This window comes from Rousettus aegyptiacus, unplaced genomic scaffold (assembly GCF_014176215.1).
Source record: "Rousettus aegyptiacus isolate mRouAeg1 unplaced genomic scaffold, mRouAeg1.p scaffold_m13_p_10, whole genome shotgun sequence".
Lineage (NCBI taxonomy): Eukaryota > Metazoa > Chordata > Mammalia > Chiroptera > Pteropodidae > Rousettus > Rousettus aegyptiacus.
In genome coordinates, this window is record NW_023416285.1 from 23742290 (window position 1) to 23814378 (window position 72089).

Below are 72089 nucleotides of genomic sequence, written 5' to 3' on the forward strand. Positions count from 1 at the left end.
ATAATCAAAACCAAAGACCCAATTTTATAAAGAATAAAATCAAGTATCTTGATTTTATATCCAGTTTATATGTTAGTAATTTAACTGCCTGTTAGAACAAAATTCTTCAGAGAATGAGGATATAATCAATAATCTCTACAGTGTATCATAACAAAAAATGTTCTGTACATTATTTTTTAAATTGTTAGATATGAAATGAAACAGAAATATGTCAACCATAGTCAAGAAAAAAAATTACTTAATGTAAACAGACTCACAAACAAATGTTGAAATTGGAAAATAAAGGTTTTAAAATATTTTTAATAAATATTTTATAAAGTCTAGAGGAAAGTATTAATAAAATGCCAAAAAAAAAAAAAAAGGAGGACTGCTAGAGTACGTTAGGAAAGTATAAAAAGGAACAAAGCAAAAATTAGTGAAGTGAAAAATATAATATATGAAACAAAAAGTTGTATGGAATTAAATCAGATTAAGGACATATCAATAAACTTTAAGACATATAAACAAAAGTCGTATAAACCAAACTGCAGATTGATTACAGATTATTAAACCACGGTCCCAATCAATGACTTAAAATTTTACCTAACATTAATGTAATTGGCGTCCCAGAAGATGAGAAGAGAAAGATAATGCAGAAAATACATCTTAATAAATATTGGGCAAACTTTTCGCTTTTGATAAAAACACTATCCCAAATAACCAAGGAGCTAGACAAGTAACAGTAGGACAAATACAGGGAAAACTATAGGTCCACATACTATAATCAAATTGCTAAATATAAAAGATGAATAAATGTTAAGAGCAGCCTGAAGAAAAGGACAAAGTAAATCAAAGGAAACAAAGAATAAAATTATTGCTGACCTCTCATTAGAAATAATAAAGAACATAAGAAAATGGAATAATATATTTAAAAGGGAAAAAAAAACCAAAACCTATCAGAATAAATATTATTTACCCTGAAAAAACAAAATTCTTCAAAAAAATTAATGTGAAATAAAGAAATTTTCAGATTAATTAAAGTCGAAACAAATTGTCAACATCATCTACACATTACAAAAAATATTAAATAATACCTTTTAGATAGAAGAAAATAACACATTTTATTTACTATTGTACTAGAGATACTAACCAGTGCCATATGCAAGAAAAAGAAGTAAAAAATTTATAAAAAGTAGAAAAGGAAGAAGAAATGTTGTCTTTATTGTCCCACAACATGATCTATTATACAGAAAATCCTGAGAAATTTATCAATTTTGCAATAAAGAAGTTCAAAATGTATATGAATTTTTATATCCTAGCAGATAATAATGTATAAGAATTTCTATACATAGCAACAAACAACTAGAAAATAGAATTTGAAAAATCATATAACAGCAATAAAAAATGTAAAATATAAAGATATGATGAAGACATCGGTTCAACTTAACCATAATGCATTCCCATTTCTATATACTATTAGATAGAAAAAGAAACAACTGGGCAAGACCTCTGCACTGAAACTACAAAAATCTTGGAGATAAAGGAAAAACATCAAGATAAATGGAGATTTATAACATGCTAATTAATTGAAATACCTAGTATTGCTAAGATGCCAATCTTTCCCAAAATGAACTAAATCGAATACATTTTAATCAAAATACCAGCAGTCTTTTTTTTTTTTCTGGTAAAAATGGCAATGTGATTCTAAGATTTACATAGAAATGCAAAAACATATAAATAGCTCAAATAATTTTGAAAGAGAACAAAATTGGAAGAATTATACTCTTTAAAAGATTTTGAAGCCACAATAACCCAGTATGGTATTGGCGTAAATAATGAGAAACAAATTAGTGGAACGTAATAAAGAGTCTAAACATAGATCCACATACATATGGTCAATTGAACTTCACCCAAAATAATCCAATCTAGGAAAGATACTCTTTTCAACAAATGGTGTTAAAACACCTAAATATATTTATAGAAAAGAGGAGCCACAATTTTTGCTTCACACCTCACTAAAAATTAATTTTAGGTAGATAAGAGACCTTAAAATAAAAGCTAAACTGTAAATCTAGAAAAAAAAAATAAGGAAGATATATTTTAACAAACTTGGATAGCAAATATTTCTTGATGCAAGAGTAGTAATTATTTTTAAAAAGGTAAATTACAAGTTATTGAACTAAGAAACTATGCTTTCTAAAATGTCGACTGGAGAAATTAAATGGTTATCCATATTTTTGAGGAAAATAGTCTTAATACTTATATTTAACAAATTAATTACATCTAGATTATATAAAGAACTCTTACAATTCCATAAAATTTAAAAATTTAATTCATATTAGTGAAAGACATTAACAGACTTTTCCCAAGAGGTATACAAAAGGTTATTACGCATATGAAAAGATGCTCCACATAAGTGACCATCAAGAAAACGTAAACTGAAATCACAATGGGAATGACTAAAAAACCAACAATACAAATAGTTCTTCAGGAAAGGTAGAAAATGGAATACTAAAATATTGGGAGAATGTAAAATGGTGTAACCTCTTTAGAAAAAGATTTGATAAATCCTTATAAAACTATGTGTATATTTAACACCTGTTCCACAACTGGATGATTATTCAAAAGAAATGAAAACTTTGGTCATTAAAAATCTTTGTGGAAGAATGTGTACCATAGTGTTATCTATAATGCCAAAATTCAAATACCCATAACCAATCGTCCTATACTCATGTGATGCAAATACTCAGTAATAAAGAATAGACAGATCGATACATGCAAAATATAGCAAATCTCACATGTTGTGTTAATCAGAAGAAACAAAACTAAAAAATTGCATACTGTATAATTCTGTCATTTAAAGTCCTAGAAAAAAAGCAGAATGGAGTTATGATGATAGAAATTAGAAGAGTGATATCAAATAGTGGTGTGTGAGAATTAACTAGAGAGCTCCAGAGAGCACAAACTGAAGTGATGAAAATTTTCTGTATCATAATAAGCATTGAGATCTTATGAGCATGAACATTTATCAAAACTCCAAGAAGTAAACACTTACTATCTATTTATTTTGTTGGGCTTAAATCATACCCAATTAATATATATAAAATTCAAAAGAAAATAACATTGGCCCGAGCACCACTCTTTACTTCTTTGTGGACCCACCCTGATTCCTACTTTTCCAGTGCCTCTCAAACGAAACACAATAAGAGTTTAAAGTCCCTAGAAGCCCAACATTCTGAAAGGGATAAATGTACATAAATAAAAAATTATTCTATAACATCTATCCTTTTCAAACTATTCCAAAATTGCAAAAAGAAGAAAGGCTCCCAAGCTCATTTTATGTGGCCAGCATTACTCTGATTCCAAAACCAAACAAAGACATTACCAAAAAAGAAAATCATAGATTGATATCACTGATGGACATAGATGCAAAAATCATTGACAAATATTAGCAAACCGAATTCAGAAATATATTTAAAAAATCATACACCATGATCACATGGCATTTCTTCCTGAGTTGCAAGTTGGGATTAATATCCTCAAATCCATTAATATACTATACCACATAAACAAAATAAAGGATAAAATCATATGATCATATCAATAGATACAGAAATAGCACTTGACAAAACCCAGAATTATGATTTAAAAAATCTCAGCAAAGTGGAAATGGGAGAAGCATACCTCAACATAAAGGCCATATGTTACAAACCCATGGCTATCTTCAGCTTCAATAGGGAAAAGCTAAAAGTATTTTCCTTCTTAAGATCAGGAACAAGATGAGGATGTTCACTTTCACTACTTTTATTCAACATAGTATTGGAAGTCCTAGCCACAGTAGTTAGACAAATAAATAATAAAATAAAATAAATAAAATAAAATAACAAAATAAAATAAAATAACACAATAAAATAAAATAATAATATAATATAAAAGGCATCCAGATTATAAAGGAAGAAGTAAAACTGTCATTATTTGCAGGTGACGTGATACTATAGAGAGAGAATTATAGTCCAAAAAACTATTAGAACAGATAAATGAATTCAGTAAGTAGCAAGATACAAAATTAATATTCAGAAATAGTGTATTTTATACATCAATAATGAGCTATCAGAAATATAAATTAAGAAACCAATTACTCTTACAATTGCATCAAAGGAAAAAAAAAACATAAAAACCTAGGAATAAAATTAACCAAAGAGGCTAAAGAACTGTATTCAGAAAATTATAAGAAATTGAAGAAAGAAATTGAAGAACATACATATAAATGAAAGTATATGCTATAATCATAAATAGGAAAAAATAAGATTGTTAAAATATCGATGTTACTCAAAACGATCAATAATTTTGATGCAATCTCTATCAAAATACCAGTGGCATTTTCCACAGAACTAGAACTAATAATTCTAAAATTTATATGGAACTACAAATGACCTCGGATAGCCACGGCACTCTTGAGAAAGAAGAATGAAGTTGGAGGTATTATATTACCTGATATCAAACTATACTGCAAACCTATAATAATCAAAACAGCATGGTACTGGCATAGAAACAGACTCATAGATCAATGGAACAGAATAGTGTCCAGAAATAAATCTGTGGTCATTTAACCTGTGACAAAGGAGGCAAGAATATACAAGAGGGTAAAAACATTCCATTTAATAAATAAAATTTTAAAAAATGAACAAATAAACATGCACAAAATAAAACTAGACCACCTCACACCATATATAGGAATAAACTCAAAATGGGTTAAAGACTTAAATGTAAGACCTGAAACCATAAAACTTCTAAAAAGAAAACATAAACAGTAACTCTTTGGCATTGCTCTTAGTAATATTTTTTTTCTGATTTATCTTCTTGGGCAAGGGAAACAAAAGAAAATAAACAAATAGGACTACATCAAACTAAAATAGTTTTGCACATCAAAGGAAACCATCAACAAAATGAAAGACAATCTATTGAATGAGAGAAGATATTTGCCCATGATATATCTGAAAAGGGATTAATATTCAAAATTTTAAAGAACTCATATAACTTAACACTAAAAAAAAAAAAAGAAAAAAATCCAATTAAAAAATGGGCAAAGGACCTGAATAGACATTTTTCCAAAAAGGACATACAGATGGCCAATAGACATGAAAAGATGATCTACATCACTAATCATCGAATAAATGAAAATTAAAATACAATGAGATATCACCTTACGCTTTTCAGTATGGCTATCATCAATAAATCAACAAACAGCAAATGTTGGTGAGGATATGGAAAAATGGAACCCTTGTACACTTTCGGTAGGATTGCAAATTGGTGCAGCTGCTGTGGGCAACAGTATGGAGGTTCTTTAAAAAATTAAAATAGAACAACTTTATGACCCAGCAATTCCACTTCTGAGTATTTATCTGAAGAAATCCAAAACACTAATTTGAAAAGATATATTCACCTCTATGTTCATTGTAGCATTATTTGCAATAGCCACAATATGGAAGCAACCTAAGTACCCATTGATAGATGATTATATAAAGAAGAAGTGGTATGTATATACAATGAAATATTATTCTGCCATAAAAAAAGAATAAAATCTTACCACTTATGACATGTATGGACCTAGAGGGTATTATGCTAAGTGAAATAAGTCTGACAGAGAAAGGTAAATACCACATGATTTCACTTATATGTGGAATCTAAAAAATAAATTATAGGAACAAACAAAACCAAAACAGACTCATAGGTACAGAAAACAAACTGATGGTTACCAAATGGGAGAAGGTTGAGGGCTGAGTACAGTGTATAGTATAGAGAATATAGTCAATAATATTATAAAAACTATATAGAGTGCCAGCTGGGTACCAGACTAATCAGGGGGATCCCTTTGCAAATTATGTAAGTGTCTAACTACTATATTATACACCTGAAACTAACATGAAATAATATTGAAGTCAACTATAATTAAAAAATAAAAATGAAAATATAAAATTTGCCCCCAGATTTATTCCAACAGTCGATGGGGCTTTTCGACATAATGTATTCTATAACTCCTAATTTTTTTTCCCTAATGGTTCACTTTCAAACTTATGACATTTATACCTGAAAAAGGAGAGATTAAGAGAATATTTACTTTTTTTCAAATAAGATTCTAGTTGCTGAAACCACTGTAATAGTATTTGAAAGCAGTGAAGTCACCCTGAGGTGACGACAGCTGGGTATATCGTAATTCAGTCTTTTGGGTTTTCCTCCAGCATAGCTAATAGGACAAATTTTGGGATATTGGAGTTAATTAAATATATTGTACAAATAACAGTTTATGACATTCAGCCATACTTTTACACTCTTTTACATACATTACCATATTTTAGATTTACCATAACTGAATGAGGTCAGTTTTAGAACCTCTGTTCAATAAATGGAGAAACTCAGGTAACAATTATGTGATTTACTTAATCAGTGACAGAGTTAGGACTATGCTTTAAAGCCAATACTGCTTTTATCTTACAACCTGTATGGCTACAATTTTGTGAGGTACCCATCTTTTAAAAATCTAGAAGCTTTCAGTATCTAGAATTTACCTTGTAGAGAACTTTAACAGATCAACAATGCTCAGAAATTCTTCCCAGGAATCTAAACTCAATAAGAAAGCTTTTAAACATTTGCCATCAACCAAATCTAAAAATATTTTTTCCTTAGTTAGGGATGCAATTTTTTAAAATGTGTGCTTAATACTTGTATAATGTTAGCATTATATAAATTAATGTTATGAATTAATATTTATCCTTTCTAAAAATTATTCTGTCAGTTTATTATTTATCATTAATCAATGTAAATATTTGACTCAACAAACACTAACTGTTATGGGTTAAATTGTGCCCCCCCTAAAAAATATGAGTTGGTGCCCTAAACTCAAGTACTTCAGAATTTGACCTTATTTGAAAACCAGATCACTGCAGATGTAATTAGTTACGATAGTGTCATACAGGAGTAAACTCCTAAGCCACTATGACCGATGTCCCTGTAAGAGACAGTCATATGAAGACGAAGAAGCACAGGAGAGCACCATGTGATGGTGAAGGCAGAGATTATAGTTATGCAGCTGAGATCCAAGAAACCCCAAAGATGGCTGGATTAATTTCTACTATTCTATCGTTTTGGTTTTTATGAAGTCCTATAACTTCTGATTATACTAAAATTTGAAAAATGTCTCTTGTATTGTTTAGCCCTTTAGGATAATAATTGTAAGACATAATAGAAGATTCTTTTTTTTTTTCTTTTAGAAGTGCTCACCTGAATAAAGCCAAGCCAATTTCTCTCCATAAAGCACTTTTTTTCTGAACAAGATTTCTAGGGTCAAATATATTCTTCAAAAATTTAATTTTAATAATCCATCTTTACTTACTTTAATTGCTTAGAAAATTCTTCAGTTAACATTTTCTTAGGCTTGCACAGTCTCCTGATACTGATGTTATGAACTTCTGACCATGGAGTGGAGTCAGCTATTTGGCAAATCTACTTAGGATCTGTTTTCACAACGTGGAACTTATTTCACACCACCTTTCTTGTTCAGGTTTGCACTGAGGCTTCCCTCCCCTTAGGCATGAGTAACAGTGTTATGACACTGGCTTCAATAAGCAACTTTTTATAATGTCTAATCATGTGCAAATGTGTTAAAATTGGTAGTTTTTAGCAAACAGTTATGGAACATATTACCATAAGGCATTTGTTCATGGCGTGACAATAATTGGCCCTTGGCCACTTAAATGTTTTATTTAATAATGTGGGAATTTCAGTGTGTTTTCCTTTCATTATTTTAAACTTGAAAACAGAAACAGAAAGCCCCTTCTTTAAAGTTAAAACTTTACCGCCTACAGTCTGTCAAAAGCAATATAAGCATCTGGATTTGGGAGAGGGGCTTTTGCAAGATGTTAATTTAATATACCAGCATATTTCATGATGCTTTTTATATTTTGTATGCTTGAAGCTATCTCTGTAGTGACCACCCAAGAATAATAGACTTATTTTCGAGATTGCAAACCGAAGGAAAAAAACCTTATCGGAATAATAGTGCATATATTGGATTCAGATTAGTATCATTCCACTTAACACAGTGCTTAAAATGCCAGATAACCATTGATGTACATTGAAGTAAAAAGCTAAACTTTTTAAGATCAAGCTTTGCTTTTTTGAAAACTACATTAATTTTTACTTCTCTCTCTCCATACTATCTCACAGAAATGGTTTTCTATAGAATATTCAGATGATCTGCAAATACTCTATAAAGTGAATTTCTAAATAATTCCTGAAAATGTTGTGTTTTCAAACACTAGAATTTTAATTAACATGGAAAAGTATAATATTCTGCTTGATGTCTATTGGGCAGAACACTACATATTTTAATGTTTACTGAAATTAGAGAATACGAATATTCTTTATCTTCAACACTGCTAAGTACTTTTATTTACTATCCATAAACACATCATTCAGCCTGACTTCAGAGACCTTTTATGAGACTTAGTTCTTAAGTAAGTTTAGAATTAGCTTCACTTTTATTAAAAATAAGTGACTAAATATAATAAACCAAACTTAAGTTTTAATATGCATATTAGATTTTCTCAATTTCAAATTTTGAGAGGTCTGTTAAAAATGTTTTCAACCTATAATTTATACATAGCATTATGTTTGTTCTGGTAGTACAGAAGTAAGTTATCAGTCCAAGAGGAACAAATGGGAAAGGAAACCTTTACATTGGGGCTATTTGGTTTCAAGACTGGAGTACTTAGAGGTCTTGATCCAATTAAGTGTGTGTGTGTGTGTGTGTGTGTGTGTGTGTGTGTGTAAGATGACAAGCTGTGTTGTAATTTTCAGACTGAAGAAGCTGAACATCCAGAACTCCACATGCAGATCAGCTCTTGATAGCTTTGGTAGACACAATTTAGCATTCTTGACAACTGGTTTTAATGGTTAAAACCATGTGACTCTATTAATCCCTGTAGTTAGCCCCTGCCAGGAGGATTGAGAGAGGAACTTCCCAGACCTACTTTTGTAGGTCCCTACCCAGAGCTTCAGTCTTCAAATGGAAAACAAGGGCTACCTTTGCTGAATGTACAATGCAAATGTAAATTATTATAAACAATTCAGGATACATATGCTGAGGAATTGCTTAAACATTTAAGCCCTTGGCGACTTTTAAATTAATTTTAAAGTGATTCATCTATTGACATTTTTACTATAAAGAGTTTAAATATCATGGCACATGCTACTCAAATTAGACCAAATTCTTATACTGAGGTACTGATGTTTTTGCAAATACGCATTTCTTATTGGGTAAATTATTTTGATTATACAATAATATGCACCAGTTTTAGAAAATTTTGAATATTTTAAAAAGCACAAGAAAAAATAAAAATTGCTTAAGATCTTACTACTCAGATTAAATAATAATACCTTTTTGTATTTTATAAAATATACAAATATGCTTTATATTGTGCATCATAATATGTCAACATGTTGTACATATATGTGCATATATGTTTCTACATATGTATATAAATGGATATGTAAATATGCCTCTGTATAACAAGGCTAATGAACTTTTAATGTAAACTCTGTGTTTTTAATAATCTCTAGTTCCTAGTTGTCTTATTATATTGATTTTAAGAACAGCACCTATTTGTATAGAGAGTATGGTTTTTCTAGCATTAAGGAAAAAATGTGAGTTTTAATGACCCCCAAGGAAGATGGAATGCTCCTTCTAAAGAGGAAGATAAATTATAAAATCTTTCTCTTTTGTCCTAGAGTAATTCAGAAAGAAGAAAAGAAGAGGCAAGAAAAATTAGTCAGGTGCTAGCATTTTATTTTCCTCCTATTTTAGATTTCCCTTGAAGGTAGATGCCTTGAAACCATACAAACAGGTACGGGATGACTAGGAAAACATTGGAGCTAGTGTCCACTTCCCTATGCAAATAAGATGCAAGCTACTAGAAGAAGGCCAACTCCAGTTTGGTACCACAACAAGATAAGTGGATATAGCATGACATTGACATGGCATTGACAAGGGAGGAGCGCCTGATGCAGACTTCTGGCTTCCCATGGCTTTTGGAAGGCTAAAAGTCCCAGTGAAATCCCAGTGAAGTCCATAGATCCCAGTGAATCTCCTTGAAGGGACACAATTGTAACGTTGTCTGAGGGACCAGCGGAACCAAGGTGCGTGGAGAAAGAAGCCATATTGATCAAGGACTTTGAAACTAGACATGAGTAGCCAAGGGCATACACATGAATAGTAGAAACCAAGATGAAATTCCATGAGAGTAGATGAGATGTCTTTCCTTAATAAATGCCAGAACAAAGGCAGGAAGAATTGAGGTGCAGAAATTAGCATAGGTGAAAGGCTACTGCGAGTAAAGAAGAACTTTTTCTTCAACAGCTGGAAAGTCACAAGAATATTCTATTTGCTCAGATGTCATCTAAAGAGAATCAGTGGTCATGGGCATGTGAAAGAGTATTGGGAAATTCCAAAAACAGTTTCCCCAGAAGATACTTGATCTTTCGAAGGGATATTAAAGTGGAAAAACCTGACTGTTATTAACAAGTTAATTTATCCCCATCTCTCATGTCCAGCCCAGTAGCATGAGAAATCGTGAGGAAATTACATCAGTTATAGAAAATAAAGAAGCAATACAATATTTATTTTCTATTTGTGGAGCAGAGTTTAAATATGCAAACTTGTTACATGTATGCGAATCAATCGTGTGTATAAAATGAAAACTAATATGCTATTTAAATTTGTAAAATACCATGGTCTTTCCATGTCTTTAGTTTTATGTCTATATGATCTAAATGTTCCATAACTTATTTAACCAATTATTTTCTTATACATTTATATTATTTACTTTTCTGTTTTATAGATATAAATATTCTAAAATCAGCATTTTTGAAAGCTAAATTAGGTGGTCATATTTTACAATGTAAAAGTATTAGAAGCTTAAAAGCTTCTTACTTCAAATAATGATTAATATCATAGCATGGAGGTAAAAATTCAGATTTCCATGGGGCCCCCCTATTACATTGTCCTTCAAATGCTTGCTTATGAATGACTGAAATGAAAACATCCTCTCAGAACATTAGAAAGTAGTTCCATTGAACAAGGTCTAAAATAGACAAGGATTATAGTATACTTCACCATCATAGCAGGAATAATGTTTTATTAAAGGAACATTTTATGATAAAGAGGGTGGGAAAATAAAGTATTGGTCATGATCAGAAAAATGCTATCAGTTCCAGTGAGAATAATTAGAACAACTTTTAGATCGGGCTTAAAATAGCTAAAATAAGAGAGGGGGGATGAATAATTCAGGGAAAACTTTAAAAATATATAATTTCTATGCTTCAGTTTGAGAGAGGAGATGCGTTTTGCACACTTTTCTCTTTTCTTTTACTACTTCGTGTATCACCTTTTTTAAATTGACCCCAGAGGCAGTCAGTGGCCACATGGGAAGCACTGCTTTGATTCACACACTTTAATTCTCATTAAAGCAAGTGTAAGTTTGGTTATGGCATATTGCTTTGAAAGCAGTTGGGATGGTGGGGGACAATGAGAAAGTGTGTAAAAGAAACAACTGGTTCATATTCTGGGAACACTGCCAGAATTTGATTCAAAACCAGAACAAGTGCTGGCTGTCAGCTGAGTCTGTGCTTAAAATAAAAGAAGGCCCATAAGAGCCTAGATTAACAGGAAGAAGGAACAATCTAATGCTGAAATCTTAGTACAAGTAGCTGAAAATGGTGGGTGCTATCTCTACATTTTTTGTGGCTTTTAATATGACTGCAGATGACTTAGCGGACAAAATAGGATATAGGATTCCCATATCCCAAGTGCCCTATGAAATATTTGATAGTATTTATGAACACTATGAGATTATGAAAACCAAGAAGGATCACAAATACACTTACAATAAAATATGTAAAGCAAGTACAGAAATGGGTGCCAAGCCGTATTTCATATTTCTTCACTGCATTTAAAATCAGTGAATTGTAGGTGGCTGGGAACTACATTTTTAAATTTTACTATAACCTCATTAATTCTGATGTTTCAGTATTAAAATATGAGCTGGACTCAGTTTCCTTTGCATACTCTTCAGTGAAAAAATCAGTGTGCCACACCAATTAATTTTACTGTAAGCAAGTTTGTAAAGGGAATAATTAATTCATACATGATGATAAATTATTTTTAACATTTTATATAGCAAGTATATAAAATTGAGATGATAATCGTAGATCATTACTTGGATGTATAAAAACAGCATAAAATATATATCTGACAACAGCTTCCTAGATTATTTTGGGTTGTTAAGTACACATGGTTGGAAATAATAGATATGTATACTTTTCAAAAATTTTTTATTGTGATAATTGATATATAACAATTATATTAATTTCAATTTTACAATGTAATAATTTATTATATGTATATATTGCAAAATGATCATTACAATAAGTAATGATCATTACAACCTTCAAACATATAATACAGTATTATTAACTATAGTCTCCATGCTGTACATTACATCCTGAGGACTTATTTATTTTATAACTAGAGGTTTGTACCTTTTGATAATCTTCACTCATTTCTTTAAAAATATTATATAACTCAAGCTTTCCAATTCAAATAGTCTCCCCTACTAAGCACTAGTTAGGGAACATTTGTGGTATCAGTTATAAGATTCCTGCATGATTTTATTTCACAGGCCTTCAATAGTACAGGGAAGAGAAACCACTTTGAACACTTTCTTACTAAAGAAAACAATGAAAAGAGTGAACCTTTCTTATTCTTTAAGGACATAATCAATGATTCACGTATTCAATAATTCAAACTAGCATGTGGGTAGGAGGGCAATCCCACACAATTTAGCCATCGCAAAGTTGACCAAGATGCAGAATTGCTTTGTACTGTTCTGCTTTAAATAAATAGAGATAATTCAATAAACCTTTGCAGCAGGAGAATAAAGCATAAACCCAAACTTTGCCCAGCCAAAGGCTCCTTTGGCCACTAGCCAGAAGCCAGAGGGCCAGGGCTAATTTGCATAAAATTGAACAGATTGCTGCAGCTGCCGACCTTATTAATACCAAGACGTAATCAGAATCAGGAGACATTCCATCCACAGCAGAGTCATCTCGTATGCAGTACCACCCATTGCTTTGTGGGACCTATAGTCGTTGATATGTGATCCCGCTTTAAAGAGGAAACTATTTCTAAGAAAAAAAAATAGAAACGCGACTTTTTTTAATTTGCTAAAAACAAAATTCTCAATTCTTTCATTGTGTATACTTATCAAGTCTCCTGTTCCTTTGACTTATCAACGTAAAACATCACAGATATTTCTGTACATTGTCATGGCTTGGGTAAAATCAGTGTGTGGAAATTAGTGAAGCCGTTGATTTGAAATGTTCTTCAAAGGAAATGTTGTGAACTTTTCACAACTTAATTTTTTTTACACGTCTGCAACGTATTATTTATGATACAGTGACTGCTACCAGTTGCTGATGATGTCACAGTTGGCTCTTTACATTCTGTCACCCTGATTTCAACTGCAGGAAACTCTACACGGCAGTGAAAAGCAGAAAGATGTCAAAAAGCATGTGCTATGACTTATCACACCCAAAACATGCTGAGAACACAGACACTATGTAATGCCTGATAGAGTGCTTTTGCATCAGGATATCAACAGCTCTCTCTTTGTCAGTACTACTAAATGAATTGGAGGATTGCTGTTGTGCAGTTTCTCAGTCAGAAGTGCTGTCAGCAGCTTCATGAAGGCCATCTGGGGAAAACAAACTCTTGGCCCACAGAAAAATGATGTAACATACAAGGAGCACTGGCAAGGACGGGTGGATTATATTAAAAACCTATCATATTTGTTAGCTAACTGCAGATGACAGCATTGGAGTGTACAATAAAAGGCTTTTATGGTGCTCTGAAAAATCCCATGAGTTTACCACACAGAATACATCTTGAGCTCATCTATTGTTCTGTAACATAGTAAAAGCAGAGTGTTGTTCTTTTCTGATCATATAACATGCACTGATATGTTTAAAAAAAAAACTCTAAATACTCATTTAGTATCAAATTTTGTAGTTAAGTTTTAAAATTTGGTATATGTCCTTTCTGTATTATATAAGGATGTTTAATCCTATGGTCAGGACCAAAGAATTCCCAGTGTGTGGAGGACTATATATCTATGTTAATCCCTAAACCAAAGGTTAGGGATTTTTTTTTTAGCCATACTCAAATAAATGATTAAATATATAATCTATATGCTATTACAGAGAAATAAAACATCATAGATTTTTCCCCTTCCACTCAATGTCATTTATTCTTATGTCTTCTATCATCTTTATGTAAACAATTTCTAAATTTACATCTCAAGTTCTAAATTCTACTTTTGAATACACTTATGCATATTTCTGTCTTAGTGTTGGAATTTCTCCGTGAATACCATGGAAAGACATCAAATGTAGGACGATCTCTCAAAATTTACCTTGAATTCCAATGACATCTCCATTTTCTGAATTTTGGCCTTAATCCTCTAGATTTAAGCTTATTTATATCCCGCATGGTTCTTGCTCTGGGTGTCAATAACAACAAACAGCAAATACTATATCTTTACTTACAGCCATTGCCTAGACACTCATGTGCTTCTCTTCACTTCCAATTCATTATACCTCCCTCTGGCTTATGACCTCTTTTCAGACTCACTACTCTAGGTTCCTCGGCTTGAACTTCGAAGCTTGAATTCCAAAACTTTCTAAAGACTATAAGATATTATGCTTACATCTTTGTCTTTTCACTTCCCAGGTGCCTGAGGCTTTTATCTCAATCAAGGTCCCCTGCTTCGTAATGGGAAACCTCTTATGATACCTAAAAAGCAGTAATACTGATCTGTAGAAAGACAAGGGTCAAATAACTATCAAGCCACACTGTTGGTATTGGAACATGGTTCTGATAAGGGGGAAAAAGGGAAATTAAAAGGCTCTTGCAGCCATTTGTCAGTGGTTTTATTTACTTCTTTGGATCTTCTCCTTTATTTTTCGGTAGGGTACTATCCATTCCAATTCTCCCTTTAGAACTATGTGTAGTTGATATGAGACAAGCTTGAGGATAATTCCTACTCAGGACGAGTTCTCACCCTAAGACATTTGAAATGTGACTACAAATAAAAGCGTAATCATACAAGCGGTTTAGGCCTGTGGTTAATCTAATCCAATGAAGAGAATCCCAAAGCTTCATACATGTCTTATAGCAATTTTTCACAGAAAGGTTTAAGCCTAATCTGATCCAGTAAGAAGTGACAACTTTAACTTGCCTTGTTTTTGTGTGTCTAACTCTAACAGAAAGCTTGAATATCTGATGGAAATCATGCCAGTGGCCTATACAAAAATTTGTCAAGTCTCATACTAGCAATATTCATTAGAGCTAGATGATTTGTTAATAATCACGAGATCAAGATGATGTTTTGGTTACGCCTCTCCACAAATGAAGTCTACTGTTCTCCACACCAACCAAATTACAAGCTTTGAATCCACCAGATGACCTTGTAGTCATCCTTAATGTTCACCCCTCCTTTATTTCCTATACCTATGGAAGTACTATAGATTCCACTCCTGAAATTTAATCATTACCTAAACTTTTATTTAGATTATTGCAATAGTCTCAATTATTCTTCTGGTCTTCAATCTATCTTCTGAAAACTTAAACCTCCCACTAAGATTAAAGTGTTCTCCCTAAAACACATATTTTACCACTACCTAGATCAAAGATATTTGCAGTCCCCTACTACCTACAATATCAATTTTGATGGTAGTCAAATGACTGTATCATCTAATTTTAGCATAGTTTTCCAGCACCAACTTATCTCTCGTAACCTACATTCTAGAGTTCAGCAAATGAGACCATTTGCTATTTCCTGAATATAACTCTGTGTCTCTTTATCATTTATACATGCTCCTCCCTTGGTCTATTATCTTTCTCCTTTGTCTAGATGTCAAAATTCATTAAACAAAAATATCACTCAGTGAAGTCATTACATAATCCTCCTTGATTTTATAATTAATCATTCTCTTATGTGCTAAGTGTAGAGCCATGTGCTTATGGGAGGTTTTGTGTGGAAAGTTATCAAGTTTAAATCCTCATTCTGCAAGTGAAGAAATAGTCTGGTAACACCAGGTTGTTGAAATCAGACAATTCGCAATTTACACCACTAATACCACTTATCACATCATAGTTGATGATAAAATTAAATGACCATGAAGCCGAAATTCACTTAAATGACCATTCCTATGTTTCACTGACTCATTACTCCTCATTGCATAACTTCAGGGCTTCAAGTCACTTCCACCCCATAAAGTGTCTCCAGTTATCTCTAAGAGTTTAGAGCAAAGTCTCTGCGTACTCTGTAGCACATCCACACCTTTAAACTCTCCTGCTTTTCTACTAAGTTTCTTCAGCACATGTGCCATGTCGACTTGTTAACAGGTCTATTGTAACTAATCTCTGAGGAAGCCGTGTTTAGGACTTCCCACCTATATAGACCCTGTCCACTTTGGACCCACTGACTGGATAGAATTACATAGTATATCAAAGTAAAGAAATGGAAGAGACTGACTTCTTCTAACTTTGGATCAGATTTTTATATCTGTGCTCTAAAGCAACATTAGTTTATCCCAAACTTCCTAATTCTCTCCTGAAAATATTTTCTTTGGCTTCTTCCTGTATCCAATATACTAAATATAACATCTTATTCTCCACTTAAAATCAGTCCCTGGTAAAAACAGATAATCAAGAAATTAGAGATTTTTCATTGCTTTATTTTCTTCCGTCTCCCAGGTATTTGTGCATTTGCCTACCAGTCAAAAAATAAAGTCCTCAAGTATATCAACTCATGTATTGTAACTGGGCATATTTCTCTTGTAGAATGAATGTTTTATACATGATCTTCTTCACAAGACTTCTAGAAATGTGTGGGCCAATACCATGTCACATTTCCTTCTGTGTTCCTCAGGGCACCTTGAGAATGAATGGCATAGATTTGAAGCTAAATGAATATTTGTAGTTTGATGAAGAACAAATGAAAAGATATTAAAAATTCTAAGGGTAGATGATCAAATATAAAGCACAGGGTCATCTCATAAAATTAGTGCAATGTTTTGAATTAAACAGGTTTAAAAGTAACTATACATAAAACTAGAGTATCCCTACAAAAATGTGGCATATGTTGATTAAGTGATATATGACCTAGAATAAAACTTTTCCTTATTGCTTATTCCTTGGTTTAACCATGACTTGCTAAATCCCAATCCTTCTTATCTATAGAAAATAAATCCAGAATACTAAATATAACATCGGTCCTTTGAGTATACATTCCTAGTCTAAAGTATCCACAAAATCTATTTCTTCCGTACATTGTTATTTTCCCTGATTTTTAAAAAAATCTTTTAATGTAATTTTTCCCCTTTCCTTTAATATTATTTCTCTCTCTTAATGTCATTTGTGGGTTTTTTCCTGCATCAAAAACACAGTATTGGGAATAAACAAGCCAAATATTTTCCATTCCTTGACCTAAAGTATTGTTTTTCACAAGAAAAGTGTTCTAAGTGCCTATGGTCTATAGTTATAGATTTACACCTGATTGCTTTTAAACTGCCTTGAAAGAAATAAGTAAATCTTCAGAAGTTCCTTTCCTTGGTCTCTTCATTCACTTTGAATGAGGACAAGGGCTTGGTAAGTGCTCTGAATGCCAGGAAGGACCTACGTTTCCTTCTATTAAAAAGGTGAACTGCAAAGTAGATTCTGAAAAGTTAATCCTTATAATTTAAGCCCTTATTTGTTCCACATGAACTAACTTCCAGATTGTTACTGAAACAAATTTTCTTTTATTTATGTATTCAAATAAGTATGATTCACTTAAAAAGCAGTCCCACTGAACCACATTTGCATATCCTAATTAGTTTAGCATGTTCATTTTCCATTCACATGTTTTTCAAATAAATGCTTTTGAAGAATAGTAAAATTTAACTAACATCTGAGGCTGCAAGTTCACAAAAAGAAAAAGGAGCTGACATACATACTAGCTAAAAAAGGCAAGAATTTCAAATGTGTGGCACAGAGGATGTGGATTTGATTCTTATTTCATAATGGAAGCTTGATTTGTGTTTAGTGTGTCCCGGGATGTGGGTGGCTTCAATGCCGGCCTATTCATATATTTGTATACTCAACACAGGGTAGAAAGAAGAAATAGGCTAAGACTTTAATGCATATTAAGAATTTATCAATTTTTGAAGAATATATTTTATAGTCTACAATAAGCTAAAGATAAAGGGTGAAGACACATCAGAGAGAAACTATCTGTTAGAAACTATCTGTTAGAAACTATCAGAAGAGAAAGCTATCTGTTAAAACAACAAATTCTGAATCATTCTATCACAAACATAGGTATATACTTTATATCTTATGGGAATACAAGTTATAACTTAGAAGAAATTTCTCTACCTGAAACAAGATCTGTGATTTTTTTCAATAAAAGAAAGAAAAGGGAAGAAAAATGTCTCTATCACAAACATGGTTTTAAATACAGAATAATCTGCTTACACTCACATCTAAAACCCTCTCATTCTAAAAAATTAAAAGAATACAAAATGGAATTATGTCAGTTTTTCAGTCCTATTTTTATAGGACCATGTTGCTGAACTCAGATTCTTATGTGAATGTTTACTGGTAATTATGGAAATTGATGTTAGTTAAACCTACCCACTTGGTCACTCTTGTACTTTCTTCCTATTATTTGAAAAAATTATGGGAAACAGAACCTCCTTAGCTTTTCAGAGCAGTCCAGGTCACGGATCAAATCTGGGGACCTACTGCTCACAAATTTCTTTCCACTTTGCACTGCATCTTTAAATTTGAATAAGTAATTAATGCATCCATCTAATCTGATATAGTTAATAATAGTTTCATAAAGCATTGATTTCAGAAAGCAGTTGTCACTAGAAGGCTGTGCTACATTATCCTTCATTTAAAAGACAAAAGCAATGAAGTCATTGTAAGAATGTCACAAAAGTTATTTTGTGTTGGAATGTTTTATTATTCTTCGGGCTATTTTAAACTATAAAGATAGTCAACAAATGAAAATAACAACTGATGTTTTGGGAATGAATGGCATAGATTTCATATCAGAAAGTTCCTTAGGTATTAGGGATGAAAAACTGAGCTATGCAGCCCTTGCATATCTTGTCCACTAGGATACTTTGCTATTCCATTTCCAAGGCTGCACAGATTATTTTCTACATTCTGAAGGGCAATTCCACTAAATAGCCAGGATAATCTCAGCTTTAGGAGACAAAAAAGAAGGTTTGAGACTAGAGAAGGCTCACTTTCCCTTTAGGATAAGGATGAATTTTGGGTAGACCCAACACAAATACCATATTGTCTGGAGTTACAGATTCATAAATAAATCATATAGTACATATTTAGTGAAACTCATTTTTTTTACCATCAAAATCTATTTTACCTAAAAAATATTCAAAACGATATTTTGTGTTGTTTGTGTAAGTCAATTCCCATATTTTTTATGTACTACAATGTTAGAGAAGAATAAAAGAGAGGGCCAAACCCCAACAAAAGTATGAGTTTCTGTATGAAATGGATGACATATGTTTAAGATGGTGTCACAGCCGCACATTTCTTACTTTATTTGTATTTCTTAAAACTAGAGGAATGTTGAAAAAATTTGTGAGTTAGCTAAGAGGGTACAAATGGAAGAGTATCTGTGCTCCAGCTGAAAAAAGTATAAGCGGTGTCATGTTGAAGATCATTTCCAACTCTCTGTTGCGTTCTCGTGTGAGAAATGAAGTCGAGGTGCCTGGCAGTTCTTGTCAACAATGTGTCGAAGTGGTGATTGTACAATGTTGTGGCAGCAGAGCTTTCAAACAGAAACACCAGAACCTGCGAAGTATGTGTCTGTGATTAGTACCTGATGCTATGCACAGTGGATGCCCAAGCTCATGTTTTTAATGAAATATCTTCTTTATAAAAACTAATGGTGCTTCTTTCTCTGTTAATCATATTAATGTTGAAAAGATCATATGGCTGCAATCAATCCTTTAGCATGAAAAAGTTCGTTTCTTCCCTTTCCAGAACCATCAACAAAAACACATGAAATGCCATTTTGCCTAGCTGTAGACAACAACTTTCACAACAAGCATAAATAATACACACAAATTAAAGAGCATAACAGAAATGCTTATAGCTCCTTTATTCGAAATAGCGAGAAGTATGCCACTTCACTCCCACAACCAGAATCATTCCAGAAAGATTATAAATTTTAAGGAGACAAACTATGATCTCTAATAATAGCTTCTTTACTTTCCAAATGAATACCAGATGTACCCTTCTCATTCCGTTCTCAAACACATATACCCTAATTGCACAGTTCTAGTTAAAAGAATATGTAGTTTGTTTCTGTGTGGAGCTTCTTTAGTTACATCACATCCACAGTGTACTCTGTGGATCTATGTAGCTCTAAGGAAAAAACCACGTTGTATGGTAAAATCATTTATGGAAAGAATAGCTGATGTAAGCAAGGTGAGGAAACTCAAGGGAAAACTGATTTCTTATCAATGTTTTGTAGTCTGTGTGTGTGTGTGCGCGCGCACGCACACATTTTGAGATAGGTGATATAAGTACCTAGGCTCTGCATGTGTTTTTTTACATATATTCAGCACTTACAAATTTGTGGTATTTATGCCAACACTAATATGAAATAGAAAGTAATATGCATTTCAAGATATTAACAGTGCAAAACTATATATTTCAGTGAGGGCCTGTGCTTCTGTTCATGTCATCAAAGCCCTATACTAAATTCTGTTGAAAACAAAAATTAAACAAACAAAAAATCATGCATTACCTCCCTCAAGGAATTTACAGTCCATCAGAGGAAGCAAACATATGAAGAAACAGTTATTGGAAGTCATAGTTCCCTCTCTGCTCTGCCTATTCTAAGACTCAAAGCCAAATCTGAATCAATTGGTATAAAACACCCAGAATTGGAGGGCTCAATCGTCACACCTGGCTACAGGTTATTTTTCTTCCACTTCAAATTCTTTATTTTTTTTTTTAATGTTTTATTTTTACATGTTTCTGTGAAGTATCTTAAATCCTCTTTGAATCAAAATATAAAAATCAAGACTTAAAATTTGTAGGGGATTATAAAATATAAAACTCACATAATTCAATTCGTTTCAGGAGAAAATTCTGGTAGTTTTGGAGAATGTGGATTAGAGGGAGGAGGCAGGAGACATTTGGTATGCAACTGTCATGATCCAGATGAAAGACAATGAGGACTCAAACTTGGGCATGGGTAATGAAACTAGAGAAGAAGGGACACATTTGAGAGACATTTAGGAAGTGTTGCTACTGGGCTTGCTGACGATTTCACATATGATATGAGGGAGAAAAAAGAGAGATAAATCAGAGATATTTATTCATTTTTCTATCTGAATGACTTGGCAAATATTATAGTCTTAGAATAGACAATGAGCTCTTATGGAGAGAGCATGGAGTGGGAGAGGGTAGCAAGATAATAAGTTTATTTTTAGACAATGGAATGTGAGCACTTACGTGATCCTTAAGGTAGAGGTATCTAAAGACAATTGGAAATCCAGATTAGTTTAAAAGTGTAGTTAAGGACAAGTAGCGAGGCTTTTATCAGCAGAAATGAAAAAGAAACACAGAACCAGAATCTTGAAGATGATAGCAACATTTAAGGGTTGGCCATAGGAAGAAGAGATGATAAAGAAAAAGTCTAAGAAAAGGTGGTAAGTAAAATTAATAATGAAACAGGTGTCAATGGGAGAGAGAATTGAACTTCCAAAGGGCTACCACTACGTCTACTTTTGTATCTCCTATGTTTAGCACAGGGTTGGAAAATAATAGCACAAATGATAAATGACAAAAAAGAGATAAAAACTTTGAATGCAAATCAAAATTTAATGAAAAAAATAATTTTGAAGGAAAGGTTGACTTGTAAATCAATATGTTATTAGTATTCTTTTAAAGAACAATTCAGAAGCATGGGAGAGAGTGATGATGTAACAGAGGAATATACAGAGATAGAGAAAGTGAGGAAGGAGAGTTCCATTTGAATGACAAGGACAGAAATGCCTGATGGATACCTAAACAATTGCAGTGCTTGAGTATAATGATGATGACATACAAATTGGAGAAGAGGCCAGGTGGGAGTAGCTTCAAAAGGAACAGATAAGGAGAATGGGATGGGGAGAATTGATGAATGGAGTGCATATAGGATATTCACAGTGGAAAAAATGCTAGACAATGTATCAATAAGCTCAGGTTCTGATTCAGGACTTGTAAGAAATTCACTTTAGGAAAAATTTCTTTAGGAAAAAAAATTTTTATGAGCTCATCTGTTACATGAATAATTTGTACTTGAAGGAAAGTTCTTGCTCTGGGGAACCTAGATGATCTTATATGCTCTTTCAGCTATAAATATCTATGATTTTTGGACTTCACGGTGAGGGGAAGAGAAAAGAAATGTTATATGTAGAGATTCTGAGTAAGCCAGGAATATTAAGAACATTTCTATTTGACCCAAAGAAGAAAAAAGTTTATGTGTTTTTTAATCAAGAATAGAAATAAAGAAAAAGTAATATATTTATCAGATGAAGTGTCCAACAAGTAAGAGGCATCAGCAGCCCATAACAGTACAATCTCCTACTCCTTTTGTTAAGGCAGAATATAATCATACTCAAAGTATACCCCCTCAGGAGCGACATAATAAGGATGTGGATGCAGAGTCATGTGATTCTGATGAGACAATGGCTTTATTGCTCTGTCAAGGTCCTTACAGGGAAAAAAATCAAAGAGATCCAGCATCTTAGGGCAATCTTTAAAAAGGTCCCAAATAGCATAGGGATTGGATGGTCCTCTGTGGTGACCTTCCTATCTTGTCTTTACTCCTTGCTCTAGTGGAGGCAGATCCTAGTCCTCAAAGCTACTTCTCCCAGATTGTCACCTCACATGCAGAAACTTTATGTTGCTGGTTTATTTATACAACAGGAATATTATTCAGAAAATGTGAGCTTATGATTGTCTCACATGTTCTAACCTGCCTTTGGAAACAAAGTTTAGTAATATCAAAAATTAAAATATTTTGTAGCAATCTTGCTAATTAATACATGTTAAGCTTTTGCTTTTTTTTATTTTTTTAAGTGAAGTAGTTTTGGTCCATATAAAACAGATACTTATCTTTTTCTTATCTCCCAATATGAGATAATTACAAACAGTTTTTACAAATCTCCCATTCAAGGGGATACAGGCCAGACAATTGTGCGATGTGGCCCAAGACACCAGAAACACTGACTGGAAGCCAAGAAATTTACATATTGGTGTTCATTTTTGGGGAGGGAAATACAATTTTTCCAACTATATAAAGATGACTAAAGTTAACAGGACCTAGAACTGACGGGTGTAAGATAGGTGCATATGACTGTAACGTAAAATAGGGTCTTTTTAAAATTTTTAAATGTATTTATCTTTTTAAATTTTCCTTTGAAATAAGACAAATTATAATACTATTTGTTGAAAAAACAGTCCTTTCTCCATCAAATGGTCATGGCCCACTTGTTGAAAATCATTTACCATATTTGTGAAGGTTTATTTCTGGGTTCTCTAGTTAATTCCATTGATCTATATTTGTCTTTATGCCATTATCACACTATTTTAATTATAACTTTTTAGTAAGTTTTGAAATGAAGTACGATTCTTCTAGATTTATTTTCTATCTCAAGATTGCTTTGGCTATTTGGAGTCCCTTGAGATTCCATATCTATATTAAAATAGCTTTTCTGCAAAAACAAAAAAAGTTATTGTGATTTTGATAGAGATTACATTGATTCTGTGAATCATTTTGGGTAGCTTTGACATCATACAATATTAAGTTTTCCAATCCATGAACATGGGATATCTTTCTGTCTATTTATGTCTTTTTAAATTTCTTTCATCAGTGATTTATAATGTTCTTGGTACAAGTCTTTTACCTTTCTGGTTAAGTTAATGCCTAATATTTAATTCTTTTTGATAATATTGAACACAGAGTTATTTTTTTAATTTATTTTCAGATTGTTCATTGTCAGTGTCTAAAAATGCAACTGATTTTTGTGCACTGACTTTGAATCCATCTACTTAGCTGAATTTCTTTTTTAGTTCTAACATTGTTTATAAAATTTTGGGTTTTTTTTTTAACATATGAGTTATATCTGCAAACAGATAATTTTATTTCTTTATTTCAATTGGATATCTTTTATTTTTTCTTGACTAATTGTCTTGGCTAGAATATATAGTACTGTGTTGAATAGAAGTGGTGAAAATATGATATCCATTGTGGGTTTTCATATATGGCTTTTATTATGTTGAGATGGAGTCCTTCTATTCATAGTTTCTTGAGGTTTTTTTTTCTTTTTTTTTCCCCTCAAAGATACTGTTTATTATGGACATAAGACTGCTTGAGGTTAAGTCACTGCGTTTTTATCTCAATGTATTTTTCAACTTTATTGCATTAATTTGGATATGTCATTATGTTAGAGTGATTTAATAGATTTCTGACAATTTTTGTTTAATGAAAAGTTTCTAGCTGTTTTTATCTATGTTTTATTTTTATTTTTTAAGTGGGAAAGTGGATTTTTTTCTTCTGATTTTTTAAAAAATTCTTTAATGTCACCACATATTTGACCCCTTTTATCCCACCTATCTTTCTCCTCCCCACACCTCTTCTACCCTCTGGTAATCACTAGTCTATTGTCCATGTCCATGAGTCTCTGTTTGTTTGTCCTGTTCATTTTTTGCTTTTAGGTTTATATCACACATATAAGTGATATGTGGTTTTCAACTTTTTCTGTCAGGCTTACTTAGCATGATTATCTCAAGGTCCATCCATGTTGTCGCAAATGGCAATATTTCATCTCTTCTTATGTCTGGGTAATATTCCATTGTATATAGGTGCCACAGCTTCTTTATCTAATCATCTATCATAGGACATTTTGGTTGCTTCAATGTCCTGGCAGCCATGAATAACACTGCTATGAATATCTTGAGGGTTCTTTTTTTTTTCATTATGAAAGATTTGAGTTTTGTCAAACTCTTTCCTGCACTTGTTGAGATGATTTTGTTTCTTCATGCTGTTAATGTGGTGTATTATATTGATTAATTTTATATGTTGAACCATCCTTGCACTGCAAGAATAAATTTCACTTGGTTATGGTATATAATTCTTTTAATATGCTTCTGAATTAGGTTTGCTAGTATTTGTTGAGTATTTTGCTTCAACAGTCATCAGAAAAATTGGTCCATAGTTTACTTTTCTTGTGATGTCTTTGTCTGGCTTTGATATCAGGGTACTGATGACCTAATAAAATAATTTGGAAAGTGATTCTACTCTTTAATTTTTTGGAAAAGTTTGAGATGAGCTGATATTATTTCTTTAAATATTTGTCAGAATTTACCAGTCATCAGGATCAGAGTTTTGCTTTGTCAGGACATATTTGATTACTGATTCAGTCTCTTACCAGTTAAAGATCTATTTAGATTTTTTATTTCTTCCTGATTTAGTCTTGATAAGTTTTGAGTTTCTAGAAATTTTTACATTTCATGTAAGTTATCAATACTTTTTTGTGCACAATTGTTCATGGAATTCTCTTATGGTCCTTGTTATTTCCGTAGAATTGTTCATAATATCCCTACTTTTATGTCTTATTTTGGTAATTTGAATGCTCTCTTTTTAGTCATTCTAGCTAAAGATTTGTCAGTTTGTTAATCTTTCTGAAGAACCAAATTTTTGTTTCATTAATTTTCTCTATTTTTTTTCATCTTCGATTTTATTTATTTCTGTTCTAATCTTTATTATTTCCTTTGATTTACTAGTTTTGGGTTTAGTTGTTGCTTTTTGTTTCTTTTTTCTAGTTCTTTAAATTTTAAGCTGGTAGTTGAGTTATGATATTTCTTCTAGAAATTTATAGCTATGGGTTTCTCCCTACCATTACCGTGAAGCATAAATTATGGTATGCTATGCTTTAATTTTCATTTGTTTTTAAGTATTTTCTAATTTCTCTTATAATTTCTTCTTTGATTCATTGGTTATTTAAGACTATGGTTTTTAATATCTACAAATTTGTGAATTTTCCACTTTTCTTTCTGTTACCGATTTCTAAAACTTTTCTGTTTTGGTCGGAGAAATACTTTATATAATATCTCTTTTAAAAATCTGTTGAGATTTAATTTGTGATTTAACATATAGTTCATCCTGGAAAATGTCCCATATGCATTTAGGAAGTATTCATGTTCTGCTGTTGGGTCCAGTTTTGTATATATGGCTGTTAGATCTAGCTACTGTATTGTATTGTTAAAGATCTTTATTCTTTACTTATCTTCTATCCATTATTAAGATCATAATTTTGAACTTTTCAACTATTAGTATAGGACTGTCTACACTATATATTTTGAGAGTCTGTCTTTAAATGTTTTTTATTGTTATATCTTCTTGCTATATTGAACTTTTTATTAATATATTTTTTTTGTTTTGTTTGTTTATTTTGTTATTTTTGTTTTCAATAACTTTGGAGCCTTTTTGTCCCATAGTTTTTCATTACTATTTACCTTTATGTTTAGTTGGTTTTTGTAGTCTAATGTTTTTTTTTTTTTTTTCCTCATTTCTTTTTCAGTATATTCTATACTTATTTTCTTTGTGGTTACTATTTTACATCCTAAAGTTATAACACTCTAAATAAATTTATATCATCTTAACTAAAATAACATGCAAGTTTATGTAGAAAAAATACGGAGTTACAAACCAAAAGTTATAAGTTACAATGTAAATAGCTTTTACAATTTTCCATATATTTACCTTTCCTATAATTTTTATTTCTTCATACAGCTTTGAATTATTGTCTGGTGTCCTTTCATTTTAACATGATGAATGAACTCTCTTTTGCATTTCTTGCAGGGCAGGTCTCACTCTTTCACTTTTGTTTATTTGAGAATTTCTTAATTTCTTCTTCACTTTTCAAGAACAATTTTCCAAAATTAAAATTCTTAGTTGACTTTTTCTGTTTTTTTTTGGTTGTTGTGGCATTTGTTTTTTATTGTTTTTGTTGTTGTTTTTGCTGTTGTTGTTTTGTACTTTAAACATATCAGCTCACTGTCTGCTGATTAACAAAGTTTCTGATGAGAAATCTACTGAGAATCTTATTTAAAATCACTTGTATGTAGTGATTTGTTTCTTTTTGGTGCCTTTCAAGGTTTTCTCCTTGTCATTGTCTTTCAACAGTTTGGTTAAAATGTGTATCAGTGTGGGTCTCTTTGAGTTTATTCTATTTGGGATTTGTTAACCTTCTTGGATGTTTGTACTCATGCCTTTTATTTAAATATGAGAACTTTTCAGCTACTATTTATTTAGTTATTCTCTCTGCCATTTACTCACACTTCACCTTCTGGGATCCCACTTCCTTGCATATAATGGTATGTTTGATGGTCTCTCTCAGATTACATAGGCTCTGTTGACTTTTCTTCAATTTTTTTTTCCTTTCTCAACCTCAGACTTAATAATTTCAATTTTCCTATCTTCAAGTCATTGATTCTTTCTTCTGCCTATTCAAATCTGCCTTTGAATTCTTCCAGTAATTTTCTTTTTTTATTTTAGTTATTATACTTTTCAGATCCAGAATTTCTTTTTGTTTTCTTTTTAGGTTTTCTATCTTTTTATTGATATCTCAATTTTGTTCATATATTGTTTTCTTGAATTTGTTCATGTCTTTCATTATATCTTTGAGCATCTTTAAGTCTGCTAATTTTCAGAGAGAGATTTGGGGCTACTAACTCACCCTTACTAACATCAATTTTCTTTATCTATAAAAGGGGAATAATAACATAATACTCATTAGGTTATTTTTAAAGATTTATGAGTTATAAGAGTTAATTAAAACAGATTATTGATAGAGATTAAAAAGTATATCTGTGATAAACTACTATATCTTGATCTTTGAGGATGATGTCTTTGACAGTGATCATAATCCATTAGGATGTATTGAACTAAATAAGTGATTATTAATAACATTTTTGTGGCTGCCACCACATTTGTATATTTTCTTGCTGTACATAAAGAAGTCCAGATTTTCAGATCTTTTTTTCTGCAAGACACATGATTTCCTGAGAATTCACCTTTAAACAAAACTTTTCTTTCAAGTTACTACTTGCTAAGGCAGACTTCTAAACACATGCTCTGCATCAAAGCATGGCCAATGTTAGCCACTATAGTAAGAATTAAGCTCTGTTCTACTTTTGTCCCATTAAAGAGTAACCCAAGCAAGTTATGTTAACTTCTATAGAAAGATCAAAAATATCGAAGCCCAATTGACTAGTGCATTTCCTTGCCTATTTATGCTCCTAAACCATCTGTCAAATTGAACTGTGTGGGGCACTTGCCGTTGTGCCCATCATCGTGAGTTCCTCACTTGTGCGGAATTATTCGCAAGAGTTTAACTTTTGTATATTACTTTTCTGGCCTCTCTAGAGAATCTCAAACCAAGGAACCAATTTACATGAGGCGGTACCAATGAAGTCATTTTAAATGGTCTAGCAAAAGCCATGATTATCAAAATGAGTTCAATGTAAGTCGAGCTGATAGCTGTTATTTTAGTGTTGGAAATAGTAGCAGTAACTTCACTTAAAAAAAAGAGAGGAAGTTATGTAGGTATAAAATATACATGTTTATTCTTACACACATTTTTCTCACTTGTAACTCTAAAGCTGGCAGAGGTTATAGTGCATAGGCTTTGCTGGCATAAAACAGCTGTTGGATGTGCCACACCGTGAAGTGCTACTTTAAAACCTACAGTAGGAAAATTAAGACTGATCTTTATGCCATAAATGCAGTGTTATTCCTTTACTTCAAAAAATCAGATATTTTATAAAATAAATAATATGTAAATTATATAATGAATACCATGTAAATAATATATATAACCTAAATATTGGTTAAGAAAGTAAATATAATATAAAAATAAATTGATATCAAAGTTGAGCAATTATCACAACAAACATACTCCTTTTAAATTTTCTAAATATTTAATTTTGTTATTAAAAAATTCACTCCTATTTTAAAAATTAATAGAAATTTTTTAAAAATTTTAAATATGTATTTTTAAAGTATAAATTATTGCATTATTTATCACCTACTTTATTCTAAAAACAATTTAGAAAAAACAGAATCAAGAACATAAAAGGATAAAAGAAAATAAAAACATTAAATAGAAGAAAAAATAATAGTTGAAAGGTTAAATGAAATATAGAGCAAAATTATTATAGAATAGATATATACATACATACATATATGTATATACACACACATTTCTGTATCTGTTTGTAAATTTCCTATGAACCAAAACAAAGAATAAAATATAATCATTTGCAAAAGTTAGTGTTAATGGCATTGAAATAGGACAATTGACCAAAAGAGGAACTTTTCTTACATCTGAGGCCATAAATATATCATTAAGTAAAGTAGAGGTTTCAAGTTGAATACTATTTCTATAAAAGAATTACTGTACATTGTAAAATTCCATAGACCTGTCTCTTATATTAGCCCTCAATATACCAAAGCATAATGACTTAAAACTAATTCTATGAAGAAATCCAAATAAGAGTAGTTAGACAACTGAAAAAATAGTCCATCTTTGTCAAAAAATAAAATATCTAGAACAGATTATGGGGAGAGAGAAGTTGGAGATGATCTTCTATCCTCATGAGAAGTAGAGTTAATAGTAAATTACTCCCTGAATAAAAATTTGCAAGGAGTCTTTGTTTCTTATAGTCAAAAGATCTTAACTAGCATGATGATAAAGCAAAAATTATATTTTAGTAATGTTCTCATGATAATAACTTAAATATTTATTAAGACTACACTTAGTGAATGGCATGATAACAAAGGTTTTTATAATTAAAACAAAAATCTCGTTAACAGTAAACTATTCTTTTAAGGTATTTTTATGGATAGATATTTTTCTTTAAACAATTTTTTGTATGCTTTTTTGCTTTCGATGTCTGTCCCTAAAATTTGTTATGCCTGGTGATAAAATTATTTAATAGAGAGAAATGTGGGGTAGGACATTTCTTTAAAAATATATTGTTTTTTAATTTAATATATTCTCTTTATTTTCACCTTTTTCTAACCTCATTCAATTTTATTGTCTATTTGGGATTTATTTCCTCAGGAAGAAATGATAGAGTAGAAAGCAGATGTAATCTCAAAGTCACTCTTTTAAATTTCCAAACCCTAAAATATATTAGGTTTGTCCTCTTGTCCTTGAGGTAATGTAGCATAAATCTAAACAAGCAAAGAAACAAAGTAAACAAAAAACCACACTAAGTAGGGGAGTCCCTCTATGGAAAAAGTGGAAGGTCAGAGGAGGAAAAAATTTCTCCTAAGATATATATGTCATATATAACAGAGGTGGTGCGGTAGTCACAAAATGCTTTTAAAACAGTTTTTGCTTCTGTAATTTTAGGATTAAGTTACCTGACTGAACCATTAGATGCATATGTTGGGACAATACTTTAGATAACAATAACAAATTATAACAAATACTAAAAGCCAGCCCCTAAGCTCATTTGATCAGACTATAAAGCCTAGGAAACTCTTGCACACCAGATGGGCAAGTGGTGGGGACAACTGCTCTATCTAACGCAGATGATCATATAATTTACCATCCAGGCTGGGACATTTATGAAAGTGAAAAAGGATGCTGAATCACATCACAAAAACAATATAATAAAACTTTACAAACTGAGAAGTCTGCTCACACTAACCTTTAATAAAAATGAAAAACGAAAGTTAGATTTGGCAAATACAGTGCTCATATTCCGTGATAAGACAACTTGTTTAACGTGTCTTTTTTTTTTTTTTCAACTTGCAAATCAAACCTAGATTTATAGCTTCCTTCTGACATATGATTTAAAATTACTTCTGGATTTAATTTTCCTGTGGAAAAAAATAAAATAAAACAATAAACATATAGTATTAAACTCTGTCCCCAATAATTTAAGACAGTGTCATTCCAAAAACTGGACAGAATTTGCTTTAAGGAATTTGATTTTTCTTTCAAAGGTAAAATGCATAAAGAAATACATGATCTCCAACATATTGTGCAAATGAGTGAAAACTTAACTGGAGAAATCAAAGTCCAAGGAACAGTTTTATGGAGAGAATGTGAATGTTATTTTATCCTATGATTACAGTTTGAACACTGAATCTAATGTAAACTTTATGAAGGTTTTAAAGATCAGTATATGTACTGCAAATTTTTTTAAATCTAGAGTATGGGGTCGAGTTGTAACGAGTTTTTAAAAAGTGAATTAATATAATTTTATGAAATTAAATTGACCTAAATAATATAAATGTATATATATTTATATGTATAATTGTGATACATATTTTTAAAACTAAAATAAATATTATTCTACATTACATTTTCTTAACTCATGAACGAAGTTCCCCTTTAAATATTTTCATCATTTTTAATGACTGCTGAATGTTTCATTGTTTTATGTACTATAAGTTATTAAATTCAATTTCCTCAAAATATGCCCTGCAAAAACATTGTGGATACACTCTGTGGTTAAATAGATATGGAAAAACAACAGTGTATATCCCCTTTCTTAAGCATTCACAGGATATAGATTAACTCATCCACGTAGTTCTGCCTGAATAAATCTTTAAAATTTGGTTAACCCAGCCTTTCTAAAACTTATCTTCTCAAATAGTGTTTCATATAAGTAGTTTTAATGTCCTATAGAATTAATATATGGTTGGAACACATGTTGGGTAAGTCTGATTTTTAAAACTCCCAATAGTTTTACAGTTAAGAAGTTGTCCATCATTTTAATTAACCAATAGTCATATTTTACGGTATTTAAAATGGTAAGGATAGATGGCTAAGAATGGTATAATGTTTAGGAATGATCAACTAAGAATATATTAAATCTAGAGATGTAATAGTGCATAAACTGATTTTCAAGTTTACTACTAGCTATATAACTCTATAATCTGTCCTATTATTAGTTGCTGCCGTGGAATGAATAGTTTTAAAGGATCATAGTATCCTTAAGAAATAAATATAAAGATACACAGATATTTTCTTACTGCTTATTTTACTGTTTTAATTGAGTTGACAGTAAGAAAAGAATCAAATTTTATAGTTCATGTGTAATTATGATTACAATAATTAAGATTAAAATTCTACGTGTTGTTAGACTTTAAGTTGACCTAAAATATATATACATGAAACAATTTAGAATTACATCTTGGTATAGAAATATATTGTTTCTACTTCAAAACCAATTAATTTATTTTGGAAATCACAAATAGTTCTAAAATAAACTTTGAAATCTGAGGATTTTAAAATATGTCTTGTCTGCAAAATGGAAGAAATCCCTGGATGATTAAGGCAAACTATTTTTTTTAAAAATTAACAATTAAAAAATTACTTTTGAGTGCTGCACATTTAGAATTATGTAGATGTTTCCATGATCATAAATTATTCTAAGCACTTTTTGTAGTTGGCTGTAGGGGTAAATTGGTTTGCTTTTTGTGGTTTCGGAGTGATGAAAAATAAGGTAGATATTTGGGGCCTTTCTGTTTTTCAAAATAAACTAATATAGGTGACAGATTGAAAAATATTTTGACTCTATAAATACCATAGAAAGCAGCATAATTTTTCATGTTTTTGAGAATCTAGTAATATTTAATGAATTCCCACTTTTTAAATGTTTGTTAGATTTTCAAATGAGTCATCAAATTGATTACATTTTCTGTTATGACAGTTTTGGTCTTGCATTTCTTAGTTTGATTTTTTAAATGTATAACCTCTAAATTGTACTGTTTATTGTATGTGATCTAAAACCTGTGGGTATTCTCTGATATTGATGCTCTAATTACCTTAAAATATTTACTTTTAAAAATTAATCTGTGTAACTAAAGTTTTCTCTGTATTCAAGTTAATAAATATTATTGTCCCTCTATGTTCTTCTTGTTTATGCTGTAGATTATTTTATGACAAGCTTCATTCAAGGTGATTCATATACTGTACATTCTTTTCCTTGAAATGGTTCTTTTTCTCATTAACGTATAGCTACTTCTAGGTTGAAAGGAAATAACTATTTGAAAGTGTAGAGCTGCAGTTCTCCAAGACCATTCTATTTCTTTCGAGATCAGATGACTTTCATATGGAAGTCACATTTTCATTATCTTTTTTTTCTATTAATCTCATGCAGAATTCCATTTTGGCCTCATGTTTCTTAAATAGAATGCACCGGTAGGATTATATTAGCAATCTGAAGACTTGCACATATACATTATAGATAATATTTCAGAAAGATGAAAAAAATTCTACTGTCACAGAATGCTTCACAGAATTGTTAGCGGTCAAATCATGGCAATTTCCTCCTTCTCTCACAAATGCTATGTTTGTGTAACTTTATGTGTCTCCAAGAACCTTGTTTTTGGTGAAAGTACTGTTCACAAAATAATCAAATGTATAATATTTAAAATATTATTTATAACTTTTTTGCTTCTCAGAAGTGAGATATTTGGACAGGGTGTTCCTATATGAAATGCCTCTGTCCCTTATGCCCCTTTCAGTGAACCTCCATATATGTAACATTAGTTTTATTCCTTGGGCCAAATCACAGTAGTCAGTCAAATTGCATACAACTAATTTCCCAGCTTTTGTGTTCTGAAAAATATTTTATAAAGTATGTTTTAGATATTTTTCTTACCTGAATAACAGGTCATAGAGGAAAACAGTTTTATACTGTTGAAAGTATATAGAATTGGAAGCAAATGTGCTTATACTAAAATTCTGGTTCTATTATATATTATTACATATGATCTTAAGACAGTGCTGAACCTCTTTAGTATATATTTTTTATCTAAAATAAAGTTGATATATGTATATGGGCTTGAGAATTTTCAGCATATAAAAAGCAACTGAATACCTATTTTATAGTTTTTATGAATATTAACATTTTATATCTAAATATATAAAATATAAATTAGAATATTTGCTACATAGTAAGCACTCCTAATGTTATACCTATTACTTAATGTTATTTTTCTATACCAGAAATCTTAAAAATATGTCCAAAGTATGAATATAAATTTCTGTTTTAAACCTGATTTATGCTGTTAGTAATTATGAAATTATGTTGTAAACGAACACTGATAGTTCTTGAATTGAATATAAATTGAATAATAGAAGTCATTTTAACTTGTTAAAAGAAATAAAAGTATTAGAATTTATCAATTATATTTTGTGCATATTTTACCATTAATCCTCTTTTATTTATTAGTGCTTGATTGTTAGTAATATTTAACAGATTAGCAAATAAATAAGTGACCAATACAAATAAGAAAATTGCAGAACATCTGAATATTTCTTATTAAAGCTTTTTCCTCTGATTACATGTAGCTGTTTTAATTTATATTCCACATGAGTAATAATACTTGCCTTAGAAAATTATTCCTACTTTGTTCAATGAAGATATACACATTTCATATATTCTTTTGCCTAGCATCTGAAACAGAACTGTACTTGGAAAATAGTATTCAATAAATATCCATTGAATAAATTAATAAATAACTGACATTTTTAAGAACTATACCTGCTTTATACTTGAAGGCTTGTCTGAGATACAATATAGAATGGTAAGATCGCTTAACAGAAGTATTGTAAAAACAGATAGGACACCTAGTCTTATCTAATAGTCCACTGATGTCAAACGATCTGAGTTTCAGAGCAGAGGGAAGTAGAGTGAAGTTTTTAAGAACTTTGTTTTAATTAATTAATTAATTTAATATTAGTCTTGTTCATCCTTGCCAAATGGAATTAATATTACCTATTTTATACAATTTGAAGATTAAATGAGTTAATTTATTAAAAGTAAGATAAATCATCGCTAGCACATATTAAGCACCCTTTTAATAGCAGCAATTATTAATAACATTATATTACACATTATGGACCTACCTGGTTAATTTTGTGAATTTACTTAGCCTACCAATGACTTTTTTCAATAAAAATAAGACATAGTAAAATAGCAGTTTAAATTCTAACAGAAAAAGTGAAATGATTATATTATGTAACAATACTCATTTGTCTTAGTCCATTCTAGCTTCTCTAACAAAATACTATAGACTGGGTAGCTTAAAAACAGCAGAAATTTATTTCTCATGGTTCTGGAGGCTAGAAGTACAAGCACCAGGTGCTAGTACGGTTAGGTGAGTGCCTTCTTCCAGTTTGCAGACTTCTGATCATATTCTCACATGGTGGAAAGACCTAAAGATCTATGAGAAATCTCTTTTATAAGAGCACTAATCACATTTATTTGGGTTCCACCCTCATAACCTAATCATCTCCCAAAGGCCTCACCTACTAATACCATTTCCTTCAGGGTTAGGATTTCAACATATGAATTTTGGTAAGACATAAATGTTCAAAACATAGCAGCACTGGACAGTAAGGTTAAAAATTAAAAATTCTGTGATTCATATGATACTTGTACAGTGGATTTAAATGCTAAGGTATGCAGTCTTTATGTCTTTTGGAACTCAGTTGGAATATCCATAGTGGCACAGACATTTTAATAATTTTATATCTCTATACTTAATCACCTACCTCCCCATCTCAATGCAATATTTTATCATTTTTGCATACTTTTGAGTGTCAAGAAAATTGAAATAGAATATCTAATTTTCACGCATGTCTAAGTTTTTACATTTTATGTAGGTTAAAAAGTATAAACATAAAACAATAAATAGCTGCTATTCTACTTTCTATCCGATACAGCATTGTATTTGCACTGTGTGTAGCATTTATTACATAAAGTACAGATATTGCAGGTTCTACTACTAAGAGTGTTCAGTTTGAAGACAGATGATGGATATTGACTTCATAAAAAAAATAAAAAGGGTAATGAGTAATTTCACAGATTAGAATACCAGCAAACAGGTGTGTTGCTCAAAATGATTTTAATGAGTTTTAAGAGTATCTTAGTGGGTTTCAATAAGATGTTTTTGGAAGAAAAAGTATAGAAAAAGTGGAAGAAAAATGAAGCCTGTAGCTCGTTTTTTAAAGTTACATAAAAGAGCTCCGAAATCCTCTTCCAAACTTTTCAGATTGGCTCTCAGCATTGCCTAGAAATTAAAAATCCCAATTACGTTTCCCTAGAAAGGTCATTTTCTTCTCTTCCAAAATTTTAAGCCTCTTAGATTCCTTTCACTTGCCTCATGTATCATTGAGACCACAGAGACCCTGAAATGGAACCCATAGCAAATTCTAATTCACCATGTAGACTCGAAATATACTCTCTAGTCTTGTTCTCAAGAACTCCATTTCTTCTTAATACTTTTTTATTATCTGTTTTCCTGTCTATCTCTCCCACTAATCTTAAATCCTAATATGTACACACAATTTATTTTGCCTCTGTATCACTGACAAATATTAATTATTTACAATATAATAGATTTGTGGTAGGTTCTGATAATATAATTCTTGATTTCAAGGAGTGTTGAAGGAGAAAAATAGATATTTAAACAATAAATAAAATCAAGGTCATATGGTCCGTGTAAAGTTTGGGTCAAGGAAATGTTTTTCTTAAATTGACATTTCAGCCGAAATCTATGAGATGCTTTGGCGTACTCAGAAGAAGAAGTGAAATTGTGTAGTTCCATGAGAGGGAACAGTATGTAAAAATGTCCACAAGCCAATTTCACTATTCAAGGAACTGAAAAAAATCAACAAGACCAATATGTTTCAGGAGAGACTGAATGAGGGCTTAAGGTTATGAGATGCCCAGGGGCTAGGTAGGAAACTTAGATTTTTTTTCATTTTTTTTAGCAGTTTATTTTATTTTATTTTATTGTTATTCGTTTCAAGCATACAGTACACTGGTTAGACGTTTATATAGTTTATAAAACAATCCCCCCACTTATTCCATCATTTGGCTCTATAAACAGCTGTTACATTACTGCTGACTGCATTCCTATCTAAGATCAATGAGAACTCATTTAAGGATTTTAAGCATGTTCTAAAATGGTTAGAATTTATTTTTGGAAAATTGCTTTCATTACAGGAGCTGAATTGCTTGCATCAGATCAAAAGTGAATTTAGGTAGATCAGATTTTCTTGCAATGGTCCAGAATAAAGTAATGACTCATTAGTACAGAACTGGACGCTTTGTCATATAAAAGACAACTGAAGTCATAACAGTGAAGAAGACATTCTAAGGAGAGGACGAAAACCGATAAGAGATATAGAACCATTCCTTATAGGAGGGTCAAAGAAGAGAAATTTGCGAAGTAAACTGAGAAGGGCCAAACAGAAGTAGGAAAGAATCTTTTGTATCCTAAATACTACTGAAGACTAAAGAAACTGTTGTAAGAACAAAAGATTAATCAGTAGGGTCACATAGCTTCAAGAGAATTATAAGGCCCCAAGGAAAGTAATTTTAGATAGGGAGGTAGTCAAAAAATAAAGTTCTGGAAATAAGGATTCCCAGCACCTTTCAGGGACATCAGCTTATTAAACCCCTACTATATGCTGAGTTGTAACTGTGGACATTTATGGTGGAAAGGAAGATAGGACATTAAACATCATTAGAGTTTTCTCAAGATAAATAGAATAATAGATGTGGAAATTAATTGTTATAATTATTATAGATATTTTACACACTTGGTGTTTTAAAGCATATTGTTGTTATTAGTTCACTCATAGGAAGAACACTTAATTTCTTAAGAAATGGTTTTTAAAAATATGATGTGTATTAAAAGCCTTTTTAAATTTTAAAATATGCTAAATTACTTTAAAGGTAAATGTCTTTTTTTTCAGCTAAGGAGAACCTGTGAATTTGGAAAATAAATGATCTCTTCTGAAACATATAATATTTAAATAATGGCTTTTGGTTTGATATAAAGAACATAAGAATTTGTTGTAACCTTACTCAAATACGAAATGAAAACCATCAGGTAAGAATGCTTTACCAATACAGTCTTGATGTGAATGGTTTATAAATAAATATATTTATCTAACAGATGACTCTTTAGTAATACGTAATTTATACTAAAATTCTCTCTGTATGCAGTAGAAATAGCTCAATAAATTTAGTGTCTAATTTGCTAATGATTACTAAACAGTCATAGTTTTCTTCAACTAACAGATTCATAAATGTTTGGTGAGTATAGTGCAGAATTAGGATATTTTTTTGCATACTCACTTAATGTTGTACCCATATAGTCAGGTTTAGTAGAAAATGCTACTAACCCGTACATCTATGGTTTATATGTAATTAGGGCAATGCCAACCAGATGCCTGAGAGAAACTTGAGCCATACAAGTAATATAACAGAAAGCTGAGAGGGAAGAAAGTAGAAAAACATGAGAGAAGCCCTTCACGAGGATGCTTCAGTTTCATAAGCACTGATATTTCAACATGAACATTTCTAAAATGTATATTTTCCATGCTATTTGGATTCAACACAAGTTCTCTGAAAATGTGGTAGGTTTCAAAACCCCATCCAAAAGGGAGAAAAGACATTTTGCCAGTTACATCAAATTCATGCTAGTTTTAAACACCTTTAATTTAGTTCAACACAATGTAACACCATGCTAATCCCATATACCACTAAATAAAATAATTGCTTTTAAAATACATTAATTTAAATGATCAATTTAGCAAACAACTGAAATACCATTTTTTTTCTTGTACAATAAGGGTTGCTTTACCACAAACATCTTGGAAAAACATGGGTTTTCCCATCTGCTACAAATTAATGTGAATCAGAACCTCATAGTCATATTCCCTTTTGTCTATTCTGGGTGCATAAAACATACAATCCGAAGTGAAGGTAAATAAGATGCCCTGCCATTCTCTGTATGCTAAGAAGCTCACTCTATTAAATAGACTGCAGTGCACCCTGAGAAATGCTGGATCTGTGCCTGCAGTTCTATTTGTTCAAGTAGCTCATCTTGAAAGCCTGCCCAACCTCAGCCGTAGACTTGGAAGATACAACGCAAGCAATTTGGATTTTCCAAATCATCAGTTCCTGCAAAGGCAGGGAGGAGTCCGGCGACAACAAAGACTCCTAATTCTTAAGTAACCAACCCCCATGGGACCAGGATCATCTGAAGAAACTCAGCCTCCTCCGTTAGCTCATCTGAATGTGTGTGTGTGTGTGTGTGTGTGTGTGTGTGTGTGTGTGTGTGTGGTCCTCTCCATTAGGGTGACTGAAAAAATGCTTGCCGTCATTTCTCAACGTCTGTGCCTATTGCTACCTCTCCAACACAAACTTCCAGATTTTGTGTCACAGCTGCAATGAAGCTGACAATTAGCATGGCAAGAACTCTCCCTCTTCTTGTATACTGAATTAAGCTTCCAGTAGTGGTGTTAAGAGTTCAAAGTCTCTCACAAAAGTAAACCTTCACAGGCTGTGCCAAATGTCTTCAAAAGACTTTAACAACTGCAAATCTGGTCAGTCCTAGAGGGAGGTACAGCCATATCTAAAGTAAAATGAATCACAAATAAATGATATCATTATGTTAGAGAACAATACAAACTGAGGTATTAGGCCTAGAAATATTACTTGCTGAGATTTATATTTATGATTGGGAATGCTAACAGAGATGTGTTAGGTATAAATATTCTATATTAAAATATGTCCATAGGAAAAATTTTACCACTGCACAGCTGGTTTACTCAGGATGCTTTTTATTTCTAAGCTTTCATAAGCATGACTCAAGTCTAGATAAGTAAAAAAATAGTAATTTATCCTATTCTGTGTTAAAACATATATCAAAGATAGGTTAAATTATTTTTAAATAGATATTTGAACAAGCATCTTAGTCATTTTTAAGTATGTTTATAAGAAAATATTTTAAAAAGTCAGCAAGCTTTATTCTATATGTGGATTCCTTCCAAATAATTATCCAACATGAACCCGGGTCTATGAAACAAACACAAAAGCTCCAGGACCTACAATAATAGCCAGCACACAAAACTACTTAGTTAAAATAAGCTCTCACTTATACTAATTGCACACCTGATTCTAAAATAAACTCACAAATTAAAACCTGAAGTAAAGACTAGAAATTCAAGTCACTGTTGGCAAGGAGTGCAATGTACATGTCATGATGTTCTTCTTACTCTTAGATTTTTAGATGTACTTGTTAATAATAGGATTCTCAGGTCAATTATTTCCAGGACTCTCTGTGTTTTTTCATGTAGTGATGAGTGTGTCAGTGACTTGAGTTTTCTAGAACAAACATTTTATATCTTTTTCTCTATTCCATTATTTTTACTTTCCCTTAAGAAATGTATTTGCATTTGTATATGATGATAAGAAAATCATTGAATACATAAAAGAAAAATTTTATAACTGCTGTATTAGTCAATTTCAAATATGTATACTGACTCTGTGAAAAGTATATTTTGTTGCGTCATAAGAGTTAAGGAAAATCAAGCATATATCTGGCCCTTGAGCAGTTTAAAGTCTAGATTTATTAGAAAATAAGCACATGAATTATTTATGTAGCAAAATGCATATGAAAAGCTCAGAATTTTGAAGATGGTCAATTCATCTTTTTGAAAGATTTTGGACTTTATAATGATAATTACCATGTCCAATTCACATGGAAAAGCAGGTGAGCAATTATTACCTTTCCTGTGTGGAATAGCCCTCCTCCTGTTTTGTGTAAATACTCTTCCTGTGATTTTTGTTGCAGCCCTGCAATCTTATTAAATCAGTGTCCATAGTCATTTGGAGGGGTGTATAATAATATTTGAGCCAAACAATAATTCCTTGACTTTTTAAAAATCTGATAAATAGGATTTCTTTTTCAATAGACAGGATATTATATAAAGATTAGAAGTATAGCTCTTAAAATCTGAGTGTCAGTGTGTTGGTTTTTGGTTATAGTTATTTTTCAGCTAGTTTTCTTCACTTTTACAAAATTTAATAATGTGACAAATTAAGTCGCTTTTTTCCCCTTATTCAGGTTTCTTTGAGTTATTTTTCTATCATTTTTACCCAAAGAATTTTGATACAGATAAATGACTAATAAGTCCAGATTATGTTAGAGTTTTTTAAATTATTATTTGAACAAAATATACATATAATACTTATTTTTTAACCTAACATAACCTATTCAGAGAAAAAAAGACTGAATAATACCCAAATAACTACTGTGAAACATAATCAAATTCAATAGAATAAACAGAATTTATGTATCAAAATATAGATGATAAAGAGGAAAAACAGAGAAAAGGCAAACATCAGAAATTAAATATCGAGATGATATTGGAAAGACTAAACATAAACATTTTAATATAAGTATGAATCAGTAATTAACCCATTTAATTTGGGCAAAAATACCAAAATCCCACCACTATATTCTATTCATATCAAAGTCACCTACTATATGATTAAAATACTTAAGTTAATCTCCCCAGTGATGTGTATTTCTATTGAATGAATTACAAAAATATATAAACTTTCTTTCAAAAGAAAATTTTATGTTGGTTCTGAAAAATGGAAAAGGTACCATTAACATGTAAGAAACTTCAATTTATGCAAAGGTTGGGACTGAAGACATGTGCACAATTTCCTGTACTGTTGATGTAATAGAACTTTCAAAGTAGCAAGCAGTACTTTTTGTGCAGAGGTAATTGGAGGACATTCAAAAATGTTCAAAGATTCACAGAATACACTTAAATAAGTAGCTCAGAAAACTAACAATCGAATCACAATTAAGAAGTCAAGGACAAGAAATACAGCAATCCAGCAGAGTAATAATAACTCAGCCAGCAAACAAAAATTCTCTTTTATCTGCAGTGGTCCCAAGACATACAGAGGGCTTTCTGTGATGCTTCTCTTCGTTTTGAAATTCTAGTCTTTTTGTTACAATTGATTGGTCATGTGATAGCCACTTGACTCAATTCAGACAAAAACAGTGTTTGAACTGAAACTATTAAAAAAGAAAAAAAAAACTCAGGTACTCTTTAATAGATCAAGTCCCAAAATAATCCCAGATTTGTTGATGGAATTGTTCTATCTTTTTTAGAGGAATAAGTCCATGGTATGAATAGGTAATCCAGGGGAAAAAAAAAAAAAAAAGCTTTAATAAAGGGAGAGAATCCCATGGTTCTCTAAGTCTCTCAGCCAAATCCTTATATTAACAACAATTATGCAAGACTATGTAATACCTAGCTTGCCAATAAATTCCTTTCTATACTTAAGATAGATTTCTGTTGTTTCTTGAATTCAAAAAGACTTGCCTACTACCAGATGTCACAAATGAAAGATACTAAATAATGGAATTGGCTGTGATGACCTGGGATAAAGGACAATGAAGCCATGAAAGGGACGATAACTGCAGGTACTTTGAGAATTTATTCAAAACTGCTTTTCAAGCTTTATGTGTCTTTTATTTTTATGAACACTAGAATCATTAACTTTTCGTTAGAGACAACGTCGAGATGAACTCAAATTATTTTAATGGTCTATATGGACAAATGTAGAAGTCTATTACATTAGTAACATTATTGTCTTTCAAAAGCTGACTAATGGTGCCAAAAAAATCAAATAAATTGGTACTAGAATTACTGAGACTTTTAAAAGTTCATCAAAAAAAGATAAGGTAAACAATTTTTATAGGGCTTTCTTTTGTACCATTGTGATTTTACAAGATTCCTGTCAAAAAAGACACCTGCTCATTTGGATCATTACACATATTGGTTATAATTTTATTATTTCCTCCAACCCCCTTTCCGTAACTTTCAAATAATTCGAAGCCCCTTTTCAAAACCAATTTTGAGGGAAAAGTATTTACACACACATGCAAGTGCGCACAGATAGAAATAGTGATTTATGACTATAGAAATCTACAAGGCAAGTATCCAAATATTTTATAAATGAAAACATTTATCCTCAATTTTACTTATATTACAAGATAATCACAGTCACTTTCTTCTTGTTGGGTACAATCCAATAAGATCTCCAAGTATGATAGATATTTTTTCTTTGCCAAAATTTAAACAGGCTGACCAGGTGTTAGCCTTCTGTTAGAATGAGGCCAGGACCAATAATTTATTCTTAATTTTCTGTGGTATGTAGTGAAAGAGAGGGATGTCAAGAATGCTGCTACATTTTTGGCATAGGGCCATTCTATAAGTTAAGGAATACTGGAGAAAGAAAAGTTGTAGGAGAAAGGATGATGGTTAGTTAGTAATTTGAAATATTTGGCAGGTCACATGCATTCAGTTTACTGAGTTCCTTCTAAGTGTATGATCACGTATAAAGTACAGTATTTAATAGTCTTGAAAAAGCCAGAAACATGTCTACTTGAGTTCTCTTTTTGGCTCCTGGGGTAACACTAGTTAAATCTTAACACGTTTTTTTTTCTATACACGTTTTTATTTGCATCTTGTAACCTATTAAGGTCTAAGATAATGCAAATAGGTCTATACAGGGACATGTTACCCTATTTGCCCAAGTATTTTATATATATAAAAAATAGGAATAAATAAAAGCATAAAAGTGGAAACAATTCACAAGTCCTATATAAAAAGGAACGGGTAAAACTGACCCAGTTATTTGGTCTTTTTGGTGGTTTTAATGAGGAAAAAAAAATGGAGAACAATTATTCTCAAGGTAATTAATTTGACTTACAAAATCCTAGCTATAAAATCATAAAGTGCAATTAATTATAGCCAAATGAGGCATAAAAACTTTGTATGGTGACTATATAGTATTAGAGTAAGAGAGTAGCTAAATCCTGGCTCTATGACTAATTATAAATGTGTGACCTTCAAGATGGTGCCTAACGTCTCTTTGTCTCTCTTTTATTCTCATTTGTGAAATAAGAAAGCTAATCGTACCTTCTTCATAGGGTTGTTTTACTTAAAATAGAACATTAAATGCTCTCAAAAGGGCTAAGGGTAAAATGTATCATTGGGATATTTGCAATAATAGTAAGTTGCATGGTTAAGAGGTATTTAGGTCAGCAGTAGTTGCATAATACTTAGCCAGTAAAATTTATATTACTTTAATTAGTAAGTGTACATAATAGTTAGTAAGTTTACACAAGATTCAAGCATAAAGATACAGAAATAAGTGTGATTTAACTAAAGCACACATGGCAAAGTTCTCTATCATCAGGCATGCTAATATTTAACAACTGACCAACCCAGAACATATGCCAAGCATATTATTATAGTGTGTCAAATAGCAAAGAGCCCCTGCACCATAATTAATAAAAAAAAACTCAACTGTAAATGAAGAGATCTGTGAAGAGAAACAAAGATAAACAGATTAATCAATAGCACGTATGAATAAAAAGCGTGTGTGTGTGTGCGTGTGCACACACGTGTGTGCATGTGTGTACGATTAATTTTAAGCTGTCATGCTAGCTCCTTGGTGTACTGGCCCAAAGTGCCTTAAAAACATCAGACATCAAATAAACAGTGCAACTCTTCCAAGTCACCTTCAAGTCCTTCAACACTCCAGGCTGCTTCCCCCTTCATGGGCTTCACACATGCTGTTTTTCACCCCAAGTAATTCCTACTCATCTGTCAGAACTCACTTCAAATGCCAGTATCTAAAGGAAATCATTTACAATCTTTAATCTCCAAACTCCAAAACTTCTGTAATCCCTCTGCTGAGGCCACCATAGTATAAAAGGCCCTCTCACAATGATATTTTTGACACCAGGACATTCTCCTTCTTGTAAGAGTGTCTCATACCTAGTGGTAGGGGCCTTTGAAATATGCTTGGTGGTCAAATTTCATGTGGTCAGGACTTAGCAAAGCTACAAAGTGCTCTGTAGAGGCAACGTGCTAAGTCCATAAGACATGAGTTCAAATTTTGGGTCTTACTTTAAATTTCATAGTATGATATAATGCATACTCTCTCCTGCCACCTGTTTTTGTAAATAAAATTTTATTGGAACACTGCCATGCTCATTTCTTTATGCATTATTCATGGTTTTTTTCATATTATAATAGCAGAATTGAGTAGTGTGACAGAGTCCACTACATGGCCCATTAAGCCTAAAATAATTGCCATCTGGACCTTTACAGAAAAAGTTTGCAAACCCCTTCCTTAACCCACTTTAGAAACTCTCGGCTTCTCTGACTTAAACTGAGAAAATAAAGTCCCAAGCTTATCATTTTCTTTCTGAGAACTCCACAGTGTATACAGAAACAACCATATCACTAGAATATTTGAAGAATTTATTTTTTGACACAATATGCAAAAGGATACCAGTATCACGTTTTCCATTAGTAATAAAATGCATTCAAACCAAATTAGACAAAAAGCTCCAAATTCCAATCATCATGATTTAGTTTTTTGGGAAGGTCTTAGTATTGTGTTCTTTCTAAGTGTTTCGAACAGAGGAAATGGAATAGAATGAATTACTTAGAAAAATACTGGGAAAGCTGGAGGAGCAGCAAGAAAAAAGTTAGAAAAATTAGTTACTAAAAAAATGTTGCATTTTTAGATATGCAGTTGAACTGACGCTGATATAACCAAGTTGCCTGAGAGAAACACAAGAACCCCTACTCAGAGTACCCCAACCATTGTCACAGGTATGGCCATACCCTTGAAGAAATGGCTAATTCCTTCTTCCCACCTTCTAACAAATATCAGAGCCTAATGGGTAACCAACTGGTAAAGTCTTAAAAATGTCCTTTTTATAACGCTTCCCACCAGGAAATAAAGAGGAAGCAACTGAAAACTTAATATGGACTTGCAGAGCTAAGCGACAGTGGACCAGGTCTGGCATAAATTCTACTTTTTCTATAAGTCTTCCTTAAAAAAAATTGCTAGATGTAGTTTCACAAATCTGGAAAATGAAGATAATTTCTATACTTAGAATTTTTATGAAGCTTAACATATTTAAATAATATTTAAAACAATGTCTATTATATAGGTAGTGTTATATATGTTATTTTTAATGTGATGATAACGTGATTTGGTGGTTTTACTATTGTATTCATTCTCGAACTGTTGGTTCTGGGTGTTGACTGTCCTGGATTAGACCTCCAAATTCTGTTTCTGTTCTGTATTCTAGCTCTTTAATTTGTTTCTGATTTTTTAATGTTCTCAACTCTATACCTAATCTTCCTACTCGGTTTTTCATTTCAGCTACCATATGTTCAAGTTCTAAGAGCTTTTTTCTCTATTTTTTATAGTACTTTATACTTGTTTAATGAATGTGTCTTCTCTTTAATCTCTGAAAACATAATTTTTAGTTTTTTGGAAATTTTCTTCACCCTGTTGTTTTTCGTCTGTCTTTCATAACAAATTATTTCTTCAACTATACAGGCTATCCTTGATTATCTCCTGATACTTAAGAGTGGGATATGAAGAGCTGGTAGCTCTGAGTGCATGAGATAGGCTTGTCATCTGTGGTTTTCACTCACTGGCCTCTATTGTAGAAGAAACCTATTTCAATGAACTTCAGGTACCTTCTTTGGGGCTACTTATAGTCCACGGAGAATATTTTTCTGATATATAGATTATTCATCTGGCTGCCTGCATTTTCAGAGCCAAATCTTGGCAGAAAGCAGAAGACTCCAATATTTAGCACATACAATTTTACTTAGCCTATTGTTTTTGGTGCTATATCCTGCACATCAACCTAGGCCCAGAAATCCAAAAACCCAATTCATAGAATGGTCTTCAGGTTTTTACCAGGTTATTATTGAAGGGCATTATGTAGATACATGGGATAAAGGATGAAAGATTAAATTGACTTTAAACCTATCTCTTATTTTTAATTATACTTTTATCTTCATATCTGAAGCCAACTAGTACCTTTAATTCCAGAAAAAATAAGAATTCTGCAGTTGTTTCTTGGTTTTCCCAAATGTCTGTCAAAACTTTGCTAGTAGCTTTTATCTCATTTTCCATGTTAATCACTCATTCACCTGCTTTCCAGCTTCCAACAAGCATTGTCTTTCTTGTTCTCTTTGTTCTTCTTGACCTTCACCTCGCAATTACAGTAATTTTATTAAATATTTGGGGGGAAATATAAATTAAATGCTTACACTAAATCCATCGTTTTTCGCTGGAAATTTCCAGCAGAAACTGTGTGTGCATGTGTGTGTAATGTATGGGTGTTTGACGGTACTTGCCAATATTGATAACTATCTTTTTCTTGAAACAATTTCCTTACTGCAACATGTTTCAAGGGTGGTGGAAAACAGAAGCAACTTTTGTGGGAAATCTTCAAGTTTCCAAATGTTGGGACACTCAGTCATCTTTGGTTTAGGTTTTTGAATTCAGTAGAGTGTCTCTGTTAGTATACTAATCTTTCTTTCCATCACCTTACAGGATGGCTAGCTCCAGTCTGAGTTCTCATCTCTTTTGGATTTTTTCCAAATTAAAAAAAAAAAAAGAACAAACCAAATTATGGATTTTACCTAACATTTCTCCTAAATTACAACCCACAGTTTGTTTCCCAGCTATAGCTACACAGCAAAATTTATCAGATTTAATCTCATCACACAGTGATTAGATATGTAAATTGAGCCTATTTTATGTTTCTATTACCTTTAGAATCTAAAACCTATTACCAAATTCTGTACCATTTAGGATTGTGTTTGCCTGCTCATTATATGCAACTCAAATAAATAGTGGCTTAGATTACTGAGGGAGTTATATTTCCAGTAAAAATAAAGAACCTAGAGGAAGGCAGTTCAAGGCTTATATGGAGCTGTCATCAGGAATGCAGGCTGCTTCTAACTCCTTGCCATCCTTTGACATATCATACTGAGATTTTTTCCTATGGCTACCTCATGAATATGATCTTCATGTATTGTGTCTACATTCCAATAGAAAAAAAGGAGAAGACCAACGTACAAATGTGCTCTGATTTTTTTGTTTGTGTGCTTGATGTTTCATTCAACAGATTGGATTCATCTCTTTGGCTAGGACTATGTTTAATATCTGCCTCTTAATGCAAGGGAGGCTGGGCAAATTGCTACCCTGGACAAAAAAAAAAATCAGTTTTTATAGTAAGAAGGAAGCGAATGTCTCATGTCCTAACTGTACTCACCACTTCCTCTCTTGCTCACCCCAGTTTATTCTACACTCAACAGTCATTATGCTTACTAAAAGAAAATCTTATCACATCAGTCCTCTTATAAAGCTCGTCAGTATCATCCTAATGGACTTATTAAAAAAAGTAGTTAAAAATTCTTAATGTAGCTGTCAGACACACTGTCCCCTATTTCAGTCCCAAGCCTCAATTCAAGTCACTATTTCCCTTGCTTTCCGTGCTCCAGTCACATGGGCCTCCTATGATTCAGTTAGGTAAATGTAGTATGCTTTTTCTCACTTCTTGGTTTTCACGGATATTATTCCTTCTGTATTAGTCTTGCTTCCACTCTTTTCTGGAATAAGTTCTCATCTTTAAGATATCTATTTTAATATTATTTACTTAGAGGAGGCTTCCCCAACTTCCTAAATTAAACTAACACCCTCATTTCAATCTCTTATAATGCCCTTTACTTTTCATTTATACTACTTGCAAAAGTGTGTTATCATAAGCTTCTTGTTTTATGCCTGACAAAAAGTTTAATGGAATATAGCTTGTATCTCCTAAGAATTAAATAGATAAAGAAAGGGTAACATATATAGCTAGACTTCCATATAATTTTTAGACACACACACACATCATAACCAGAATTTGCCTTAGAAAGCTCTAACAGCATGAAATCTTAATTTCTTCTAAATCAATATGGAAGCAGGAGACCAGGCACTAGTTCTCCTCTAGTTCTTCCCAATTTTTCTATGATGTGATGATCTGTGAGGCAGCCACTTTCCTGGTGGTCTGTTTCCCACTATAAAAAACTTTGTGAAGTAACAGCACTGTGAACTGAGGTTTGAACAGGGTGTACTTGCAGGGTCTTTTTCTTGCCCAGTTCTTGTTCCTGGTGTGAATCACGGTTGAGCTATGATTTTGTTGCCTTGAATCTTTTCTCAGCTTTATAGTTTTTTATAAAGATAAATGTAAAATATTTACAAATCTTATGTGAAGAGCAAATTTTTGACCAAGCTGTAACTCTTCTTTTTAAGGGTCTAATTTTAACTGACTGCTACTGTAAGTTTAAGTGTAATTTTCCCTGAAAGTTTTCTAGTGTATAAATCTCCCCTGCAACAGAGATGAGAAGTAGTGCACATAGAGTGAAATAATCTTTGATTCTCATGATATGTTTTTTGTGGGGAGGAGGAGGGGATTGAATACTGGTTAAAAGAGAAGAGGTTGGGTTGAATCATGTAGAGATAGTGTATGCCACTCAAACTTCTGATGACTCTATAAGTTCATGGATCATCTTACCACATTTGTCATACAAGAAATCCTAATAAGAATATATTTTCCTGTATTATATATTTCTATATTTTAAAATGACAATAATAAAACTCTAATTTATATAACAAATTAACTAAAATTGTTAAACAGTTAGGTACATGTTAAAGAACTCATGAGTTTGTGTCTTACACATGAAAATCATGCCTAAGACAACTTAGAATTCTAAATTAAATTTTTCTGAAATTATATGCATTAATCTCTTCTACACTGGTGAAACCACAATATTATGTATTTTTCAGTACTTATAACATATTATCTTGTGTAATATTTTTCTGTTCATGTTTGTCTTTCTAACTCTATTATAAATTCTTTCAGTACAAAGAAATGGTGCACAATAGATTTTTGTTGAATTATTTAATTTTCAAAAGATATTTTAGAGCAATTTATATTTAATTAATTTTAATTAATAAAACGTTAAATGTTTGTCTTAGAAAGTCACATTTTATTTAAAAACTACATATTCTCTTAATACATTACAAATTTCTTAAGGTTTCTTTGTCTTTAGGAAGGTTTTGAAAGGTATTTCTGGTGTTATTAAGTGTGGATATCAAGAAGCTTATCAAAAGTTTTATTATTATTCTTCTAGAAATATTGATGTTAATGTTCATCTATCTTACAACTTTTTACTTGCTTGTTACCAGGAACAGAGTTTGTGAAAGTAATACTATCTTTTTTTCTCTCTCTCTCTAAGAACAATTGGGCCCACATCAACTAAAATCCTCAGTGACAAAATGTGTATTTTTAAATCGACGATATTAGCATTTAAATATGAGGAGGTGAGATCAATATTAAACATGGCAAAACAAGTATTAATTTTTTAAAAATCTTGTTAATCCATATGGTAAATATAACAGATTCCAAAGTTTCATCACCATTAAAACGTGAGTGTCAGACATGTGTATTCTCCTTGTTGTACTCTAAAACAACAAAGGTTGGTGACAATTTGTCTACACTTATTCCTACCAAAACCATATCACTATTTTGCTTCACAGATATTATTGCTAGCATTGGCATAAATCTCTATACATTTACAGAAATTTAAAATTATCCATCCACTCCCACAAGGTTAATATATAAAATTGAAATATTTAGGCAGCTGAAACTAAAAGAAAACATTTTTAGAAGAGCATATTCATCGACCTGATAGTTCAGTCATTGTGGATGCATAGGTATTCATTATTATAAAATCATTGCTAAATCGATAACAATAGCAATGAGAAAATTTGATGCAGCATTATATTAACATTTATAAATATTTAACAGCCTTTTTCTTTGCTGTGGATAAATTCTTGTAATAAATAAAATAATAAAAGAAATGAAGTTAGTAAGTTCATGTGTTTCACAAGAATCACTATACCTGGAGAAGTCAGTCCCTTATGACATGGATGGATAGTATTTCTGACAATGATTTGCATAGTGTCTTGGTCTGCCATTAAAAACAGCAGAAGAAAGAGGATAAAACAGATGTCAGAATTTGGCATTTGAGTCTTCCTACCCGTATGCTATAGCAATTCGATAATATAATTTTTTAATTTTCTCCAATAATTTAGGAATATAGCTCGTTGTCATAATGCATACATGCTAGACATTTTAAATTGTAAAATAGTGGTAATCAAAATGACACAACATGTGTATTTTCCCAAATTCATTATAGGAAAAGAGAGTTTGGGTTACCAGCAGGTGAGAATGGGCTGAGGGGTCTACAATTTGGGGTGGAATTATTTGCCTGTGATTATCGTCAAACTTAATAGCTGGTAGAAAATTGCTTTATTCCTTGCTTTTCTAGAGAAATCATTTTTATCTTTAACTTAACTTTAAAAAAATTATAATTGGCATTGTTTTAAACATAAAAAGGAGTCAAACAGACTCAAGAGTACTTTCGACCCAAATGCAGTAGTATAAATATACAGAACTGAGAGTATTTTAGAATATTCTTGATGTTCATGCAATTAATATATGTGATTTTTACACCTGTATCTCCCAGTAATTGTGTGAACTCAACAGGTCATGTGCTCTTCCTGGTGTTCATGTTTCTTGTTTGGAAGTGAGAGGGCAGAATTTTTCATCAGTTAGCTGTCTAACTCTCTGTCAGCACCCTCGTATGAACCCATGATTTCTGAATGACAGGGACTCTGTCTATTCATACTGAATATGAAAAGCTTTTGGTAAAAGGTTGAAATAAATCTTTGATTGTAAAGTATTCGTCATGTCTTTTGACATAAATAATTCAATGGAGCCATTTAGCAGGTCAAGCATTCTTTGTGATATGAGTATTTTGAAATTATTTCCTCTCAATGCTGTTTTGTTTGCCATTTAGTCTCCTAGCTAGGTCAGAGATCTATTTGAACATAATTAGATTCAAGATTCTATAATTATTTGTTTATAAGGACAAGGTCTACCTGGTCAGCAATAGAGTATTATTTCTTGAACAGGAACCTTTTTGTTTTGTTTTGTTTTGTTTGGAGAGTAATGGAAAAAATTATTTGTTCAGTTCAGAAGACCTAACATATAGTCTATTTCTGGCTTTATGGCCAAGGCTTGTCCCCATTTCTTCTGTAAATGTCATAAGAACTCCTAAAGTTTTGTTTTGTTTTGTTTTGTTTTGTTTTGTTTTGTTTTGTTTTGTTTTCCCTTTATAATAGACTAAAATAAGACACTTCCTTTATGGTAAAATTTTCACACTGATTTTATTAGTTCTTAATTTCTAACCCAAGTATTACAAAATTTCCTTCAGCATCATACCTTCTTATGGTAACAGTTCCTGACTCATCCTATGCTATTGCATAATCACACAACTGCTGCAAGATGAGATATTAACACTCTTTAGTTTGTATAAAGATTATTTTAATAGCCACATATATGCTTAAAAATTCAGTAAAAATTAGATTTTTATGAAAGCAGAATGTAATAATTTCTTATTGAACATAATCATTGTCTTTATCATCATCATAAGAGGTATCATTTTTAGACACTATATCCCAGATTATATCATGGGTGTTTTGCACTCATTCTCTTATTTAATTCTCATAGCAAACCTTCAAGGTATTAATTATTATCTCTCAAAATAAAAGTATTACAATACTTTAAAGAGAAAGGTCAGCATGTTCTCTAATGGAATTTATATATAAATCAAATTATTACTAGAATGAAGGAGCCATAAATAAATAAAACATTATAAATGTCCTTAATTATTAAGTGACTAGCTAGGTTATACAGTTGACTCATGTTTAACAGCATTTATAACTTAGTAAATGAATAATTATGTGTTTTAGAAAGCACCCTTGTTATAATTCCTTTTCTTTTGATCAAGATGACTCTAATGCCTATAAAAAAGGTAATGAGTTTTCCAATTTTAAGACTCATCATTTCCCCAGAGAAAAGTTTTTGAAGTCAGGTGACTTTTTAGACTTTAAACCCTTGAAATAAATACAAAGAATATGATATTACCCCTTTTCCTAAGCTACTGAACTACTAATCCTGTCTTATCTTCTATGTAAACAATTTTCTGAATAAACCTGCATATTGTTTGCTGCATTGATACATTTTAAAGTAATAATTCTATTACTCTGACTATTGGAAGGAAAAGCTTTAGCATTTTGATGCCACTCCCCATGTTTGGATATGAAAGTGCCTGAAATGATAAATCCAGGACTTAAGAGGAATGTGCAAGTGGCAGGCCTTTAAATTTCAGTAATAGAAATCCAAAAGCATGGGAAAAGATTTACTGCTTTTTTGCTTGTGTTGACGTTGATTCTGCTGGGCTTTACAGGAGATGCTTATTCTACCTCATTGTCTGTTCTGCACATAGGTGATACTTTTTGTATATCTAAAACTAAAGGACAGATCAACTTAGTCTAACAGTTTCTTTCTTTGTTGAAGAATTATGCACTTGAACTTTTGAGACTTAACCTTTGTTTAAGGTTTCATCTAAGAAACATTTTTATTTTAAAAATTAAATTTATCGGGGGTTACATTGGTTAATAACATGTAAGTTTCAGGAGCAATACACTATTTGTATACTGCATTGGATGCTCACTACACAGAGTCTAGTCTTCTGTTACCATATATTTGACCCCCTTTACCTTCTTTATCATCTCCCCACACCCTTCACTCTGATAACTACCATACTATTGTCTGTGTCTATGAGTTTGTTTGTTTGTTTGGGTTGTTCATTTGTTGATTTTTTTTTAATTTATATTCTAAATAAGAATATAATTATATGGTTCTTGTATTTTTTCATTTGACTTATTTCACTTAGCATGATACTCTCAAGATCTGTCCATGTTGTCGCAAATGGCAATAGTTAATATTTTTTATGGCTGACTAGTATTCCATTATATATGTATACCACATCTTCTTTATTCAATCATCTATCAAAAGACACTCAGATTGTTTCTATGTTTTGGCTATTGTGAAAAATGCTTTAATGAACATAGGGGTACATATATCTTTATGAATAAGTGTTTCCAAAATTTTCAGGTAGGTACCCAGAAGAATGATTGCTAGGTCATGTGGTAGCTCTATTCCTAATTTGTTTTGAGGAACTTCCTGCCGTTTCTCAGAGAGGCTGCACCAATTTACATTGCTACCTACAGTATATGAGGGTTCCTTTTTTTACACATCCTCTCCAACACGTTATTTCTTGCATTATTGATAATAGCCATTCTAACAAGTATGAATGGTAGCTTATTGTGGTTTTGATTTTTGCATTTTGCTTATAGCTAATGAAGTTGAGCATCTTTTTAAACATCTATTGGTCATTCGTATGCCTTCTTGGGAAAAGTATCCATTCAGGTTCTCTGCCGATTTTTTATGTGGGTAGTTTAATTTTTTTGCTGTTAAGATGTATGAGTTCTTTACATGTTTTAGATATTAGGCCTTTATCAGAAGTATCATTTGCAAATACCTTCTCCCATTTTGTTGTTGCCTTTTTGTTTTGTTGATGATTTATTTTGCTGTACAGAAACATTTAGTTTAATGTACCTCCATCTATTTATTTTTGCTTTTACTTACTTTGCCTTTGGGGTCAAGTTCATAAAAATCCCTCTAAGACCAAGGTCAGTAAGTTTAATATCTATGTTTTTTTCTATGTATTTTATTGTTTCAGGTTTTAATTTCAAATCTTTAATCCACTTTAAGTTAGTTTCTGTGTATTGTTTCAAATAACAGTCTAGTTTCATTCTTTTGCATGCGGCTTTCCAATTTTATCAACACCATTTATTGAAGAGGCTTTTCTTTCTCCATTGTGTGTTTTGGCTCCTTTGTCACAATTATTTGCCCACACATGTGTAGGCTTATTTCTGGGCTTTCGATTCTGCTCCATTAGTCCGTGTGAGTGTGTTTCTGAGAATATCATACTGTTTTGATTATTGCAGCTTTGTAATATATTCTGAGATAAGGAAGTGTGATATTTCTGACTTTGTTCTTTTTTTTTTTCCTCAGGATTGCTTTGGCTATTTGGGTCTTTTGTGAGTCCATATAAATTTGAAGATTTTCTGTTCTCTTCCTATGAAAAATACATCGAGATTTTGATGGGGTTTGCACTACATCTGTATATTGCTTTAGGTAATATGGTTATTTTAACAATGCTAATTTTTCTATTCTATTAAACATGAGGTATCTTTCCATTTCTTTCTGTCTTTTTCATATTCTTTCATCTTATAGTTTTCAGTTGTACATGTCCTTCATTTTTTTTTTGGTAAAGTTTATTCCTATGTATTTTATCCCTTTTGCTGCAGCTGCAAATGAGATTATGTTTTTATTATTTATTTTTCTGATAGTTCATTGTTAGTATATAGGAATATAACAGAATTTTAAATATTAATTTTGCATCTTACAAATTTACTGCATTTGTTTATTGTTTTTAATCATGTTTTGGTGGAGACTTTAGAGTTTTCTATATATAGAATCATGTCACCTACAAATAGTGATAACTTTACTTCTTCATTCCCAATTTGAATTTCTTTTATTTCTTTCTCTTGTCTGATTGCTTTCACTAGGACATCCAATACTATGTCGAATAACAGTGGAAAGATTGAGCATCTTTGTCTTGTTGTTCCTCATCCTAGAGAAAAAGCTCTCAGTTTTTCACCATTGAGTATGATATTAACTGAGTGTTTGTCTATATGACTTTATTATATTGATGTACTTTCTTTCTACACCCATTTTTCTGAGTGCTTTAATCATAAATTGGTGTTGTATCTGGTCAAATGCTTTTTCTGCATCTATTGATATGATTATATAATTTTTATCTTTATTTTGTTAAGTGCTATATCACATTGATTTGCATATATTGAACCATCCTTGAGCCTCTGCAATGAATCTCACTTCATCATGATGCATTATCTTTCTGATGTATTGTTGTATTTGATTTGCTAGTATTTTATTTACGATGTTTGCATCTATGTTCATCACAGATATTGGCCTATAATTTTCTTTCTTGGTGTTGTCCTTGCCTGGTTTTAGTATCAGAGAAATTCTGACCTTGTAAAATAATTTAGGAAGTATTCTCTTTTCTTAAATTTTTTTGAAGAGTTTGAGAAAAGTAGATATTAAATCTTCTTTGAATGTTCGGTAGAATTCACCAGTAAAGCCATCTGATCTTGACTTTCATTTATGATTACTGTTTCAATCTTTCTTCTATTAATCAATCTATTTAGGTTTTCTAATTCTTCATGGTTGAGTCTAAAAATGTTATGTATTTCTAAGAATTTGTTCATTTCTTCTAAATTATCCAATTTGGTGGCACCTAACCCTTTGTAGTATTCTTATATAGTCCTTTGTATTTCTGTGGTGTCCTCTGTAACATCTTTTTCATTTCCATTTTTTTTATTTGAGTCTTTTCTCTTTATTCCTTAGTGAATCTAGCCAGAGGATAGTCTGTTTTATCTTTACAGAGAACCAGCATTTTGTTTCGTTAACCTTTTCTAGTGTCTTTTTATTCTCTATGTCATTTAATTGTGCTCTAATTTTTATTATTTCCTTCCTTCTACTGACTTTGAGCTTCATTTGTTCTCTTTTACTAGTACTTTAAGGTGTAATGTTAAATTGTTTATTTGAGATTTTTCTTGAAGTAACACCTATTCAGCACAGAAAGCAATTAGAATTCATGAGGAATGACTAACCCAAATGACTACATTCAGGTATGTCTTCCTTATACATATTTATACCTGAGGATATGTCTGTACTATCACTATTTCTATCCCCTAATGAAGCAGAATAACATAGTAATCATAGTAATTACATACTCTAAGGCAGAATCTTCTTTCAAAACACATAAAAATTTTAAAGAATTCGTACAAAGCACGAATTCAAGGCTCATGTAATAACTGAATCTGAATGTCCAGCACAGTCCTTTCTCTTATATACGCACAGTCCTTTCTCTTATATACCAGACCTGTATTTAAACCACAACCTTCTCCTAAATAATACCAAATTTTCTTAAATTTAATGTGTCAAAAAACAATACTAATTTTTAAAAAATCATATACTATCTCTACCAACATTTCCTTCCTATTTCCCAGAAGAACTTTATAATTCTCTAAAGAACCCGTCAAGCCCACCCCCACCCCACCTTTTTATCTTGTACATATGAGGCAGCCTCTTTTCTGAGGATAAAGAGTAATAGAATACAGATGGTCTGGTCTCATTTGGTTTTGTTTGGTTGTTATTGCTCCTGTGGTGGTTTCTGGGAAAGGTCCTGAAGCTCAAAAGAGTCTTTAAACTCCCTGCACCTAGGAGATTAAAGTCACTGAAGAATGGTCAGGCCATTTTGTACTGGAGCCAAAGGGCAGTTATTGAACTCTTATTATTATAAGTACTATAAAATAAGTGCTTACAGTACAAAAATAATTGAGAAAGTTACTATTTACAACAAACTCTCAGTCTAACAGAATAAGCAGATCTATAAGCAAGAAATTAACATAGATCAAAGATGTCATGAATGAAGATGGCTTTTGAGTCTGATATCTTGGTTAAAACATGGATTCAACTTAATTAATATATTAAAAGAAGTAAGTCCTACATGGGTTATAATTTTTTTAGCTATCTATCAAGCAGGTTAATTTAAAAATAGGTTTGATATAATCCATTTAATTCTGTACTTAGTATTTTTCAGTTTTCACTTTTTTGCTAATGGTAATGTTTAATAACTGCATGGTCAGTTATAAGATTTTAGATTTGAATTCAAAAATCCTTCAGAATTCTGGACTCCTGTACAATATTCAGCCAGTTATTCTACATAATTTCTCCAGAATCTTTTGGTGTAATATAATGAATATATTATTGCAATGCAAATTGGATTTGGTGGTTGATAAATTCATTGTATTTACTCTTTCAATGAAATGAAAGAGTAACAAATAACTTCCTAAATTTAATTACAACTTTCATGTTTAAATGAATAATTCGCTACTAGTAAGGGTTTACTGGTATGATAAATAAATAAACATTAATAATTTCAATGAAAAGAGATAACTTAATTTAGGAAGTAAAATTATTCTAATATTTCAAATGTTTTATTTTTGTTACAAATAAGCAAACTGGAGTGAAATTCAGAATAAATGGTTTATATACATGGCATTTATATGTAAATAACTGTGTTTAATTAAGCAATAAACTAGCTCTTTCCTTAAAACTTCATATTCCCTAAAAGTATTTCAGAAGTCCAATTGATAAAGTCTTCACAATTCATTGATAAATAATTAAGAAGCAAAATAAGTAATTTCAAAAATAGAGTGTTTTTCATTACTTCCTTAGAGTAAGTTGTGTGGTAGATAATTTCAGTAAATCATAAAAAAATCCTCTTAGATGCAATTGAACCATTGTTGCCTAAAAGACTTAAGCATCTAAATGTCTTCTGTTATTTAGACACTGGATATACAGCTGAAATTAATGCCTCAGAAATAATACAGTAATGATTGCAAGCTAAAAAAAATTTTGAATGTCTATTTTGAATTAGTTTTAGTGGTTTGTAAACCATCCTACGATCAAAAAATCAAAATAAAAATGCATCAGGGGATTGTTTCATAAACTATATAAATGTCTAACCAATGTACTGTATGCTTGAAACTAATAATAAAATAAAATTTTTAAAAATGTGTCATTGCCACATATGTTTTTCCAGCATCAGCATTGCTCATCAGCTTTGTCCTGTACATCTATAATAAAGAGAAAATGTGCAGGAGTGTCACGCCACACACTTAGAACCAAGTCTCAGTAAAAAATATGAAAAGTAATTTCTTAAGAATATGCTTATACTTAAAACCAATCTAAGCTTATCAAGAAATCTTTGTTTCTAAATAAAGAAGCAAAAATTCAATTAAGAGCAGAGACCTAACATGTGAATACCATTTACATGATTAAGCAGTGATAACACAATGTTCTGCATTTAATTCCCACACACAGTATTGAAGCAAATGTGAAACTGATACTTTGGTGACATTAACTATCCATAGCTTTGAAATGTGCTGCCATTTAATTATGACCAAAACCATGAGCTTCAGAATTTTCTATTCAACTCTACTATGAAGCTCTTCATATAGTGCTAAAACAAGGACATTAAAGTAATACAGAACTGTGAAAAAAAGTTCAACATTTAAAAATCTAATCATGAAGTTGACCACTTTAACAGAAATGAAAATAATTTCTGTGCTATGACTCAAAATTGAGACTCAGAATTCATGTCCAAAATTGTATTGTTAGCAATATGACAGGTTCCAAGCCATGAGCATAACCAAATGCACATTTAAATCATTAACATCACTGCTCTACTCAAAACAAAAAGGAATGTATGATTAAACCGATAACTATGTCAGGAATTAACCGACTCAGAGAAAAAATTTCATTGGGGATCTCCTGCGCTTTATTAGACTTCAAGTTGAACATTGTTAAACTGCTCTATTCTATCCTAAGCACCAAAGAGCGAATGTATGTAAGCAAAAATTACTTGTGGAGAGTGTGATTTCTCTTGTCAGCGCATCAGAATGATGAAAGAGAAGGAAAAAAAGAGTAGAGTTATGCCTGTTGACCAGATTGCTTTTTCCATATTAACAGCTAGGACTTTCAGTCTCTCTCTCTCTCTCTCTCTCTCTCTCTCTCTCTCTCTCTCTCTCTCTCTTTCTTTTTTTTACCAACTCCCCACCCCTAAAATGCTTAGATCTTTAGAACATGTCTTTGTGTTGCTCTTATTTTTGTTGTGTGATAACAACAATAATGAATGGTTCTTGCCCAATAAAGAAAATACAGAAAATTCTAAAAATAAGTTAAAATAGTCTGTGATGTCACCACTCAAAGAAAACCATTAATAAACTTTGGTGTGTATTCTTCCAGACTCTCTACTCCCCATCTCTACCCTTTCCTCCTATCCAATACAATCTTTTCTCTGCTAAGCAGAGGCATTGTTAAAAGTTGTAAAAGAGCAGCAAAAACTGAGAACTCAAAGATTATCTATACTTTGTTTATTAAGCCATAGAAGTTGATGATATCTCATTTTAAAATGTATATATCAGACATGATATACCAAGAATATTAAGGTTATTGACTCTATAAAAATCACATTTAAATATATTTTAAATATATTTTCTTTAGAAATCTTTATTTTTTACTTATTAAATTTAATGGGGTGACATTGGTTAATAAAATTATATAGAATTCCAGTGTACAATTTAGTAATATGTCATGTGCATATTGCATTGCGTATTCACCACCCAAAGTCAAATCTCCTTCTGTCACCATTTATTTAATCCCTTTTATCCTTTATCTAGCTCCTACTCTCCCCACTTTTCCTCTGGTTACCGCTAAACTGCTGTCTGTGTCTATGAATTTTCATTTGCCTTGTTTATTTGTTGCTTTCAGTTTTATATCCCACATATGAATGAAATTATGTGGCTTTCTTTTTTTCTGACTTGTTTGGCTAGCATGATACTCTCAAGATCTATTAAAGTTGTTGCAAATGGCAATATTTCATCTTTTCTTAACAATGAATAATGTTCCATTGTATCCATGTACCTACCATATCTTCTTTATCCAATCATCTTTCGAAGGACTCTAGTTGTTTCAATGAATAATGCTGCAATGAACATCAGGGTGCACATAGCTTTTCAGATAAATGTTTTCAAATTATGGGGGTAAATACCCAGAAGAGGAATTGCTGGGTCGTATGATAATTCAATTAATTTTTTGAGGAATTCCATACTGTTTTCCATAGTGGCTGCACAAATTTACATGTCCACCAGCAGTGTATGAGGGTTCTTTATTCTCCACAACCTCTTCTATACTTATTACTACTTGTCTTGTTAATAATTGCCATTAAAAGATATTTATCATGTTATCTTTTGGTAAGTGACATGCTCCATTGCATATAGATGAGAAGGAAATTTCCCATGCACAGCAGGGAAGAGGAGAAATCACCAAAGGCTTGGAGAACTTGGGAAAATTTAAGCATATTTACACGGTAAGCCAGGATAACCGGGCATTACAGTTGCTGTTTTTAAATGTTTTGAATGGTGAATGGGTATTTTTGTAGTTGATCTGTATCCCTCTGTTTAGGTAAACAAGTGAACTAGTATAGACCATAAAGATTCCTGAATGTCTACATAATATTCTGTAGTATGAATACACTACTGTTTGTTTATTCTACTATTCCTTTATCTACACTTGTTCATTCTGAATATCTTGCTTCTAGAAAAATGCTAGTGAAAAAATTAACTTAGCCATCAGCATTTTATAAAAGTATCTTATTGCATGTATTTCCACAAGCAGTAGTTATTTTTTTAAATTTTCTCAAACTTATGAATATAACATGTACTCTTGTCCTTAAATTATTTTATTTCTAAAAATTTTAAATATTTCCCGAATGTTTCTGGCCACTTGGATTTACTCCACGATGATTTTATTAACCATCCTGATCTGTCCTTTTGGGAGTGACACTTTATATCCTGTTATTTTTTACTAAAGCTCTTTTCTGTTGTTAATATGCCTACTAAAGGTTTTTGTATGGATATAAATGTTTTCTTTCATTGTAAATGTTTCCCCTACATATAGCAGTTTACTGTTTGCTATAATTTTGTTTCATTTCTCAGAAAAAATGTTTATCTTTCTATCTAGTTAGCTAGCTCTTTGTATATATAACTTGTATGTTTCTTGTTTCAGTTAAAAACTTTTAAGTAATTATTGACATGATTGGATGTCCTTTTCCATTATTTTTATAATTTCCTATGTTATATAAAAAAAACAGAAAATAGTTATATTTCATAAGCCTTTATACCCAAATATTGTGAAATAAAAATGTGTACACTTACACATGAACATAATAAAAAATAATAAATGCATACTTCAAAATGACATTATAGGTTGTTATTCTTTATTTTTTAATCTTCTGTGTAGTTATAATCAGAAAAAGGTAAAATCTAAAAAAAATTTAAAGAACTAACTCTTTATATTCAGTAATATAATGAATCTTTCCATTAAATCAACTCATTTTTATATCTTTCAGAAAAATATTTATAGTGTACTCATAATCCTGAGTATTCCTTGTTTAGACATTCTCATATTTTTAATGTTATTTTAAATTAATCATGTGTTTTTCCATTTCGTTTTAACTAATAAATTTCAAAAAGTATTTTAAAACACTTTTATGTATCTATATAGTTACTTTCTTATAAAAAGAGTTTCTTATATTTTACTACCTTACCATAGTCTTCTTAGACTTTTAAATTGATTCAATTGTGTTCTCTAAGTGTACCCTATTATAATTTTGAAAATCATCTATCTTCTTTTTTTCTGGTTCTAGTTTTATTGCATTGGCGAAAATTCTATGTCATCTTATATTTTTAGCTGGTAATACTTATACCATTACTTGTCCTCTTGACACAATTTCAATGCAATGTATGTATCATTACCCCCGTACTTACAGTGCTATGTAATGTTAATTTCTGCAATAAAAATTTGAGTTTTTACCGATTTATTGTGATATTTCTAAAAATGCTACATATATAATTTGATCCTGATATTGGTGTGTCATTCAACACATATGCATGTATTGTTGTTATATTTATTTTGGGTTATACTTTTTTTAATGTATTCAGTTCAATATACCATATGTATAAGAAATTGCATAACTGATAAGTGTACATGAGGAAATAAACTTTTATATGTATACTATATAACCAGGTCCCATATCAAGATAGGGAACAGTTCTAACGTTTAGAATATTCCCTCATGCCTTTCCAAATCAATAGAATGTACTCCCAGGGATCATCACTATTTACCTTCACCATAGATTAGTTTTGCCAGCTCTCAACTTTCAAATGAATGAAGAGTATATATTCTTATGCTTGACTTCTTCTGATCATCTTTCTTTCTGTGAGATTCATCTATGTTGCTGCATGTAGCAGTAATTTTGTTTGTTTACATTTGCTGTGTACTATTTCAATGACTATTCTACAGTAGCCGGACTTTTGGGCTGTTTCTATTTTTGAGCTAATACAAATAATTCTGATATAAACACAACATTCATGTTTTGGTGAATATATGAACTAACTTCTTTGGGGTTTATAACTTACTGGGTCTTAGGGAAAGATTGTTTTTAACTTTAGTAAATACTGCCAGTGTTCTAAAATAGTTAAAACTATTTAAACTTACACCAGAAATTTATGAAATAATTTTAATGTTATTGTGACAATTGTACATTTTATTTTCCAATTGTTTTCTACTATTTGGAAATACCATTGGTATTTTAAATAGACCTTGTTCTCAGTTACTTTGTTTAAATCGTTTATTAAATCTAATAATTAATAGAAAACCATTTTAAAATTTTCTATCTATATGATTATGTTGCATAAAAATAATGAGCATTTTTTAAATTGCCAACCTTTTGAATAGTTCTATTTCTTTTTATGTGCCTTATAGAACTTTCTAAGACCTCCAGTACAAAATCGAATAAAATGGTGACAAGGAATATTCTTATATACATCGTTAACTCATAGAGAAAATACTCAATGTTTCATCATTAAGCAGTATACTATAGTTTACCAATAAGTATAACAATATTTTGTTAATATCTTTTATCAGTTCTTGCATACCTGGAATATACCTCAGTTACCTTTACTATACAGTTTTATTTCATATGTTGTTATTGTGATACATTTTTGTACCTATGATCATTAAGGATAATGAGCTATTAGCTTGTAATTTTCTTTTTCTGTTGATTTTGCCAGATTTTGGTATAAAGATCAATATGATTTCATGAGTTGGGAGGTGCTCTTTTCTCTACAATCTCTGATAGAGATTAAATGAGATTGATATTATATCTTCCTTAAAAATTTAGAAGAACATCCCAGTGAATCCTCTGAATTCCTTTTGGAAAAGTTTCTTAATCAAAGATTTATTTTTTAACATATGTAAGACTATAGAAATTTTTTCTTTCTACTTGTGTTGGTTTTAGCTGCTTGTGTTTTTCGAGGAGTCTGACAATTTTTATTTAATTTTTTAAATGTATAGAATGAAGTTTTTCATTTTGATGTCTTATTTTATTTGCCTAATTTTATAATTTTATTCTTAATATGGATAATCTGCATGTTCTTCTTTCTTCTTGATTAGTCTTGCTGATAGTTCATCAAATTTATTAATATTTTAATTAATCAATTATGTGCTTTTAAAAGGTCTATTATATATTTGTTTCCTATATCACCGATTGTACTTATATATTTATCTCCTCTTACTACTTTATTTGCTAAAGAAATTTTTTCTTGCTTCTTTAAATCATAATTTAGATGATTTTCAGTCTTTCCTTTTGTCCTACATATTTATTTAAAGCTGTAATTTCTCTCCAAACACTGCTTTAGTCATATCTCATGTTTTAAAATAGCATATTTCCAATAATATTTAGTAGGATGTTATTTCTTATTTCCATGTGTTAAGAATATAAATAGCATAATGACCCTTTAATGAGAATACATACGACTTACTGTTATTATTTGGATAAGCACATTTTTCAACAAGCTTTAGATCATAACACATAGACTTTCAGTTCTGTGTGTCCTAAGGAAAGTATTTTCTCTATTTTCAGAGAAGAACATGGAATGTCAAGACGATGATTTGCTATGAGAATTCCTATATTGAAACATACACCATTTTCCAAAGGCATAAAAATCATTTCCTAGTTCGTCTACATCTGAATTTTTGCCAAGAAAATCATTGGATTCAATGACATTATTTTATAAAGAATCTAAGCAGCATGCTGAAAATCAAGAGTGTTATCCCTAGCTCAGTCGTGAAAATACAATTTAGCAAAGTCAATCTATGCAGCTTTATGTTGTATATAGTAGCCAGGAGAGGTTAACATATCACCCAACACTTAATTATTATAAACAGTGCTTGAACAAAGGAAATGCTACCAGGGAGAAATACAGATTTTATTATTTTCTGAGCCAAAGAGATAGATTCACCCCTCAGTAGATGAAATGAAAACCAATAAGAAAGATCTAAATCTCCAAGAGTTACAATGAAATGCATTTAAACTTCAAGTTTGCATATTACATCATAAGGGCAGAGTATCCTATTGTGCAGAGAGCACCAGAGAAAAATCTCTCAGCTCAGTTAAGGCTCTAGATTATCACTCAATTGGACCAAAATTGATTATAATTTTATTTCACCATTAAAACCTCTAACTTACTTAGGACTTAACCCTTTCTATCATCTGTCACTATGAAATCGTTATTCTTTATTAACTTGTTCAAACCATTTGTCTTTCTATTACTAATAATTACTCAAAGGTGCCCTTTTTCTGCCCTTTTATTTCTACTAAGTCAGCTATAATTACCAAGCAGTTTTCTGTCTGAAACCACTGTATCACTAAGAGCAATAGACTTTTATTAGGCTATATAGTTAATCTTAGACATAATGACAGAACTTGTAATATTATAAAATTATATCCATGTTACAGCTCATTTTACAGCTCCAGTGTTAGTTGTAACAATGATAACTACTGTGTGATGAAGTTAATATATCTTTTACTAAAATGCAAAACATTTGTTCAGTTAAGTTTTGCTAGTGATTTTAATATTCACCATTTCAATTAATCATTGACTCAGATAGAAATAACTGGAAGTGCTATTTATATTTAAACTATGTCTACTCTAAATTGTGCTGAATACACACATATACATTCACCTCATAAAGGCTACAGCTTTAATTTATTTCACCTTAATCTGTCAAAAGATATCTTCTTATAGATTTCTTGACACTTAATGACTAAGAGTCTTAGTTTCTTTTTGTTCCCCTTTCATTGACCACTCAGGAAATAGAAAAATTTATGGAAACACTATTCCAAAAGAAAAGTAATAGAGACAACTAAAGAGAAAGTGTTATCTTTAATGTAGCTTCCTTTATAAGAAAACATTTGAAACCCTAAACATATTCGGTTACAGATATCATCCTAATTGGCATATTCAACTTTGCTTAGGTTCTATAAGTTAAATGCCAGCAATTGACCTATTTTCTTTATGATAAAATTCAGAAAATATAAATTGTGTGAAGTTAGGTGTTATTTATTCTTATATACATTTTATTGTTTAGTACAAAACAGGTTATTCTCACTATGCAAGTAGAGAAGTCAATAGAAAATAAATAATTTTTAATGAGTATACTATATCCCAATTTCCTGTGGTTCCTTAAATATAGTTTGACCTTATTCCTTAGCACTGATATCTTAACAAAAGAGCACAAGTGAAAGACAATAGATTTGTGCTTGGGGTCTTCTCTAGACCTCAATAATTTAATATAAAATAATTAATGAATTAACTATGTAACCATAAATAAGCAATTTATCAAATCTGGGTATTTAATCTTCCCCTATTAATTGGTAATGACATCTGTCTAACTCAACTGAATAAAAAAGCAAAATGATTAACCAATATGAAAGGGCTTTACCAAGAAAAAAGCCTTAAAATATGAGATATTATTAAAACACAGTTTGTCTCTTCTCTAACTACTAGGGTTGGTCCACCCAACATTTTCCTTTCACCTCAGCCACCTAGCCAGAAGACATCTTCCATCTCTATGCTTTTTCTACTCTGGCAAGAAGACCATTTCCTTCCTCATAATCTAAATTCCTTCTATTCTTCAAGATTCATTTCAACTCCCACAGCATTTACATATCTCCTAACTTTTTCCATCTGCATCAATCTCTTTTATTGTATATGTATTATCTTATGGTCTGTCAAAAATAGAAGGACCACCTTTTCTGAGTAAGATTAATGTATTTTACTTTAATTGCAATGAAAGAGACTGGTTAAAGAGTTCCATGTTCATTTCATTTTATTCTTTACCCAAAGATTGATTAAGCGTTTATCAAGTATCAATCATATATCAAGTTCTGTTCTTGACTTCTTCATGAGGATAAACAAAAATCCCTGCTCTCAGAAAGTAGATATTTTGGTTAACAGAAATGACAATGAAACAAAATAATAGTAAAATAGGAAACATGTCACATGGTAGTAAGTGCTGTGAAGAAAAAGTCAGATCTAATATTAGAAAGGATGATATGACAAAGCTTATCAATAGCCATCTAAGCAAAGATGGCTATTGATAAGCTTTTAGCCATTATTTTCTTTTCCCATAGCTAGGTACATGACTACCCCATTAAAAAGTCTTCAATTTCCAACCTCCCTTCCAATTAAGGGCAGCCCGTGATTGAACTCAGGTCAATGAGATATTAGATACGTATTTGTGTCAAACACCATTAAACACATGAAAAAAGCCACAGACTTGGAGATAATATTTGCAAAATCTAATAAAGACTTGTATCAGAATTTATAAAGACTCTCAAACTCAATACTAAAAAACAAACAACCCAGTAAAATATGGGCAAAAGATTTGGACAGATACTTCACCTAAGAAGATGTATATATGAATGACAAGTAAGTACATGTTCAGTATTCTACGTCATTAGTCATTAAAGAAATACAGATTAAAACTAAAAATGTCCAGCCCAAAGCTAGACTTGAAATATGAATGCTTTTGGTAAATCAATCAAAATAACAATAAATATATTGAAAATTAAGACCAAGTGTTTTTCAACCCTGTTTTAAACAATCCTAATTAAAGTATTGCTATCATTCAAAGAAATAAAAAAAGTCAATCCTAAAATTAAATTATTTGTTTTTAAGTTTATTTAATAAATAAATTCCACTTCTAAAAATGTAGAAGTGGGAAGGGAAATATTGGCAATTTTATAATTGAGAGGTAGTGAACCATCATGACAGGCAAAGGGGTCAGAAAATACTAATGTTCCCTTCTCACACCTTCTTGTCTTGCATGCTCTTATGTGAATATTATAGTATCTCAGCTGTCATCTGCCCAAATATGTCCCTTAATATGGATATAAAAGTATCTATCATCCGGTGAGTCTAGTCCACTTCCTATTGTCCCTCATGCACGCTGGTGGCCTTTTCTCAAGCAGATTATGTGGGAGGCAAGAAATACCTCCAATAAGTTTGACATGAAGACCACCATTATATTTAACTGTTGATATTTTGACTTTGTCTTAAAAAAATGTATGTCTACCTCTCAATTGGTTTAATCAGGCTGGCATGGTTTTCTAATTGTAGAAAGAGTAAATGTCAGCTCTATGAAACTGAGTCATTAAGCCACCATGAAGCAGTTTAAAATTATACTCTGTCCTTTTCTCCTCTGTTGTTAACTGAAGATACCCTTGATCAGTGAGATGGACATTTAAGAGTGATAAAAAGCAGACAGAAATTAGAAAATATAAAATTAAAAGATGTCAGAGCAAGTAAAAATTGAGTTAAATATTATAATGTATGCATGTTTAATAAGATTATTATAATATTTTATAATTAAAGCTATTGTTCTAAAAAAAAACTGTGTAAAAGATATCCAGTTTCATTATATCCCAAGAGAGAAGAGGAAAAGCAAGAAAAACTTAGAGTTGTAGTATTGAGTAGAGATGTTCTAAAACAAAACATTGTCATCAAAGCCAACAGCAACTATAAAAAGGCAGCACCCAGCTGAGGGGAGACGTCCCTCTCGGAGAGCTGGAGAAGTTACCTGAAGTGTGAAGACTGGCTAAAACCCTGAAGAGGTCATTCTGCAATAAGCAACTTGATACCACTTTATCTTGTCATACAACATTGAAACTCTTCACAATAATTTGAAAATATGCTCCTCTGCTTTGTACACTGATAAAGCTCCCACTAGTGTCTGCATAAAAAGAGCAAGATCAAGCACACTGTATCTAAGTGGAAGAGCCCCAGTCATCCAGGCAGCTATTTTCAATTGTGTTAGCTCTAATTCTTCAAGACAATCTTTAAAAAGTAAAATGCAAACACCACTACCGCTGGATAAGAGTGTAGTCTTTGGATTATTTATAGGCAGTGTTTCACCTCAATTGGAGATTAGTTAGAAACAATTTTAAAAGTGCATGCACTTTTTCTATCCACTATAACCCGTTATAACTTTCTCCTATAGTAGTCAACTTTTTTCCCTAGGTCTCCCTTTCAGGGTCTTTGCAGCTACTTGATGCTCCAAATTTTATGCCGGGGGTTCAGTTACATTTTTGTCATGCTGCGACAACTCCATATATCCTGGTCCTTTCATTACAGGAGGATAAATATCTAAGCCTAAACTTGGTAACTCTACCTCTCCCTACCCCACCAGAAGAGGGCAGCATTAATATTAGCTCAAGTGCTTACACAGCATTACAGTTTCATTTGTTGGCAACAGCATATGTATGTGTATATATGTGTATACACACACAAATATACGTATGTATACGCTTATATATGTACATATACAAATATATACACATACATATGTATACACTTCTGCTATACAATTAAAATAATTCCAAATATATTTTATTCATTTAGCATATTTAAATTGATATGAATATCATATTCTGTTAGCCAGCGGTTTGGGTTTTGTTTTTTGTTTTTTTTTTCTTTTTTCTTTTTGCTTTTTATTAATTCATTTTCCCAGAACTATGGATTACCTCAATTTAGGTATGGTGCTCATGGGGACATACACACATACTCAGATGTACCCTCAGCTTACTAGTAAGTAATTTTGGATGAATACTTGTGTTAGAAATTGGCTTCAAAAAGTAGAAGCATATCTCTTTTTCCAGAGAAGCAGAAAGAAGATTTTTTTCCTTCAACAATTGGTATGAATAACAAGGGTGCATTATGGTCACCTTCAGAACATAGAATCAGTCAATCAACCATACATTTATTGAGTCCTCGACTTCAAATAAATCCCAACTTTCGGAGCAGTGTTCATGAATTCCTAATATATCACCTTTCTTATTATTTGCATATAAAGCATATAAGTTTTATAGGTCAAAAGATGTTTTAAAAATATTTTCTCATGAATACACACACACATTTTCTTTTGTTTGAATTTATATGTTGCTTATCAAAGATTTTAAATTCATAATAGTCTATTTTGATTTTGAAACTGTTCACAAAACACAAAGCGGAAAATATTTAGCATAAAGTAATCTTTTAGTGCCAAGTTGTACTATTTTGCTTTAACTTAACAAAAATTAAAGTTTAATACACAACAGATCCTGCTAAAAATATAAATAGCTTTAAAATAACGGCTAACAAGCAAATTAGCTACCGGATGGAATGGCAGCAGATCAATAATGACAGTAAAACTACAGAGTTCTTGCTGATCTCATATTGTCTGTGAATGCAAACTGTAAAAGAGGTCCCCACAGGCCTCCAACAATAACCTACAAAGAATGAGACACAAAGGGTATCGAGCATAAAGATAGTTCAATTTCCCAAGATAGCCAGCTCTTGTCACATCAAACCACCTATTAGTCACAAACTCATACAACTAAGAATTCTCTGGCCCCCCGAGATCAGCTGTCATCTTTAAGGAGATAATACCAATGAAAGGCACCAGTTTCTTCTGTAACATGTCTAGTTTATTGTTTTCAATAGATCAAGCAATTTACGATGTTGCTGTTACATATAAATAAGATGCTATACTCTTAGATTGGAAAATGACACTAATGTGACAGTAAATGGGAAAGGAAAGGTAAACAAAATAAATGTGAAAACTTAATAATATACCCAAAAGAATGTACATCCTTCCATTATTTCATATATCTTCATATTACTTAGAATCACCTAAAAAGGTGTTAACCAAACAATAAAATAAAATACCGTAAGAAATTTAAAAGTTTAGAGCTTATGGAGTAACTTAGTAACTTAAAAAGCAGCTGTTCTAATCTCCTTCTTCAATGAATATGGAGAATTAAGCTCAATGAATTTAAATAGGTAGGGTAATATTGTTGTTTAATAGTAATATGGGTACAGGACTCTCAAGTCAATTTTGAACATGCTTTAGAACTATTTAGTATATAAATAATACTAAAATATTTTCAGTAAAGTCATATACAGATATACATATATATACATATATGCATACATATATGTGAAATATAATGCAATAGGAAAAGTGACAAAATTGTTTGTGAATCATCATCCTTCCAAAATGAGTACTGAGTGGTGTTGGCTTGTCAGGCTGTGAACTAATTTCTGGGGTTTGAGGATAATATCCTTCCTCAAGAATTATGTAGTCTAACGTGGGAATACAGATAGGTATTTCATTAGAAAGATGATTGAGTTTTGTGATGGTTGTATGCACAAGGTGGTATTTAAATACAGAAGAGAGACATCTAAATTGTAGTGCAACATTGGAAGAATTCTAGAGGCTTTCTAGAGAAATTATCGAGTTAAATTTTTTAAATGGCAGGAGAGAGCAATTAGAAAATAAAAGGGCTAAGAATACTCTAACAAGAAACAACACCAGAAGTCAAAAGATAGAGGAATTGGAGAAAAAGGTTAGAGGAGGGTAGTAGGGTGGTTGGGTACAGGGAATTAAAGGCGTTGTAGATTAGGAAGAGTATGTTTGGGGTTTTTTTTTTTCTCTGTAATATGAAAAGAATTTAAGATTCTTAGATAACAGATCACTGTAAGCCGTGTGAAGGGTAAACTGAAAGCTGGCAGGACTAGAAGCAGAAGCTATAAAAAGTTAATGGAAGAGATCAGAAGACTTGTCAATGAGTAGGATGGAAGAAAGGAAAGAAGTAAAGGAAGGAAGGAAAGAAGGAAGGAAGGAAGGAAGGAAGGAAGGAAGGAAGGAAGGAAGGAAGGAAGGAAGGAAGGAAGGAATTAAAAAGGTATATATAGTCTACACAACTTAGTTACTAATGAGGTATGAGGACGGTGTGTACAGTTATATCCAGATTTCTTGGTTTCTCTAAAAGTAAGAAAATACAATTAAAAGAGAATGTTTCTGAGTGAGAAAAGGGAATATTTTTATTAATTATTGGCATGTTCATTTCAGATGGAACATCCAAATGGAAATGTTTCATAGCTAATGTGTGTAGAATTTATGTAGCAAAGATTTGAAAGTCGTCAGTACATAAGAAGAGTTAAAGTCATACATTTAGATAAAGAGAACATAAAAGGTTCAGAAAGCAAAAGTTCGAGAAGGCATCCAAGAGCTGATTCTTATTTGTGTCTTATTTTTCTCCAATATGTTTTT